The sequence below is a fragment of the Sorex araneus genome, chromosome 1 (assembly GCF_027595985.1).
Source record: "Sorex araneus isolate mSorAra2 chromosome 1, mSorAra2.pri, whole genome shotgun sequence".
In the NCBI taxonomy this organism is placed as follows: domain Eukaryota; kingdom Metazoa; phylum Chordata; class Mammalia; order Eulipotyphla; family Soricidae; genus Sorex; species Sorex araneus.
In genome coordinates this window covers 228382972-228455060 of record NC_073302.1, presented here as the reverse complement: position 1 = coordinate 228455060, position 72089 = coordinate 228382972, and the positions used below count along the sequence as shown (strand labels likewise).

Sequence of the window (72089 nt, the reverse complement as noted above, 5' to 3'; positions counted from 1 at the left end):
CAGGTCTAATATCGAGGTCCTGAATTAATTTTGATTTGAATTTTATGTGGTGTCAGAAAGACGACTCTTTACCTGCTTTTTAATGAAAATAGCCACATAGTTATTTTTAAAACTCATGTTTCAATTTTTATACATAAATACATCTAAATGTATTTATTTATTTTTATTTATTTTATTTTTTAATTGAATCACCGTGAGAACAGTTTCAAAGATTTCAGGTTTAAGTCTCAGTCATACAATGATCAAACACCCATTCCTTCACCTGTGCACATGTTCCACCACCAAGAACCCCGGTATATCCCCCATCCTACCCCCAACCATGCCTGTGTGGCAGATGATTTTCACTTTACTCTCTCTTTACTTTGATTAAATTCAATTTTCGACATAAACCCACTATTATTATTTGGAATTGCCCCCCAACAATCAGACCTGCCAAAAAGGCATCATTAGATCATTTGTTTTCTATTGCTGATAATGAAGAGCATATGATGTCACACGACCGCAATAGCGGCCGCGTGGTTTGGAATTCTGGTATTTTAGTTAAGTCCAGAGGTATTTCTGCCAGCAGTCGCTGTGTTCAGAGATTGGTTTGTGTGCCTCTGGGATCATGGCAGCTCAGGAGCAGAGGAGCCGTTTGTGGACAGCCACTTGGGGTCTCATTTGGGCTGGGAACAGGGCCGGTTCTGTGCCCCCCCATCTCGAGATTTCCCACGCGCCCCATCACTGCAAGCTCCTACCTCTCTGTCTAATTGACTCCAAAAGGTGACAGTCACCATGCTGCCGCAAAGGGGAAAAGGCCAAGGGACAAAAACCCTTTGCATCCTGGGGCTGCACAGGGCCGTAGCTTAGTTCACAGTTCAGGCGCATTTCTGCCAGCAACCGCTGCATTCTGAGATTGGTTTGTGTGCTCTGGGGTCATAGCCGTTCAGGGGCGGAGGAGCCATAATTAAGCTTTTTTTTTTTTTTGTATATCAGGAAAGGTTGCTTGGCTGCATAAGTCGGTTAGAGGAAATAGTCCTGGTCCTCACATACTACAGCCATGTTAGTAGAAGCTCAGTGTCACCGGGATTCCATCTGGAGGAGGTGCGGAGACTGCACTTGCTCCATCTGGGGCACCCCAGTGTTATCAGCTCAGTTTGGAGTTCAGAGCATTCTCCCGTGTGTGGTGCCCACTGGCCAGGATTCTTCACTGCTGAGTGCAGCAAGACGGCGCCATGGGCAGACAGGAAGCCTGGATGGAACTGCCCAGTTCCAGAGCCCCCATGCGGTTTGGAGAAATAGTCCTGGTCCCCACATACCGGAGCTGTGTTAGTAGAAGTTCAGTGTCGCCTCAGGGATTTCATCTGGAGAAGGCGGGGAGACTGCACCTGCTCCATGTCTAAATGTATTTATACAGAAAACAAGGAAGTATATTTTGTGAAGCTTCTTCCTACTTATGCTCTCCAGCTATAGAGTTTTTTTCTTAAGTCAATGAATGTTCATGTATTTTTTTGGGGGGAGGGGGCTATGTATTTCCAGAGATATATACTGTTCAGAATTATACTTTTTCTTAATAATATACTTATGGGAGATTAGTCCATACTGTATGCAAAATGATTCTCTATTTTTCTCCTTTAACAAGCTGCTTACGGTGCATTTCTTTTTTTACCATCAATCATTTAACCAATATAATTCAAAAATTTTATCATAGTTTTACAAAGTTGTTCATGATGATTTGCTACCATCAATATTCCTACACCAATCCCATCACCATTGCACCTTCCCACCACCATCATTTCCAATTTTCCCAACATGCCTAAGGAGGCATGTCCACATAGCAGGCCCTTAATAATTTACTTTAGTCCGCCTCCCATCCAGGTATCTGCCCAGTATCCAGAGCTCCCTCCCAGAGCCGCAGATCCTTGCTCAGCCAGTTCTTTTTTTTTTATTTCATTGATTTACTGTGAGATAGTTACAAGCTTTCATGTTTGGTTACAATCTCACAATGATCAAACACCCATTCCTTCACCAGTGCACATTCCTCACCACCAATATCCCAGGTATACTCCCCCTTCCCCACTCTCCCCTTGCCTCCATGGCACACAATATTCCTCATACTCTCTCTCTACTTTTGGGCATTATGGCTTACAACACAGACACTGAGAGGTCATCATGTTTGTTCCATTATCTACTTTTGGCATGCATCTCCCTTCCTGACTGGTTCTTCCAGCCATCATTTTCTTTGTGATCCCTTCTCTATTCCATCTGCCTTCTCCCCTCTGCTCATGAAGCAGACTTCCAGCTATGGGGCAATCCTCCTGGCTCTTGTGTCTACTGTCCTTGGATGTCAGCTTCATATGATGTTATTATATACTCCACAAATGAGTGCAGTCCTTCTATGTCTGTCCCTCCCTTTCTGACGCATTTCACTTAACATGATACTCTCCATGTCTATCCATTTATAAGCAAATTTCATGACTTCATCTCTCCTAACAGTTGCATAGTATTCCATTGTGTGGATGTACCAAAGTTTCTTTAACTAGTCATTTGTTTTAGGTCACTCGGGTTATTTCCAGATTTTGGCTATTGTGAACAGTGCTACAATGAATATAGGTACAGATGTCATTTCTACTGTGCCTTTTTGCATCCTCGGGATATATTCCCAGAAGTAGTATTGTGGGGTCATATGGAAACTCAATTTCTAGTTTGTGAAGGAAGGTCCATATTGTTTTCCAGAAAGGCTAGAACAGTTGGCATTCCCACCCACAATGAAAGAGTGTCCCTTTTTCCCCACATCCATAGCAGCACTGATTGCTTTTGTTCTTTTGAATGTGTGCCAGTCTCTGTGGTGTGAGATGATATCTCATTGTTGTTTTGATTTGCATCTCCCTGATAACTAGTGATGTGGAGCATTTTTTAATGTGCCTTTTGGCTCAGCCAGTTTTTAACCTAGTACTGTGGGGGACAGGAACTGAGACAGATCGCGTGCACCCGTAGCAGCAATGTTCCAGGGAATGTCTTTCCGCCTTCTATCCAGGTATCTTCCTGGTATCCAGGACTCCTTCCTGGAGGCATGGCCGCTAACACGGCTGCGAATTATCCTCTTATCATATCCCATAAGAACCATAAGTTATCCTCTCAGGTGGAACTTTCACTAGGGCAGCTTAACCACCAGAAACACATTAGGCCAGTAAGTCATTAGCCCCACCTTAATTAATACTGCACCAAAAACACAATAGTAACAGTGAGGGTGAAGGGTTAAACCACACAGGTCACAATGGTAAGGCAATGCAGAAGCCCACCAAGCCCACTAAGGACAAAATCCCAAAAGCAGCAAGATCAAAGAAAGAAACTGCCTATAAAGGAGCATCCTTAAGATTCACAGCAACTTGTCTGATGAAACCCTCATGGTCCAAAAACAGTGGTGGGATATAGTGAAAAAACTAAATGAAATAAATGCCTCACCAAAAATACTTTTCCCATCTAGACTCTCATTCATAACAGAAGGAACAACACAGTTTCACAGACAAAAAACAGCTCAGGAACTTCATAGACTCAAAACCATGGTTACAAGAACAACTGAATGGGCTACTTTAAGACAAGACAAGCCTCTCAAATACACCAAATTTTGGCAGAAAGATGGGACAAAACCCCATAACAATAATCTCTCTCAATAGTCCATGGACTAAACGCACCAATTAAAAGACACAGAGTGGCAGGATGGATCAGAAAATTGAACCCAACATAAAACACATCTCAACAGTCAGAACAGACACAGACTGAAAGTCAAAGGCTGGAAAACAATCCTACAGGCAAACAATTCCCATAAAATAGCTGGGGTTTCCATTCTGGTATTAGACCACATTGATTTCAGACTGAAGAAGGTCACAAGAGAAACAGTGAAGGTCATTTCTTATCGGTCAAAGGATCTGTACAACAGAAGGAACTTACACTCCTAAATGTATATGCACCTAACAAGGAACCAGCAAAGTACTGAAAACAACTACTCATAGAAGAAAGACATCGATAGCAACATAATACTAGTAGGAGATTTCAATACTGCTTTATCACTTCTTGATAGATCAACCAGATCAAAGCTTAGCAAGGACATACTTTATCTGAGGGAAGAAATGGAAGAAAGAGGCAGAGTAGATATATACAGGACACTTCATCCTCAAAAAGCTGAATACACATTCTTCTCATGTGTGCATGGGACATTCTCCAAGATAAAGCACATGCTGAGCCACAAAGCATCACTGTCACTGTCACTGTCATCCCCTTTCTCATTGATTTGCTCGAGCGGGCACCAGTAACATCTCCATTGTGAGACTTGTTGTTACTGTTTTTGGCATATCGAATATGCCACGGGTAGCTTGCCAGGCTCTGCCGTGCAGGCAAGATACTCTCGGTAGCTTGCCAGGCTTTCGAGAGGGGCAGAAGAATTGAACCTGGGTCAGCTGCATGCAAAGCAAACGCTCTACCTGCTGTGCTATCGCTCCAGCTCACCACAAAACATACCTCCATAAAACTAAGAAGATAGAGAAAATAGCGATTGTATCAACGATCTTCTCAGACCATGATGTGCTGAAAATAGGAGTAAATCACACACACAAACAGAAATCAAATCAAACACCTGGAAATTTAACAGCTCATTATTGAACAACTAGTGGCTTAGACAGGAAATCAAGAGGAAATCAAAAGATTCCTGAAAATGAACAAAAATGAGGATGCGAGTTACCAAAACTTATGGGACATGGCAAAATCTGTGTTATGAGGAAAGTTTATAGGTCTACAAGCATTCCTCATGAAGGAAGAGCGAGCTCACATAAGTAACCTAACCTCACAGCTTGAGAGTTTGGAGAATGACCAACAAAAGGAGCCCAATTCATGGGGCTGGAGCAATAGCACAGCGGGTAGGGCATTTGCCTTGCACACGGCCGACCCGGGTTCGATTCCCAGCATCCCATATGGTCCCCTGAGCACCGCTGGGGTAATTCCTGAGTACAGAGCCAGGAGTAACCCCTGTGCATCGCCGGGTGTGACCCAGAAAGAAAAATAAAAGGAGCCCAGGAAAAAAAAATTCGAACAGGAGGAAGGATATAATAAAACCCAGAGCAGAAAGTAACAAGATGGAAACCCAAAAAACAATCTGAAAGATCAATGAAACCAAGAACTTGTTGTTTGAGAAAATAAACAAGATTGATAAACCTCTAGCAAGACTAACAAAGAAAGGGAGAAAGAAAACCCTAATAAACCAAATATGAAATGAAAAAGGGGACATCACAACAGAAACTAGAGAAATTCAAAGGATCATCAGGGATTACTTTGAGAAGTTTTATGCCATAAAACAAGAAAAACTCAAGGAAATGGATAAATTACTGGATTCTTTTAGCCTCCCAAGGCTGAACCAAGAAGACCTGGAATACCTGAACAGACCTATCACTATTAAGGAAATTGAAACAGTAATAAAAGGTCTCCCCTAGTACAAAAGTCCTGGCCCAGATGGATTCACTAGTAAATTCTGACATTTCTCTGGACTTAGTTACTAAAATACTAAAATACAGAAATCCAAAACTATGCTGCTGCTAGTGCGGCCTCCTGACCTCATATCTCTTCATTCTCAGCAATGGAAAACAAATTTCCAAATGCTTTCTTTTCAGCAGATCGACTTTAGGGGGGAGAAACTCCAAATCAATAATAGTGAATTTTTTTGTTTAAATATTGAATGTAATCAAAGTAAAGTGAAAGTAAAGTGAAACTTATCAGTATATCGTGATTCTTCCAAATTTTTAAAGAGGACTTACTCCCAATCCTCTTTAAGCTTTTCCAGGAAATTGAAGTATCAGAGACACTTCCAAACAGTTTCTATGGAGCAAATATCACCCTGATACCAGAAGCAAACAAAGATACCACAAAGAAAGAGAATCACAGGCCAATATCCTGATAGACATAGATGCAAAAGTCCTCAACAAAATATTAGCAAATAGAATCCAATGACTCATCAAAAAGGTCATACATCATGAGGAAGTAGGATTCACCCCAAGGATGCAAGAATGGTTTAACATTCGCAAGTCAATCAACATAATTCATCATATCAATAAAGAAAATAATTAAAACCATATGATCATATCAATAGATGCAGAGAAAGCATTTGACAAGACCAAGCACCTGTTTATGATGAAAACTCTCAGCAAAATGGGCATTGAAGGAACTTTCCTCAATATAGTGAAAGCCATCTACCACAAGCCCACAGCAAGTATCATTCCCAATGGGGAAAAACTAAAAGCCTTCCTTGTAAGATTGGGCAAAAGACAAGGTTGCCTGCTTTCACCACTCCTATTCAATATAGTACTGGAAGTACTGGCCATAGCAGTTAGGCAAGAAAAATATATTAAGGGCATACAGATAGGAAAGGAAGAGATCAAACTATCACTATTCGCAGATGATATGATACTATACTTACAAAACCCTAAAGACTCTACAGAAAACTCCTTGAAGCAATAGGTCTCTAAGGTGGCAGGCTACAAAATCAACACCCAAAAGTTCATGCCCTTTTTATATGCAAATAATGAAAGAGAGAAGAAAGAGGCGTTAAAAATATCCTTTTCACAATAGTACCTTAGAAAATCAAGTACCTCACAATCAGCTTAACCAAAGAGTTGAAGGACCTATACAAGGAAAATTACAAAACACTACTTCAAGAAATAAAAGAGAAATAAAAAAAGGAAACTAGGAAATGGAGACACATCTCCTGTTCATGGATAGGGAGGATTAATATTATCAAAATGGCAATACTGCCCCCAAACTATACAAATTTAATGTGGTCTCTATAAGGGTACCCATGACATTTTTCAAAGAAATAGACGAAACACTCCTGAAATTCATATAGAACAATAAACCCCCACAAACAGCTAAAAAATTCCTAGGGAAAAAGAAGATGGGTGACATCACCTTCCCCAACTTCAAACTCTACTACAAAGCAGAAGTAATTAAAACAGCGTGGTATTGGGCTACAAACAGACCCACAGACCAATGGAGCAGAGTTGAATATTCTGTCACAGACTCCCAAGTATATGGGACCACTTAATCTTTGACAAAGGAGCAAGAAATGTGAAGTGCAACAAGGAAAGCCTCTTCAACAAGTGGTGTTGGGAAAACTGGATAGCTACTGGCAAAAAAATGAACTCTGACCTCTGTCTAATGCCAGGCACAAAAGTCAGATCAAAGTGGATTAAAGACCTTAATATCAGGGGCTGGAGCAATAGCACAGCGGGTAGGGCGCTTGTCTTGCACTTGGCCAACCTTGGTTCGATTCCCAGCATCCCTTATGGTGCCCCGAGCACCGCCAGGAGTAATTCCTGAGTGTGTGAGCCAGGAGTAACCCCTGTGCATTGCCGGGTGTGACCCCCCACCCCCCCAAAAAAGACCTCAATATCAGGCATGAATCCAGAAGGTACATAGAGGAAAATGTAGGCAAAACCCTCCAAGACATTGAAGCTAAAAGCATCTATTACCGTGAGATAGTTACAAGCTTTCATGTTTGGGCTACAATCACACAATGATCAAATACCCATCCCTCCACCAGTGCACACTCCCCACCACCAATATCCCCGGTATATCCCCCCTTTCCCACCTCCCCCTGCCTCCATGGCAGACAATATTTCCCATACTCTCTACTTTTGGGCATTATGGATTACAACACAGACACTGAGAGGTCATCATGTTTGTTCCATTATCTACTTTCGGCATGCATCTCCCTTCCTGACTGATTCCTCCATCCATCATTTTCTTTGTGATCCCTTCTCTATTCCATCTGCCTTCTCCCTTACACTCATGAAGCAGGCTTCCATCTATGGGGCAATCCTCCTGGCTCTTATGTCTACTGTCCTCGGGTGTCAGCCTCATGTGATGTTATTCTATACTCCACAGATGAGTGCAGTCTTTCATGTCTGTCCCTCTCTTTCTGACTCTTAACATGATATTTTCCATGTCTATCCATTTATTAGCAAATTTCATGACTTCATCTCTCCTAACAGCTGCATAGTATCCCATTGTATAGATATACCAAAGTTTCTTTAACCAGTCATCTGTTCTAGGGCCTTTGGGTTGTTTCCAGATTTTGGCTATTGTGAACAGTGCTGCAATGAACATATAAGTAACAGATGTCATTTCTACTGTGCGCTAAAAGCATCTTTAAGGATGAAACATCACTGACCAAGTAAGTGGAAATAAACATATACAAATGGGACTACATCAAACTAAGAAGCTTCTGCACTTCAAAAGAAACAATGACCAAAATACAGAAAGAGCCCACAGAATGGGAAAGAATATTTTTCCAATACCCATCTTATAAAGGATTGATATACAAGCCACTAGAAAGAATTATACAAAAAAAACCCCAACCCCATAAAAAAATTGGAGAAGAAATTAACAGAAGCTTCCTCAAAAAAGAAATGTAAATGTCCAAAAGGCACATGAAAAAATGCTCTGCATCACTAGTTATCAGGGAGATGCAAATCAAAACAACAATGAGGTATAATCTCATACCACAGAGATTGACACACATTCAAAATAACAAAAGCAATCAATGCTGGCATGAATGTGAGGGAAAGGAGATTCTCTTTCACTGTTGGTGGGAATGCAGACTGGTCCAGCTCTTCAGGAAAACAATATGCACGGTCCTTCACAAACTAGAAATTAAGCTTTCATATGACCCTGCAATACTACTTCTGGGAATATATCCTGAGGGTGCAAGAAAGCACAGCATATATGACATCTGTACCTATATGTTCATTGCAGCACTGTTCACAATAGCCAAAATCTGGAAACAACCCGAGTGCCTGAGAACAGACAATTGGGTAAAGAAACTTTGGTACATCTACACAATGGAATACCATGCAGCTGTTAGAAGAGATGAAGTTATGAAATTTTCTTATAAGTGAATGGTCATGGAAAGTATCATGCTAAGTGAAATGAGTCAGAAAGAGAGGGGCAGATATAGAAGGACTGTACTCATTTGTGGAGTATAAAATAACATCACATGAGACTGACTCCCAAGGACAGTAGATACAAGGGCTGGAAGATTACTTCATAGTTGGAAGCCTGCCTCAAGACTAGGGGTGGGGAGTGGGGGAGGGGAAAGGCAGATGGAATAGAAAAGGGATCACTAAGAAAATGATGGTTGGGAGAATCAGTCGAGATGGGAGATGTGTGCTGATAGTAGATAAAGGACCAAACATGATAACCTCTCAGTATCTGTATTGAAAACCATAATGCCCAAATGTAGAGAGAGAGTATGGCGAATATTGTCTGCCATGGAGGCAGTGGGAGGGTGGGAAAGTAGGAGTATACTGGAGATATTGGTGGTGGGGAATGTGTACTGGTGGAGGGATGGGTGTTGATAATTTTGTGATTATAACTGAGACATGAAAGCTTATAACTATATCTTATTGTGATTCAATAAAATAAAAAAACTAATAAAGTTTCATAGAAAAAATTATTTTATGTTGCTTGTTATAAATAATTTGCTAAAAGAGTTATCAAAAACTCTTTCCTTACAAGTAAGTTAGTGAAGATTGTTGTGTCTCACCATGGAGCTATTAAGCCCTTGTATAAGAGATTACTAAAATGTTGTTACAGGTTAAGCCTTCTGTGTTTATATTTTGTTAATCGAGATTGTTAACCAATATAATTTAACCAGGTTTTTTTCTGATGGGCTGTTTTCAATCATTTGTCACTATAGAGTGCTTGAGAGAGAAATCATTTGCAACCAGGATTTTTGCACTTGTACAATTATTCATGTAACTCCCTGAACAAGGATTACAGAACCAAAGGACCTTTGAATTATGATGGATATTTCACAAATGACCTTAATAAATGCTGTGTTGTATTTCTCACATTATGGTATGAGAATGCCAGAATTTCTCAAACTCTAACATAGTGTTTCACATTACTTCTTTTTAATATTTGTCAAATTAAGAAGTGGCAGGGCTGGAGCAATAGCACAGCGGTAGGGCGTTTGCCTTGCACACAGCCAACCTGGGTTTGATTCCTCCGCCCCTCTTGAGAGCCCGGCAAGCTATGGAGAGTCTCTCGCCTGCAGGGCAGAGCTTGGTAAGTTACCCATGGCGTATTTGGTATGCCAAAAACAGTAACAACAAGTCTCACAATAGAGATGTTACTGGTGCCCTGCTCGAGCAAATCAATGAGCAACAGGATGACAATGATAGTGACAGTGACAGTGAAGAAGTGGCAGATCAGGGCCAGGTCAGAGAGACAGTACAGGATTATAGGATACTTGTCTTACCTGGTGCTGGGGTACTGGAACCCTGATTTGAATCTATGGCTTCTAATATGGTATCTGGAATTCCACTAGGGGACACTCCTGAGCACAGAGCTAGGAACAGCCCCAGAACATTGCTGTGGCTGAAAACCAACCCATGAACAAAAAAGCCCCACTCATCCACCCAGACAAACAAACAAAAACCCAAAAAGGTGGCATATTGGCAGTATTATTTTGTTTTTCTTTTACTGTGAATGGAAATGGACATATATACTAATGTCTAAGAACTATTTGTCCTTCATTTTCTGTAAATTGACTTCTATTGTTGGCTGTGCATTCAGAGACCACTCCTGACTAGCTCAGGGGACCACATGTTATCACAGGGTTAGAAAGGATTGGCCCTGTGCAAGGCAAGTGCCCTACTGGCTGTACTATCACCCTAGCCCCAAATTCTTACCCTTGTTACTCTGTAGCTTTCTTTTCTCCCCCCCCACCAGCCTCTTTTCTTGCCGTTTTGCCTTTGATTTTCTACATTGCAGCCATGGTATATGAACTTAAAAATGATATGCAGAGTAGATTTTTGGTATTTCTTTTACTCAGTATTCTCTGAGATTCTTAGATTTGTAACTTAAAACCCACCATTTATTGTGGATATTTTTGCCTATTATTATTTTAAATATTTGGTTACTTTGTTCCTTTCTTCTTTGATAATTTATGCTATTATACTCCCCACCCCACTCTGTGTGTGTGTGTGTGTGTGTGTGTGTGTGTGTATGTGTATTTGGGCCACACCTGGCAGTGCTCAGTGCTTATTCCTGGCTCTGCACTCAAGGAGCACTCTTGCTGGGACTCGAGGGACCATATGTGATGCCAGGAATTAAATTCTGGTTGGTTTTATGTAAAGCAAAAGTTCTATCTGCTAGGTTATCTCTCCAGTCCCATATTACACCTTTTGTAATTTTCTTACTTATTTGATAATCAACCTATTTCTTTTTTCCTTCAGTTCTTTTTAAATCTTTGCATTGCTTTGGAGAAGTTTCTATATGCAAGGTAAACACCTTACCCTACTGCAATGCCTCCAGCCCTGAACATAGTTTTGATGCTTGTTTTTATCTTCAATTAATTAATTTTCTTTGTGGTAAGGGGCATACCTGGCAGTTCTCAGGATTTATTCCTGGCTCTGTGCTCAGAGATCACTTCTGTGGGAGATTGAGGAACCATATGGGGTACTGGGATTTAATCTGGGTCTGTTGTGTGCAAAGGAATGCGCTGCACACAATATTTTCTCTCTGCCCCTTGATTTTCTCTTTATACTGTGCTCTGTTACTACTTAGACTATTTTTTTTTTACCATGACTTGCAATTTGTTGAAGGCTGGACATGATGCACTGAGCAAACGTTAATGAGAGAGCTTTAGTGTAAGGTTTTATATTTATCTGGCGAGAAGTTAGGCTGTGTGTTTTGTTTGCTGTAGCTGTGGTGTCAGGAACTAAAATTTCCTCTAGTGTCCTTGTTTTTGTCTCTCCTGTTTGGGTTTCCCTAGAGACTCCTTAAATAGGGTCTGAGTCTTGTGCTTCTTGTAGCTGTAATCCTTGTTATTTCTCATGAGCCTATGGCAGTGGCACTGAAGTCTGGGGGTAGGGTGAATGTTCTATTGTTGCTGTATTTTTGTTTGTTTGTTTGGGCCATACCTGTGGTACTCAGGGCTTACTCCTCGTATCCTAACCTGTGCAAAGGGATTGCTCCTGCCCCTCCTCGTATCCTAACCCCTATTATCTCACCAGTTCCACTATTGTTCTTCCCTGCAGTCTGTCTTCAGTAGGCCTTCCTCTACGTTGAGGCTAGAGAAGGCCAGAGTCAGATATTTCCCTTCACTGAAGTTGGCTGAGTCCTGGTAAAACAGTTTTCTTCCAGGGAAGGTTTAGTTAGGGGAAACAGAGATTTTGGCATATCTCAGGAAAGTCCCTTTTCTCTCCTCTTATGGAGGCAAAAGGGAATTCTTCTGAGATCTTCTTGATGAGGATATGAAAGAAAGGGCTTCTATTTTCAGGAAACTATAGGGGCTCTTAAAAATTGCCCCTTTAGAGCTTTATTTGTTATACTTTTGTGCCTCACATTGTTGGTGCTCAGGGCTTACTCCTAGCTCTGCACTCAGGGATCACTCTGGTGGTGCTCAGGGGACCATATGGGTGCTGAGAATCAAACCTGGGGTCAGGTGCATGCAAGACAAGTGCTCTACCTGCTGTACTACCTTTCTATACCCCTTTCAGTTTTTACCTCTCATACTGCTTCATATAGAACCCCCAGGAAACAGTCATAGCTTATCCTGGCACTGTGACTGGTCCTGGAGATAGGTCTCGGCTGTAAGTCCTCAGTGTCTGTCCCATTTTCGGGGCACCACTTTGCTCTGTGACCTCAGGTTTCTAATGTCTCTAAAAAGAGCTGTGAAATTTCAGACCATTCAACATTTTTCTTCTTGTGTGCAGACAGTTAAGCCTTCCAAGCACTTTCTAACTGAAAATTAGATGTGGTTTTTATTTTTCTTATTGATTTGCAGGAGCTCTTTATATGTCAGAGAATTGAGCATTTTCTGGTGATATAATATATACATTAAGTGACAAAATTGTCATTTGTTTTGAATTTGTTCCTCCTCCCCCATGCAATTAAAATAATGTTTGGGCATGTGGTTGACTTGGTCAACATTTTCTTGGATTCTGTGACATAATTTGTAGATTTCACACAACTTTGATTATAAAGGAATTCTTCCAAAGTTTCTCCTAAAACTTGTTAAGCTTTCACCTTATATATGCAGATATGTGTTTTATTTAGGTTAAATCTTCCTGTTAAATGTGAAGAATAGGTCCCACTTATTTTTTTCCTAGTTCTTAATTCTGTTGTTTCAATTACCACTTACTTATGTTTATTTCTCCTCAGGATTAATGACCATGTATTAAGTCCAACATGTATTTGGGTCTATTTCCATTCTGTGTTATTGATCATTCTCCTTATTTATGTGATAATACTAATGTTTTCATTATTTTAGCTTTAATATTTAAATATACTATATGGGTAGTCACTCCCTTATATTTTCTTGTAAGGTTCCAACTTTGGGGGACAATTAAAAAATTTTTGAGTTTGGCACTGAAAGGTCAGGGGTGCTTTGTAAGTACAAGGCCGAGTTTGATCTTTAGCACTGCAGCCTTCTGAGTACCGCTAGGTGCAGCCTAGGTGGTCCCGGAGTACCACAGAGGAGTAGCTGGTGATTTCTTGAATCTCTGGGTCCTAGTGTTGACTCTTCAGCCTGGTTGGCTGAGTATCATGAGCAGTGAGCCTGGAGCTCTTGAGTGCTGCTTGGGAGCACCCCCCCATAATTTCTTTTCTTCAGAAAAAGTTAATTTTTAAATTGTGTTTTATTTGGGGCCGCTCCTGGTGGTGCTCAGAGATCACTTTGTGGGACTATGGGACCATATGTGGGACTAGGGTAGGCTACATGCAAAAAAACTGCCTTAAACCCTGTCTTGTCTCTTTGGCACCCCTTCAACAATTTCTATATTGACTTTATTAGTGGTTTGAGTAGAAGATGGCTTGTATTTTTATTGTGATCATGTTAAGTATTTATTATTTATTTATTTATTTTGTTTGTTTTTGGGGGGAGGCACATTGGGTTGTACTCAAGGGTTACTCCTGGCTCAGCACTCAGGAATTGCTCCTGGCAGTGCTCAGGGGAACATATGGGATGCCAGGAATTGAACCCACGTTAGCTCTACATCACTCTGACCCTGATCACGTTAAGTTTGTAGATTCATTTAGAAATGATGGCAAACTTACCAAATTGAATTTACTCTCTTAGAATATCATATGCCTTTCCATTTGTTCATGTTTTCTTTTATATACCTAGAAGACTTTAAAAATCCTTCCTGAGGGCACAGAAAGAATCAAGGAGTGGGGGTTACACATCCCGTCCAATGAGGTCTCAAGGTGGATGCCTACACTGAGCACAGAACACTAATCCCCCGGTCCCTGCAGCAGACTGAAGGGGAACCTGGACTGCTTCTGGGCCCCATGAGCACTGCTTGTGAGCACCCCTTTTCTTTCCATGATTCTGCATAGTTTTGTCAATTTAGGAATCTTATTCAGGCCACCCTGAAGCACTGGCTTCCTCCAGGACTGCACCTGGCAATGGTCCCATGTGGAGGACCCTGTGTTCCTGATGTGGTCCTTAGTTCAGGACCACATAGGGACCACGTGGAGTGATCAGGGTAGACACATGCAAAGCATGAACCTTGCATCTGTGCTCTTTAGGCCCTCCTGAAACATTTGAACAGATCAATTATATATTAATGTAAACCATTTGTTACATATTTTTTAATGAAAACAAGCTATTTAAATAAATGTATATTATGATGGAGAACACATCCAGTGAATGCTCAGTTTTGGTGATGCTTAAGGAACCATGTGATCCTGGGAATGAAATCTAGGTCCCACCACATGCAAGATACGTGATCTATTACTTGAGCCATACCTAGCCCTTAAATAACTTACAGTATAAAGTAAAATAACGTCTATCAGCATAGAAGACAGTGTTGCCCAGGTTCTTGTATCTGTGAATGTGGCTCCACTGTGGCAATCGGCATGTTGCCTAATCTCTGTAAGTGGATATCCTTACATGTAAAATGGGACGATACTAGTATGACTATCTTAAAAGTTAGTTTTGAGGGGCACTAATGGAGGCTCAACAGTAAAACACATGTGTCACATGCAAGAGACCTAAGTTTAATGCGATGTACTGCAAAACAAATGACTCAACAAATCAGAATAAGGTAGTTTTTATTATTAAAATGATAAAGTACAAAAATCGATTGCATGAAATGCTGTAACCAGTCAATGAATGTTGGTCACACAGTTCTGTCCTCTAAATTTGGGGCACTAACCTAATCCACTGGATAAGACTGGGAACAAGCTTCAGTCTTCTCAAATCGCTTCCCTTCTCTACAAATAATTCCAAACAAAAGCTCATGGATGGAAGGATTGAAGGTTGGTATGAAGGTTATTGGGGAAAGAGGATATGGAACAACACAAACACAGTTATAATTTTTACTGTAGGGAAGAAATGAAGGATCCTGTGGTGACTGGCAAAGTGCAGAGGTGAATAACCCTTTCTTAATGATCACTTTAAGTTTGTAGGAACGGTAGAGTTTAGAGGTCATTTTCATAGACATGGGCCATAAGCCCATCACTGCATCCCTTTTCAGGGCCTGCCATAGAGGGATGCACAGCACAGGGAGCAGCGCACGATTTAGAAGCCAAGACTTTATCTGTTAATCCCCATTATACTTGTTTTAGGCTCATTTCTCTGTGCTGGGGAACCATGGAAGTGCCAGGGATCGAACCCACGTTTTCCATTGGACTATCAAGGGCCCCTCGAGTGCTCATTTCTTTCCCTCTCTCTCTTTATTCATCTTGTCACTTATTCTCATCTGGCTTAAAATTGTTGGCATTAAAGAATGAAGACAAACTGAAAGAAGGGAAAATAAGAGGGATTAAAGCTATTTGAGGGAAGATGTGTAGGAGAGGTTTGGGACTGAAGTTAGTAATAGAATTTGCTGACTACCTCACAGGCAGAAATCCATGGGGAAGAACACTGGGAACGATATAGTAATAGTTACTTTTGGAGGAGGCAGCCACATCCGATGGTGCTCAAGGATTTCTTTTGGCTCTGTGCTCAAGGGTTTATATGTGTGTCAGGGATTGAATCCAGGCTGGCTGTGTGCGAAAGAGGCAGATTATCCTTCACTATCTCTCCACCCCCTAGCTACCATGTCTTCAGTGTCAATTGTCTGCTGTTGATCTGATATGCAGTTTTCCTTCTATTCCTGGCAATCATCTTCCAAGGCAGGTGCTTAATGCATGGCCACAGTCCTTTGAAGAGCTAAACAACGACAAACTAAAAAACACTTGTCAAATGTAAGAACTGGCTAGGCTCTAGGCATTCAGTGCCAGGCAGGGCTGGAGGACCTCTGCAGAAAGCCAGTGGGATGGGTTCCTGAGAACTAGGATTCGTGAAATCAAGGCATTATTTCTATTACCTGTGAGAGGAAAATGACCAAACAAACGGTAAGGGCCAACTTAAAGGGCCCAGGGAATAACAGTTGAGCTCAGAATGCAGAGTTCTGCTGGCAGAGAGCTGCCCCGGAAAGAGACTCCCAGAAGAGGCTGCTTCGAACTGGCAAAGTGCTTCGTCAGCGACTTGCTTTCCGCCTTGCCCTCACTGATGCAGGGCTTTTGGGAGCGAGTCAGGAGCCTGCGGGATTCGGAAGCAGTCTCAGCTCCCGGGCTGATAGTCTTACACAGGTCGAGGAACGTGATGGGACACCGCGGACGGGTGGGACACCGCGGATGGGCACGGTCCCAGACCTATCTTCAGTGCAAACACACATGTTCTGCTTGTCGCATCGCTTCTACTTACGCCCACCCTCCCGCTCTTTTCCTTCCGGAGGTTTTAGAAAAAGTCACCAACCCATGTGTTTGCAGCCAAGAGGTCCCGGAGCTCCCCTGGGTGAAGACCCAGCGCTGCGTGCTGCCCGCGTGATTACTGCATGCTCCTCGATGGGTTAGAACAAGTGACTTTTCCTCTCCGACTTCTGCTCTGCGCCTGAGCAATTGCGGTGGCGGCTGGAGGGGCTGCTGCAAAGCCACCCTGCAGGGCTCCTGCGCTTCACCTACGCGCAGGCGAGACGCACGGGGGCAGCTCTCCGGACGCCCAATGGCCCGGGACTGCGGCAAAGGGGCGTGGAAAGGGGCGAGGGCACGGCCGCCGCGCCCCTCTCTCCCTGCGGGATGCAGCCCGAGCGAGCCCCCGAGCCCCCCGGGGCGCTCCGGGTCTCCCACACCGCCCGCGCCCCAGAAATCTGCACGTTCATCACCTTGCGGAGAAACCCGCCCGCCAGCCCCAGTTTTCACCTCCGGGTTTTAGCTGCCGACTCCTACGGGACTGCTCCCCGTGCAAACAAAAAACAGACCCAAACGTCTGGCTCGCGTCCCCGCCGCAGGGCTCCTCTCGGTCGCCCACCGCTGTCGCCCGCGCGTCTGGCCGTGCGGGCGGTGCTCAAGTCTCGGTAACTTTGACCACGCGAACCCCGCGACTCGGGCTTTCCTAAGACAATGTGAACAAAGAGAAACGGGGGAGCGAGGGGCCCGCGAGGGCTGGGAGGGGGAGGGAGGGGGGAGAGAGGGAGAGAGGGAGAGAGAGAGGGAGAGGGAGAGAGGCAGAGGGAGGGAGGGAGAGAGAGGGAGAGAGGGAGAAAGAGAGAGAGAGGGAGAGCAAGAGAGCGAGCGAGCGAGCGTGTCTGTGTGTCTGCCCGTGTCCGCGTGCGCGCGCACTCCGCCTGCGTTCGATGCCCGCGGATCTGGTGCCCGGGGCCCCGCCAGCTGTCCCAGACGCAGCGCGCTCGGCCGGCAGTATCCCGGGCGGACCCAGCCCAATAAGGGCCCTGGCGGCCTGGGGCAGCGGGTTTCTTTGTCCCGGGCTGTGGCTCGGCGCGAAGGTCCTACAGCTAGCAGACACCCGGGCAGAGGCGAGGACGCTTAGGCGGACACGGACCACCCCGAAGGGCAGAGTAGGAACGAGTCGCTGCAGCCGGGGGCGCTTCCCCGACCGAGTTCCAGCACCTCTCGCCCAGCGGCAGGCGACGGTTGGTGGAGGGCAGAGGCACTGGCACTTGCCAGCGCTTTCCCGAGGCGAAAGGGGGCGAAGCGTGGCACTAAATTGCCGTAGTTGGGGGTGGGGAGGGATGAGGTGGGGGTAGGGAGTCCCCTGAGCGCCGTCCTTCACCCCGACTCTCCGAGACGCGCGCTAGTGGAACTCAGAAGATACTGACGGTGCTCTGGCGCCCCCATCGCCAGCAGCGCCGCGGCGGGACCGGTTTGAAGCTCCCACCCAAAGCTCCCTATTAGTAAACCCAGAACGAACCTAAACGGTGGCAGAGGACACGTCTGCGTTCGCATCCTCACACTCGCCAGCCTTAGCTGCAACACAGGTTGTGTTTCTGTGCCTGGCAGAAGAATGCGAGAGAAGCTACATTGTCCGTTCACCTTTATTAAATCAAGCCCCGCTCCCCCATTCCCCACCAACTCACTCAACTTTTATGTTATAACGTGATGCAACATGACAGAGCCCAGTGGACTAGCCTCCCAGTTGAATCTCCGAGAGAGAACTTATTCTGCAAGACCGCCTTCAGCTCCGCGGGAGACTCGGGGTAGTTGCCTTTGGGCTCCCGGGGATCTTCCTTTGTACGCGGTGCTTCGGCGGGCGGCGGCGGCTGCGCCCAGGAGGTCCCGCGCTCTGGCACGCAGCAGCACCAGGCCTGCCGCAGAGGGTGCGGGCGGCGCGGACGGACGCTAGGACCGCGGGGAACCCCGGCGGCCGCGGCGCTACCTTAAACCCAACCCAATGCCGCTGCCTGCGCCACTCTGCGCGCCGGCGGGGGCTGCGCAGGAGGAGCGCTCCGCCCGGCTCCAACGCTCCCGAGCCGGCGCGGCAACACCTGTTCGCGGCAGCCCGGGCGGCACGCGAGCTCCCGGACGCGGCTCTCCGCTCTCGCCGCCCGCCACCGCGTTACAAGCCGATGGACATCTGCCGGTTCTCGGAGCATTCTGGAGACTAGCTTCGGACGCCTAAAGTTTTTTCTTTCTTTTTAGCTTTATGATCATTTTCGTTATTTCTGTTATTATTTTTGGAGGAGGAGGAGGGGGGGCGCGGCCGGGCGGGGAAATCTGTCGCCTCCACCAACGTGAGATTTTTCTCTCTCCTTGAAGGATTCGTGCTGATGTCTGCAGAGTCGGTTAGAGTAAAAACAGCGCATGCCTTCCTGGAGTCAGGATCCGTAAATTCTGACGTAGCCCGTGCATCTTAAAAATCCCTATAATAACGCCTAGGCATTTAAGTCGTTATGGTCATTCAGATCGCAAACCAAATGGAGCAACTACGGATTTTGTCCCTTATGATGGCCGGATGGGATGAAGACCTTCTTGCCTGCTAAGAGCTGGGGATCTATCTATAGATACATAGATATGTTTATCAGTATGTCAGTGTGTGAGTATAAAGTGGTGGTTTCTTAGACTATCAGTGGTTTGACCTTGAACCTGTGCCAGTGAAACAGCAGCTTACTTTTATTTACGCATTTAATGGATTGAAGAAAAGAACCTTTTTTTCCCTCCCCCCCCACCCTTCTCTCTGCAACGGCAGCCTGCGAGGGGAGTTGGATATACCTCGCCTAATATCTCCTGGGCTGACACCATCATTATTGTTTATTCCTGCGCTCCGAAAGCCGAGTCCTCTTGATGGCTCCCCTAGGCGAAGTTGGGAACTATTTCGGCGTGCAGGATGCGGTTCCGTTTGGGAATGTGCCCGTGCTCCCGGTGGAGAGCCCCGTTTTGCTAAGCGACCACCTGGGTCAGTCCGAAGCCGGGGGGCTCCCCCGGGGACCCGCAGTCACGGACCTGGATCATTTAAAGGGGATTCTCAGGCGAAGGCAGCTCTACTGCAGGACTGGATTCCACTTAGAGATCTTCCCCAACGGCACTATCCAGGGAACCAGAAAAGACCACAGCAGATTCGGTAGGTATGCCGTTAACTCTTAAGTGCCCGGGCCGGGGGCGCCCTTGGTCCTAAGGGCCGAGCAGGCAGTGGCCGGGCGGGGTGTGCGGGGCGCGGGATCGACCCTTCTTGGAGTCTGATGTCACTCTGTCTTTCGGTCCGGACAGATTTTACAAAAAGGCAAACAATTTTTTTTTTAAAGCCTCCGTGCCGCGGGCAGGGATGCGGGTCTGCACCGAAAGCACCCTCTTCCTCCCAAATGTTAAAAGAGGGCATGGTTTATAAATATAACTCGGGCCCTTAGCTCTTCAGCTTAGGGTCCGCCCGGAGGTCGCGGTTTGGGAAGTTTCTTTTGAATCAGATGGATTCCGCGAGTTCAACGCTTTAATCATTAACTACTGGGAACTTAAAAATGCGTTTACCCAGAGCCCTACTTCTTCTCTGGTGCTCCGAAGTAGTTTTCTCCCCTTTCCCTTTTTTGAATTGTAAACGGGGATTTCAAAGCCCTGTGGGCGAAGGTCCTTGATTGTTTGCCAGGGTGCGGACTCCAGTTTCTCCTGGAAGGCGGGTGGGGGTGGGGGGCGGCAGGGTCAGAACGCCCTCCCCGAGGACACCATGTACCTGAGCTAGGTGATTTCTGTCGCACGAGTCTGGTGCGGGGCTCCTGCAGCTCAGCTCTGTGTGCGCGCAGAAGACCAGCGAGCTGATTTTAAAGGGCATTCCAGGGTCTTATTTCTCATGGAGGGTATTTGTGACTCAGCAGTGAGGACTGCACACTGGAGGGTATGACTGTCCCCTTGTACGCCCGCTGCACACACGTGCCTGCGGGACCAGCCCGAGCTCGGCTGTACCGAGTCAGTGAGCACGTTCCCATGGGGGTTTGGGGAGAAGGGGACTCTCAGTACCCCACCCCGGTTGCATACCCAAACCAAAATCAACCCCCGAACCTCCACCCTCACCCCCAGACTTGCCAGTGTGGGCAACCAGGCTGTTGGAAGGAGTTAACTTCTGATGAACCCACCTGACAACACTTAAACTAGGTCGTAAAATTCAAAGTCCTCCGGGAATTTTCTTCCCCATACTTGAATGCCAGATGTGGAGCCGGAGCTCAGCCATGCCGTTGCTTGGGGATGCCAGGAGGTGAGACGGACTCAGGCCTGGGGTGGAAATGGGGTGTCTCTGCACACTCAAGGCCCGGACAGCGTTCCCCTGGCTCAGCCCCGCGCCGCAGTCGGGAGATGGGACCCGCGAGTATTCCACGGGGAGGTCTTTCTCCGCGGTTTCCCTCCTGGAGCTCGGGCTGGCGCGGCTGCTAAGTGATCCGGCAACTCTTGCAACCCCCCCTCCCCTCTTTGCAAAAGTGAACGCAGTTCGGGCTGCTGCCAAACGGAGACAAAACTTTAGGAAAAGTGCGGGACTCTCGGCCGCTTTAAGGCCGTTAGCGTGCCCGGCGTGCGCCAGAACCTCGGCTAGCGGGAGGCGGGGGATGGGAGGGTGAAGGGTCGAGCCCTGCGCGGCTCCCCGCGCGCGTCGTGGTCGCAGCCGCCGGGAGAGGGCCCGCGTGCAGCGGGGATGGCCCCGCGTCGGCCACGCCGAGCTCCCGCGCGCCCGGCGGGCAGGTGCCGGCTCGGCAGCCGGAGCCCCGCGGCGCACTGGGCGGCCGTCCGCCGGCTCCGCGCGGTCCTAAAGGCTCTCCGCTTCCTTTCCCCTTTCGGCCCAGCCCGGGTGCGCCCTTGGAGGAGGCGAGGACTGCTGGTGTGCGGGATGGAGGGTGGGGGCTGACACAATGCGGGCCGCGCGAAGGGAATTTTCCCAGGGTTTGGGCCGAGTGGAGTCCCTTCGCTTTCCCTTTGTGTGCGAGTGCGGGGCTGGCGGGGCTGACCGCCGCCTCCCCGGGGCCGCGCGGTCTTGGCCGTGTGGGAACCGCTGGCAGCGCGCGGCGCGGCGGGCGAGCGGGTGGCTGAGCTGTGCCCCTCCGGGGCATTTCCCCTCCGCAGCGCGCAGCCCCGGCTCGGAGTCTCTGGACTCCCCGGCGGCCGGGAGGTGGGTCGGTCGTGGGCCGGGGAGGCCCGAGCCGCCGCAGGAGGAGTGTTGCGTGTTTGCGGTGCGGGGGAGGGGGGGACACAAAGGATCTTGAAGGCGGGCGGAGGGGGCGGCGTGCTATTGTTAGCGGCTTTCCGAGCCCAGCCGCTGGCCCCCGGGCCGGCTTCCCCGAGCCTCCGCGGGAGGGAGGTGGGTCCGGGGACCCGCAGCGCGGCGGGCCAGTTTCATTGGGTTTCATTGTGTGAAGCGGCCGAGCAGGATCTTCGGGAGAGCATCGGGGCGGTCCAGGTGCAGCCGCGCCCGGCCGGGGCGCGGGGAGACTTGGGGGTGCGCAGGCTCGCCCCCCCCCCCCTCCTCCCAGCCTCAGAATTTTTTTTTTTCTAAATGCAGTCACCTTAGGATAGGACATTTGCCACACGCATTGCAACCGAGTCCAGAAATCCGGCAACTCTACCACCAGGGGAAAGAGAGGATGCGAGTAGGTCACGGTGGAGGCCGCTTTGGGGTCCCACCGGCCGAACGGCGAGCACCGAGTACAGATCTAGAACTCGCGGCCCCGCCCCACCCGCTCCGTGCTCGCGAGTCCCGGAGGGTGAAGAGGGGAGTTGGCGGGCAGGTGCCGTCCGCGCTCGGGGCCTCGCTGGGCACCGCGGGCCGGCCTGATGGGGCAGGCTTCGTCCCGGGTTACGGTAGGGGGCGCCGGGCCGTAAGCCACAGGGCCGTCTTGGAGGGGGACGGGCTTGAAGGGCGCTGCAGGCGCCCCACGGTGCAGCTCACTGCGCTCGGGATAGAGCTGAGTGGGTGGCTGTGCGCACTGGGGGTGGGGAAGGAGGGTGCGGCTGCAGGGTTATTTAAATCTTTCATCCGGCTGCAGTGAGCGCGGGCCCCCGGGGTGACAGCAGCGCCGCGGTCTCCAGCTGCTGCCGCAGCGGCAGGTCCCAATATTAGCAACCTCTGTAGAGCGTGCGCGTGCCTAGCCTCGGCCCCGCGGGAAGGCTGGTGCCTTCGGCGCTAGGACCCCGCGGCACGGCTCTGGAGGGCTTCAGTAGTCGTGGGCCCCCGGCTGCAGCCCAGACTCGCACCTGATGTTGGGGCCGCGTGCTGCCCGCCACCTCCCCTCAAGCCCTCTGCCCCGCTAGGCGGCCTCGAGCTCCAGCCCAGCTCCGCTCTGGAGACAGCGGCTGCTGCTAGCTCTGGCTCCTCTTGACACTGGGCTGGTTTACACCATGGGAACCAAAGGTGCATTTTACACCTGAAAGGCTACGGCGCCAGGAAACGAGCTTCGGGAGCCTTTCATTGCCCGGTGCATGCCACTGCAGGTGACTGCAGCTGCTGGCATAGTGCGGGTGACACCGCAGTGGCAGTGTGGGGGTGGGGGAAGCCTTTCGCAGTCCCCGCTGGAGCTGCGGCATTGACAGCCCCGGTGGGGCCTGTAGGGAGCCCTCCCGTCTCAGCTGTAGGACTGATAGATTTGGGGGATAAAGCTGAATGTGAAGAAAACGAGTCTTTCTGGGTAATGGGCAGGGGAGAGAGAGCACCAAACTTTCTAAGCATGCTTGTCTTTGGAGCGTCTGGGAGGCGGGAAGAAGTGTGCAGAAAATTATTTGCAGACAGGGGGCTTCATCATCATCATCATCATCATCATCATCATCATCATAGGGAGCATTGGGCCTGACCGCCTGGTGTAGGAACCTTAGGACTGACCTTTACCTGGTGGAAAGATGGCTGCTTCTGAGCTGCCAGGGCCCTGGGCAGACCCCAAACAGCAGGTTTTCATATGTCTCATCTTCACTTTCATCAGGGACCCCCAGCATACCTTGTTAGGGGCTGCCTGCTTCAGCTGGGCCAGGGGTCAGGTCAGGACGGTATGGCCCTCCCAGCCCCCTTTTCTTCTTAAAGAAAAACACCTTAATTGTAGGGTTTTGCAAATGCAGAACTTCTGTTGAGTGCACCTGACATTTCATTTTCTTACCATGTGAAAACACGCCATGTAAGGAGCTGTTGTCTCAGTGGCTTTAGACCCTTGACAGACTGCAGGGGCTCTGCACGGCTCTGGGTTGGCATTTTGTGGGTGAGTCCATGTGGTCTGTGTCAGTTACTCCAGCGTGACTGACGGGGCCTCTGTGCTGGGCAGCTCTGGTGTGGGATTTCAGGAGGGGTGATCTCTCCCTGCCTGGCCTGCTCCTCCATGGCTTGGGGCTGCAGTTCCTTGTCCTCTGGAAAATGCTTCTGCAAAGTGTTGGGGGCTTTGAGGTTAGAACGTGGGCCTGGTGCTGGTGCAGCCTGGGCTTGCTCCCTTCCCCAAGTCCCTGGGCCTGACCTTGGTATGGTTTCTTGCAGTGACCTGGTTTAGTTGGCTTAGTCCTGCACTTGACCCAGAGCTGGGACCCAGTGGAGTGTGGACCAGTTTCCTGAAGTGCTCCCAGGAACTGCCGTGACTTGGAAGCCGTAATGACCTTGGTCTGTTTCTCACCGTGGGGACCCAGTGTACTTGTCCTCATCAGGAATTGGGTACTGCAGTGAAGGGATATGGCTGAGAGGCCTCAGTCTCTGCCCTGTGCTTCCTGTTCTCCCCCATCACACAACCCACTCCTGTCCCTCTACTGGCTGGAGGATGTCCTGGCTGTCACTCAAGAGGAGAAAGTCCACAGTGGCACAGTGTGACCATGGTCCCTTGTCATTGTAGACACAATCCCAGATTCCTTCCCTCCCTCTCTCCTCTACTTCCCACAACCCCCTTATTTCCTCCTCTCCCTCTTTCCTTCTTTCTCTTCATCTCTCTTTGATCATTAAACATGAAAGTGTTCCTGCACCAATACCTTCTCCTAGATGCTTATGGCATGAACTAGCCCCCATGCATGCTCACATGACACAGAAGACCTGGACACCAGGGCCCACTTGAGGGAGAAGAGTCTGAGGTGCTTTCTTGGCACTGATACAGGCCCAAGTCATTGAGCAGGTTGAGATGATGGACTTTGTTGTGAACAGGATGGTACCAGGAATAGTAGTATTCTCACCAGTGCTTGACTGGCATCCTCTTGGCAAGCTGCCACATCTTTCTGACCTTGCAGTATTGACAGCTGCAAGATGTCTGTGTCTTACCATTTGGGGGTATTCTTACCTTGTATCACTGCACTGTAGCACTGTCATCTGGTTGTTCATCAATTTGCTCGAGCAGGCACCAGTAACGTCTCCATTATGAGACTTCTTGTTACTGTTTTTGGCATATCAAATACGCCACGGTAGCTTGCCAGGCTCTTGTATCACTGAGGTGACCTTAAAAATCTGTGTTGGGGACTAGAGTAATAGTTCAGGGGTGACAGATCTTGCTTTGCATGCGGTTGACCCTTGCTGTCCTGGCAGCACATATGGTCCCCTGAGCCCCACCAGAAGTGATTCCTTAGCACAGAACCAGGAGAAAGCCCTGAATGTTGCTTAGTGTAGTCCCCTGCCTATGCCATACATGGGGCTAGGCGTGATAGTGTGGTGGGTGGGGTGCTTGCCTTATGTGTGTCCTGTCCTGTTTGATCTCCAGCACAGCATGTTTTCTAGGAGTGACCCTAATCAGAGCCAGGATTCACCCTTCGCTCCACTGTGCACTGGGTGTTGATACCCCAAACCCCCAAATAAAGCTGGGCCATTCTTTTGATTTTCAAGGAACTTTAAAGATATGGATGACTTGAAGTCATAAAATCTTTGTTATCTGGGGGTCACTCACTAATTCATTGCTTCTCACATGGAAAACTTTCAGGAGCCAGCCCACCCTGATTCCCCTTACCAAGTCTGAGTGAATCCTTATCATATCATTGACACTGATCATGACTTGAACATCTCTCTTTCTCTCTCTCTCTCTCACTGTGTCCCTTGCCATTGGGTCATTTTCTTTTTCTTTTCTCATATTAGCTCTCTGGAGGTTTGAGACTTAGATTGTCTCTGAGTCATCATTATATTCTCAACACATGGCATGGCGTTTAACTCTAATAATCACTCAGTAGTAACCTATTGATTTAATAAGCAATGGAATATGAAATATAGTTATTTTGCTAATGCCAGAAAATAAACAGGATATAGATAATTTAATATTTTTATTTCCAGAGTGCACAACAATAATAATAATTTCAGAATGGGTGCCATTCAAAATAAAAAGCTATATGTTCACTCTCTCTCTATTTGCACATGTACCAACGTTTGGGTACTTTTTCTCCATGTGGTGCAGATGCCCCCCTTCTGTAATTTTGATTGAATGAGCACTCATCTGACAGAGCCTTTGATGCTTCTAGTATTGCCCATTGGGGTTTGTGGTGTTGGGTTTAGGTAAGCTCTTCTGGTGTCCAGTAAGGGCTTGTCTGTATAAATATGGCACATGGAAATCACAGTAGATGAAAAACAGGTAAAACCAGCAGTAAGATGTGCCTAATAATTAAGGGATCTGCAGTCTGATTGCTTGGGGGCAAGTTATTTAATACTCTTAAACCTCAATTTCCCCATTTGTAAATGGGAGATTAATATATTGTCATGCCAAGGGGGTTCTGAGCATTGCAGAGGAGAAGGCCTGTTGCTGGCACAGGTGAAGTGGTCAAGTCTTCCAGCCTTTTTGATTTTCATTGTTGTGATCTGGACTGTTTTGCAGACCTATCAAATGGTTTTGTGAAATGACACTCACCCTATTTTGTCGTTGGGCTTGATGGGTCATGTTGGAGGATAGTCCTTATCAGTTCTCAGAACTGCCTCAAGTTTAGGGAAAACAGAAAGTTCATTTGATGCCCTCTTAGTAGATGCCAGCATCTTTCAGCTTTATGATGAGATGTGTAAGCACTGACATGCAGAATTAAGTTGCTCAGATTTCCAAGGGGTGCACAAGCTTCATCTTTCATTTTCTAATGAAAATTGGGGCATCAGTAAGTTTCATTAATTCCAGGAATCCTATGATCGCTATTGGTCATATTTCCTGATATCAGAGACTCCTGATAGTCGTATAGAGCTACAGTGTTGGTTATATTTCATTGTCAGAGTTAGAGATAGCAAAATGAAATAAGATGATTGTACATTTTCAGGCAAATGATTCTCATGGAAACTTTGCTTCATTAGTCTCTAGTGGTCTTCTGAGGTGAGGATGCCTTCTGGGTTTTTCAAGATGTATATTTTATTGTGGAGTCACATATAATCAGATCCAAAATGTACTCTGTACATTATGATTTTCCTACCTATCACCTCACACTCTATTCAGTTTGTTGCCAGAGCAGATATATGTTCTGTAAACTGTAAGCACAAGATCTTTGTACTTACAAATGAATTAGGAATACCCCCCTTTGTTTTATGAAGCTTGCACTGTTTCTGCTGTCTTTTGATTGCATTGCAGTCCATTTGTGAGGGTGGCACAGTTAATTGTTTAAAAGTCCTTATAGGTGCTTTTTCAGTTGCTACACAAGACTGATTATAGCAAAGAATTACTCCCCCCCCCCAACTCTTCAGTGGAAGTACATTTGTCAATACTTAAAGATATTCTTCAAACTTTGTTTGAATATTGGTTATACACTAACACAGGGATGTCACAAAGTGTAGCCTTTTATGATAAAATCAAGAAAGTGGCTAAGCACACTGGTATTACTATAGTTCTAGGTATACTCTTGGATAATTATCTGAAAACATAATGAAGAGAAATTAAGGTTGCTTCTGTCATAAAATTCTGGATTTATGTCCAGCTTAGGTGTTGTTATTATTCATGAGATTAAACAAGAGGGAAAGAAGGAAACAAAAGATTATTATGTTGATTTGATTTGGGGATATAGTAGATTGTGTATTTTAAGTAGAATGAGTTTTCAGAGGTAACATTTCTGCTCTTCCTCTCTCTTCCCCTCCCTCCCGTTCTGCTGTTTTAATTGCTTATCTTATCTCTTTAAAACTTAGAAAGTCTAGCAAAAACCAATACTTCACTTAAGCAGGTATATTTGGAATATGTATAAGTTCTTTTAATTTTCTAGACAAATCTCAATAAAGTTATACAATAGAGAACCCAATAATTTTTTATGTAAATCAATCAAGAATTTGGTTAGCGCTCAGTCCATTTATTTTGAGGGGTATTTGACCATTCCCTGAATGGATCATGTTTTTCCTGATCTCTCCAGGCAGAAATCCTTAATTTTATACCATGCAAAATGAAAATAAGTTTTTTAAAATAATTTTTATGCTTTTAGATTAATTAGAAAATATGATGAGCCAGAGAGATATTACAGCAAGCAAGGTACTTACCTAGCATTCAGCCCACCCTGGTTTGATTCCTGGCACCCCATCTGGTCCCCATAAGCCCTGCCAGAAGTAATGCCTGAATACAGACCCAGGAGTAAGTCCTGAGCATGGCTGACTGTGACTCCAAAATAATCACAAGAAAAAAATCTACATAGTTCTTCTGTCATATAAATTGTTTAGCATATCCATGTGAATACTAATCTGTACATTTGTAGAATATGTGCATATTTTTTATGGTCATGAGATTTTTTTAAATTACGATTATATTATCAAGCTTTTAGGAGGGTTTTTTTTTTTTTTTAAAGAAAGACCATGGTCTGATGAGTGTGAGATTGTCCTGAACTGGGAGCAGGACTCAGAATCTTCCCCAAAGCTCCTGAGAGCTGCTGAGACCCTAAGGACATGCTCCAGGCTCTGACCTCTTGGTGCTTGGGCCCTTTGTCTTACAGGCATTCTGGAGTTTATCAGCATAGCAGTGGGCCTGGTCAGCATTCGAGGCGTGGACAGCGGCCTTTACCTCGGAATGAATGAGAAAGGGGAGCTGTATGGATCAGTAAGTACCATGATTGCCCTCATCTCTGTCACTCAACTGATTCGGACTGCATTTTCTACCCATTGTAAATAACAATGTGAGCTACCTTAGGGAGGAAGAAAAGTAGAAGCTTCTACTTTTTTTGAATAAAGCCATTTGTTTGTATTAATAGATATCCATCACGAATCCTTCCAAGACCAGAGTGTCTATAAAAATGCTTTATTTAGATGCCAACCCATTTTCATTATCAAATAAATACAAGATTCACAAGTGTGTGTGTGGGGGGAATCCCAAGCTCTTGTACTCAGTGGGTGTTATTTTTGAAATGAATGGAAATGCTCTTCCAAGCTTTGTAAGCAGTGTAATTAACACTAGAAATAGACCGTGCAGAGGCCATATAGATGCTTTCTTTGAGCTACATAAGATTTTCATTATGTAGAGAGAGATGGAAATTAAGGTTCTTTTATTCTTGTTTATGAATAAGAATATAAAAATATTGCAATTATTAGCAAGCATTAGGAGTTTCTTTTTGTCCCTCATCATGTGTCTTTTACCCACTGGGATTGTGAGCTACAGAAGGCAGTGAAGAATAGCTGCTGTTCGTAGCAGGTGCTCAGCTCTCAGCCAAGGCTTCAGGAGGCCAGAGAAGGAGACAAGGCTTTTGCTTTGTCCACAGTTTGTACGAAGTACAAAGAGATAAGATCTGAGGGAAGCTTTTAGATTCTAAATACTAAGTGATGTTCTTTTGGACTACCTTCAGATTTGCTTTGCAGTTTGAAAGGATGTAATGTGAATTTCATGAAGTCAATAAGAATTTTTTTTTTTAACTTTTTAATTGAATCAGTGTGAGATAGACCCTTACAAAGCTGAACAAGAAAGTTTTTGCGTGTCAGACACAACCTGACCTTCGTTGGATAGGAAGGATGATGGTTTTGGACAGTGGTCCTCAGACCATTTATTTATTTATTTTGGATCATAAAATATGTGATGTCCTGAAGTAATTTTTGGGATGGATTTCAACAATGCATAATAAACAAATTAGACACTCTCTTGAAAATAGTTTGTATTCTTGAACAGACATGTGTAAAAGAAAACTTCTAAATCAGAAGGTGCAGACTTGCGCCTGGATCTTCCTTGACCTGACTTCTGGGCCACTGCCTGCTTGGCTGTGTCAGGAACCAAATCTGGGACTCCTGAAGGCCCGCCATGCACCCAGTGCTTTGAGCTTGCATGATTCTGTCTGGAGCACAGCCTGGGAGGAGCATGAGGGAGGATTCTAGAGGTCCCCTGCCACACACCCAATGACTGCCGGTGACAGGATTGCCTGAAATAATGGCAGAAAGTTGGAGAACCCCATCTTGGCATGTTTTCTGGGAATCTAATCTGTCTTGTGACATTTTCTGTGACTGGCAACTGCCTTGTGTAAAGCTCTTTGAACATGCAGCATGAATGGTTGGTTAGATGCCACTCTGTTGCCTTGGCCATGGGGCCCGGTAGCTGATAATTCTAGTTGCAGAACTCTGTCAGAAAAAGAAGAGAGAATTTGAGAATAGAGAGAAAAAGAAACTCTCCTTCCTCTGCCTCTTCTAGTGGTGTCCTCAGGCTTGCAACTTGTGTCTATAGAAAGGAGGCTGAGGAGCACTTTTGTCTTGTGATCCCCTTCATTTTTTTCAGTTTGGTTTTGGTCTACATCCAGGGATGCTTAGGGTTTACTTAGCTCTGCACCCCTGGCAGGGCTCAGGGAACCATCATACCCAGTTGGCTGCAGGCAAGGCAAGTGCCTTTCTCACTGTACTATCATTCTGGCCCTGGAAAATGTCTTAAGCAGCTTCTCTGCATGCCTCTCATCTCTCCTTTCCAATATGTTTTTCATCCAGATAGGAGAATTACCTTTCAGATCCAGATATGGGTGTTGCTTCTCAGCCCATCCACCTTCAAGGGGGTTTTGTCTTGGAAGGTCATTGTAGCATCCTTTAGCAGAAGGTCCTTTCCCAGTTCTGTTCCCAGAGCACTTTGCCTGGACCTGTTTTGCCAGTTTTATCTCTAGCTCTCCTTTCCCCATGGCTTTTGAGTTTGTCTGCTGATGTTCTCTAAACATTACATGTCATTTGTCTATGAGGTCAGGTTAGTCCTTCTATCATGTCTTTTTCTTCTCTCTCTCTCCCTGATGATGCTGCATTTATGCTTTGAGAATCCAAGAAATGTTGCCTTTTCTGTGAAACCTGCACCATACTCTTCAAGTCAATCACTAGAATCTGGTGATTTTTTTCTTCTTTCTTCATCCTCCTCTTCCTCCTCCTCCTTCTTCTCCTCCTCCTACTTCTTCTCCTCTTCCTCCTTCTCCTTTTCCTCTTCTTCCTCCTTCTTTCTCCTTTTACCTCCTCTCCCATTCCTTCCTTCTTCTTTTCTTCTCCCTTCTTTTTTTTTGAAGGGGGACGGTGGAAATTTCAGTCCTGATGATGCTCAGTATTTACACCAGGCTCTGAACTCAGGGACCACTCCTGGTGAGGTTCAGGAGACTATATCTGATTCTGGGAATTTAATAAATGATGACCACATGCAAGGCAATTCTTAACCTACTTATCCCTTTGACCCCAGACTAATTTCTTATACAATTTTTCTGCTAATTTCTGCTATTATATAATAATTTGCTTATATTTCATCATCCTACAAAAATAGTACAATTTATAGGCTAAATAATTGCATTTGATGTTTATTGATGGTGTTTTGGGCCACATCCCTGGTTGTACTCATACTTACTCCTGGCCCTGCACTCAGGGATCACTCCTGGCAGGATTCAGGGGAACATATGGGATGTTGGAGATCCAGTTGGATCGGCCATGAGCAAGGCAAGTGCCCTACCTGCTGTACTATCACTTTAACCCCTAGGTCATTGTAATTTAGTATTCCATATACTGTTTCTAAAGGGCATGGCCTGTATAGGCCTTTTTGTTTGTTCTTTTTGCTTTTTTGGGCCACGCCTGGCTGTGCTCAGGGCTTACTCCTGGCTTAGGGATCAGTCCTGGTGTTGCTCAGGAGACCATACGGGGTACCAGAGATTGGTCCTGGGGTTGCCACTGTACTATCTCTCCAGCCCCTAAATGGATATATATTTTTTCTGATACAGAGCAGTGGCCTCTGCATATTGCTCTGATAAGTGCTCAAGAAACACTTGTTGGATTGAAATAAAGAAAATGTTGTGGGTTATTTTTTATGTTTATTAAACATTGGCACAGACCTCTTTGTATTGCTGTTGCAATGATCAGTGTATATTTAAGATGATGGAAGAAAGAGTAGCTGTCTTCCCTGTCCACACTTGATTGGGCCATCACATGGCCTGTGTCAAGTGCCTGGGCATGTGGCTGTGGCTGGAGTATTCAGCCATGATGAGCACTCCCATTTTCTCTCTCTAACCAAATGTGGCCACATCCCATGCTTCTCTGTGAAGCAAAGAGCTTAACTCAGGTGGTTGGTGGGTCTCCTCCTGCTCTGGAGCGCAGGGATCTGTGGTTTGAATTTTTCAGTTTTGACTGTGAGTTTTGTCTGCTGAACCCATGATACTCTCTACGCACACACAGGAGATGCTAATGCAGTATTATCTTTTTGGAGTTAGAATGAGAAAAACCTGGGCAGCTGGATGATTTCCCCTTGTCTGCACCTAATGCAGATATAGGGAAGTTTGAGGGAAAGATTCATGCTCATTCAGCCCAGGAATCTCAATTTCCCCTGAGTTTTTGATTATCAGATCTGGTGTGGTAATAGCAATGACAATTCACAATGATTTAAACATTGCATCTCAATTGACTGAAAAAAGGAAAGGAAAGCAGCAAAAAATGAGCTTGCTAGTCTACATATGACAAATTGTAACTTAGAGACTCTTTGCTTGGGTGCAGTTGGGTAAAGCTCAGTAAAATCAAATAGAAAAATTTCATTTAGGCCATCTAAATATTGAAAATAAAACCCTCTTCACATATGTAAAAAGGTAAATGGGAGATTTGAGGACATAGTTACTTTTTATAAAATAATGGATATGTAAATCTAGAAAAAATTGTTATAAATGTATTTTGCTATTTGGGCATTAATTTTTTTCTTATCAATGTAGTCCTTTTGTTTCTAAGTTTCGCTTGGGGAAAAATCTGAAAGACCAGATGAGAATTGGATAATGTTTCTCTTGAAAAATATATTGGATTCTGATATCCTATTAGATGGTGGAAATAGTAAAATCTGTAGGACCTACAGGGCATAATTTGACTTAAGGAAAATCTATATTATTCTAATTCTGGGTGAGATTTTATATTGCATTTATGCATTAATTCATTAATTTATCCTTGCAGCTCTTCATTCACTTACTTATTCACAAGCATTTTACTTACTGTATGGCTGATACTGCTAAATACACAACAGTGCCACAAATATAAGAATTTGGCAGAACATCCTTATTCTATGCAATGTGAAATGCACCATATCTAAAGGATGCAGATATTTAGGCCTAGAACCGTATTTCAATAACTTCTTGGGGAAATTGGGGGGAAACACTTAAGCTGGATCTTGAGAGATGAATAGGAGTTTCAGGAAAGCAAGCCAAAAGTGATGGCACCAAATTCTTCCAGTATCCTGTCTGGGTGAAATCTAGAAAGGGTACTAGTTCTGTCTCTGTCTCTCTGTCTCTGTTTCTCTGTCTCTCTGTTTCTGTCTCTGCCTCTTGCCCCTGTCCCCCCCAATAGAGAATTAGACTATAAATTTGTATTTATTTGTCACTTTTATTCCAGAGGTAACACTTATTCTATAGGTAATCTAAATTGATTTTTGAGGGAGCCACACCTATGGTGTTCAGGGATTACTCCTGGTTCTGCACTCAGAGATCACTCCTGGTGGGGTTCGGAGGTTGGCACATGAGGTTCCAGGTATTGAAACTGGAATAACCTTGTACAAAACTGTAGTATCTCTATGGCTAAAATATTTAAATTTTTCTGAATATTATTGAGATACCTTAAAACACCAAGAATAATTGATTAATGGATCAATTTATAAATGCCTCATTAAAAAGACACATGAAAAATGGATCTCTATGACTTTTGCATGTAATAAAAGATATTGGACCTTTTCACGTAGTCAGTCATTAAAATTGTAATGCTTCTGGGGCTGAAGAACTCTTGCACAGCAGATAAAACACTTGCCTCGCATGCAGCTGACCTAGGTTTGATCCCTGGTACCCCATATGGACCTTTAGCCCACTAGGAGTGATTCCTGAGCACAGAGTCAGGAGTAAGGCCTGGGCTTTGTTGGGTGTGATCCTGAAACCAAAACAACAACCCCCACCCCAAATTGCACAAAACCACAAAAACAAATGAAATTGTAATGCTGCTAGAAAGTAGAACGCAAAATCTGTAAAACCACACCAAAGCCTGGCACAGATTCTTGCTTTGAATCTCTGATCAGACCTGTATTCTATTCAGAATTAAAATTTTTCTTTTGCCCAGACTCTCTACCTTTATAATATTTGTTTCCTTTATAAATTTATTTTTAATTTAAACACCATGGTTTACATGGATTTCTGATATGAATATCCAGGTATGAATATTGTTCATAGTGGTAGAATTGTCCTATACCTACCTCCAGTCTCTCCACAAAGCTCCTCTTCTATCTTGACCCCTTCATAAAATTTTGAACTTTAAAATTAATCATAATTAGGGTCACATGTTTACAATAGTGTTGACACTTGTGATTTTTGATGTATAGATTACCCTCCTTTGTCACCAGCAAAGCATCCAAGGCCTCTACCAATTATCTTTTGTTACTTCTAGTTGAACTCCTTCTCCCCTACCCCCATCCCCCATGCGCCCCAGCTCCTTACTTGGCATCTTCAATACTGCAATCTGGGGCTGGAGAATATTTCTGTTTCACAAAGTCACAGCAGCACAGCTGATAGATGGTTCCTTTTGGCCTTGCCATTTCGTCGGTCATGGCTGACATGCTCTATTTGGGCATCTTGTGTTAATATTACCCAAGGGTCCAGTACCATCAGCCTTTCCATTCTGGCATTTTCACAGAAGTTCTTTCTGAACTAATAAATGGAAAGTGAGAGCGGTTAAGTGACTTGCTCAAAGACCCAGACCCTGGATAGCAGAGAAAGAACACATCTTTCTTGCATCCCTTAGACTAGGGATATAATGCATTGTCTTGAGAGAGATTCTTATAAATCAGTCGTTTATTAGTGGGAAAATTGCTTCTAGGGACATAGCTTGGGCCTGGGTATGTGGATCCATATAATCAATGTGCATGATGGATTTTTATTGCTTCCAGTGAAAACAAACCACATTAGTTGGGTTAGTTATGTCTGTGGAGGAGAGGTTTGCGAGCCAAAGGGACTTCTTACCTGTTTTTTTGTAATGAAAGTGGGTGGGAGTATTAGGGTAGCTTGACAGTATGTAATGTTTTGAATGAGGGTAGTTGGTGAGCCCTATAGATTTTTTTCTGTCGCATAGTGAAGAAATAGATCAGCCTTGAGAAAATAACCAAGTTTATCACATCCTTAGAGCCCCATATTGACTTAAACTAATTTTTCATTGCTATGTAAATATAAAAAATGTAAACTTCTTTAATTTTGTTAGAAACTATTCTTCAAAAAGTATTAAAATTAAATTTCAAACCTGACCGTCAAACATTATAATCTCCAAATTGGCATTATTGATTTGCTGTGATGGATGATCCTATTTGTTGAGGCTGCAGTTCTGTCTTACTGTCTGTGGATTGCAGGTGAGGCCTGACTTTGATCTTGACAGACCCATTCCTGAGAGCACCTTGGGAGACCATTCCTTCCCACTACTGCCTGCCTTTTTCTCCTGTCTAAATCACTGGGAAACCAGTTTACATCATCTGGTCATCACTAATATTCTGATGTTTTTTTCTTTATAGCCCTGAGACCAGTACTAATTCTATAAAGTTAAAAAGTATTTGATACACAACTGCTTTCTTGGATGGTTGTCAGGCATTGTAGTGGCACATCTGGAGGTCAGAAAGAACCTTTTACATCTCATGAAATACAGACAAAATAACAGTGTTCCTGTAGAAACTGCGGAGTCCCAGATTAGGCCTTTTGTTTCCCAGGGATCCATAGGTGAGGCACCAGTTTTAAGACCATCACCCTGGATGCGGAGTCCTGACACCAAGTTGGGGGCTGTGCTTGTGAGGAAGCGGGGCCTACAGTTGTTGGCAGCCTCCTTGTCTCCACGGGGCATTCTTAGTGGCAATTGTGAACCCCTTTGAACAAGTTGACGAGACCCGTTTGATTATGGAACGGGATACCATACTGAATGGAGGATACCCCTCAGCTTAGAACTTTGCCATTGTGGTATGTCAGTTCAAGTAATTTGGATGCTAAATGTTCAGACATGTTTTGCATGCTGAGGGCTCCGAAGAATGTGATGTACATAGGGGGATGAATGGGGGTATTGGGTAGCAGTATACCTGTCAGCAGGCATGCTCAGGAAATGGTGGTTTTATACAGATATTTGGAGTATGGAACTTTATATTATCTCTGTGCATCACCAGTTTTCAAAGAATGGCACATAATTTTTGGTTGATAAAGGGGCTAGATTTGCAGGAGAACATTGTATTATTTGATTCCATGCAGAGCTCTTGTTTTAGAGATAAGGGAGTGAGATTAGACTGATTTGCTTACTCACAGTCACATTGGTGGTGACAAATCACAATTTGAATTTAGGCAAATCAGTAAATCTTTTCGGATACATATTCATGAGTAGTCCTCTAGTTTTGTTAATAAAAAGCACATATACATGAATGTATATACGTATATATGTATATACACTTTGAAAGCCATAATCATCCATATATTGGAGCAGGATTTTAGTATTTTTATAGATATAATTTTAGAACAATTTTCCTTTCTAGTAGCCAGTTTTTATTTAATAGCTCCTTTGGTTATTAAGTTTTTTGCATCTGAATTGTTTGTTGTTTATTTGTGATAGCTAATTAATTTCAATTGTTTATGTTATTTAGCAAGGTAGCTATAATTACGGATTACTTGAGGCATGTTTAAAATAGTCTTAGTTAGTACTGGCCAAGATCTGAGCATACAGGTCAAGAACACATTTTACAGGCTTGGGAAGGATTCCATTTTCATGGCTGATTTCTTGCACATTCCCATCTGGGATGAGAGGTGGGAAGAAGATGGTTTTAGCAGGCAACAGACTCAGGAATGGTTCTTCAAGTTCAGGCATCTCAAAACAGAGTGTTTGTCATGGGGGACACAGATTTTACAGGCGATTCTGAGTCTCCTTCAAGCTTTACCATGTGCTTTGCTCACAGTCCTGCCACAGATTTTTGTTCACAAAACTCTGAGCAGATAATTTTGGGAACATGAAGGCTTGCAGTTGGGGTGCTAGGGATTGCCTGGGTCACCCTGGTGTTGCTCAGAGGCCTCTAGGGTCACACCCTGCGATGCTGAGGGACCAGTGTGGTGCAGGGTGCTGAACAAGGCATGTGCCTGATCAGCTCTGTGCTATCTTTCTGACCCCAGAACTTCATTTCATGGTTTGTGGGGAATTCTCTCCACACCTGGAGGTGATCAGGGAACCATGTATAATGCTGGGTCAAACACATACAAGGAAAGTGACTTACCCCAGAATTCCATTTTTAAGCATCAGCTTTATAAAGGCAGGGACTTAATTACTTTTGTTTCCCAAACTTTTGTTTGGGGCTTCCAAACTGTGTCTTATGGGCATGAGACAATGAATACAGAATAGGTGAATGTATTGTCAGTGTATTGGTGGGAGACCAGTGAGCCCAATTATCTTCCTTCCTTCCTTCCTTCCTTCCTTCCTTCCTTCCTTCCTTCCTTCCTTCCTTCCTTCCTTCCTTCCTTCCTTCCTTCCTTCCTTCCTTCCTTCCTTCCTTCCTTCCTTCCTTCCTTCCTTCCTTCCTTCCTTCCTTCCTCCCTCCCTCCCTCCCTCCCTCCCTCCCTCCCTCCCGTGACAAGGGTTGACTTACAGAGCAGAGTGGCTTTTGGTTGTTTTGAGGTTATAGTTCCTCTTTAGATGAAAAAATGTTAGGCAACCTATATCATAGTCACTTGTATCTTTTGATAGAGTAATACTTAATGGGGCCAGAGAAAAAGTTCCATGGACTGGGCACATACTTTGCCTGCAGGAGGTCTGGGGTTAAACTGTCAGAATTACCAGCTGTGACCCAAAGAGAAAAAGAGAAAAAAAAGCAAAAAAGGGAAAAATACTTGGTGACATTCAAAGGTGAACCTTGTCTTCAAAGCACTGTCGGTGTGGTGGGGATTTCACTTGGCCACACTGTCCTAAACCCTGGGGTCCTGGTTCTGAGCCTGGCTGTGCCTCCACATCCAGTCAATTGTGGGAATAAGCAGCAGAAAGCACAGATGCTACCACACCAGCTCTTCCTGCTTCCTCCGGTTCTTCTTTCCCTCCCTGGTGATCCCTCCAGATTTCTGGGATTCCCTTTTCCTACCACACAGGATCTTTCCTTTGTCCTCTCTAGTGTGACCTCTCTTTTCCCAAGTAGATTGTCAGTCACACAGAGGCTGAGCACCTCCAGCTGAGAGACTGCTGTGGAGATTGAAGATCTTCTGTCTCCCTCTCAGTCTCCCCAAATTCCCTGAGGTAATGTGGGTTCAGAATTTAGAGTTGTATTTAAGTTTGCCACTCACTCACAGTAGGTATATGCTCACTGTTCACACACTTAGTGTTCACAGACTCACTTCTTCACACATTATTTGCATGCTTGTTCACATACTAACTCTTCACACACTCACCTGTTCATATACTTACTGTTCACACAGTCATTAATTCACACACAGTTCACACTCATTCACACACTACATGTTCATCTACTGTTCACATTCTTGTCATACATTCACTTGTTCACACACTCCATGTTCACACATTCCTTCGCACACTCACTGTTCACACTCATTCACACACGCACTCATAGTTCTAAATTCTGTAGCTCACATTCTCACCCATCTTCCACTTATGAAACCGCACCTGCAAACTCAGCTTTTCCACACTTGCTTCCTCACATTTACTCTTCTGTTCACTCACTCACATAATCCCTCTTGCTTTCACAAAGTTAGCAGGCATGACATTACCCCTGCCAACACATGCCAGGGACTGTAGAGGACACTACAAATACGTTTGATTCTTATGATTTGCAGATGGTGTATTTGTAAAATTGGCTACTTAGTCAAGTTTGCTTGTAACCCTCAAGTCATTACTTATGGTGCTGTTCCAGCAATTTGTGTACATGCACAAGAAAAAAAAAAATCAAGTTGATAGGCATGAGCTCAGCCCAACAAACAAGATCCTGTGGGAGGATCTATTTAGTATCGTGGTTTTCTCCCTCTTCCTCCTCCTCCTCCTTCTCCCTCCTCCTTCTCCCCCCTCCTCCTCCTCCTCCTCCTCCTCCCCCTCCTCCTCCTCCTCTCCTCCTCCTCCTCCTCCTCCTCCTCCTCCTCCTCCTCTTCCTCCTCCTCCTCCTCCTCCTCCTCCTCCTCTTCCTCCTCCTCCTCCTCCTCCTCCCTCCTCCTCCTCCTCCTCCTCCTCCTCCTCCTCCTCCTCCTCCTCCCTCCTCCTCCTCCTCTTCTTCTTCTTCTTCTTCTTCTTCTTCTTCTTCTTCTTCTTCTTCTTCTTCTTCTTCTTCTTCTTCTTCTTCTTCTTCTTCTTCTTCTTCTTCTTTCTTTCTTTCTTTCTTTCTTCTTCTCACATCCCTTCACCAGTGCACATTTTCCACCACCATCATCCCAGTATTTCCTCCATCCCACCCTTTCCCCTGCCTGTGTGGTAGACAATTTCCACAATACTCTCTCTACTTTGATTAAATTCAGTCTTTTGGCACCAGTCCCACCATTATTATTTGAAATTTTCCCAGTACCACTCAAACCTGCTGAAAAGGCAATACTAGACAATTTATTTTGCATAGCTTGTTATGAATAGCATATAGTCATGCAGCCATAAAAGCAGCTGTACACTCCTGAAATTGTAAAATTTTAATAATTAGGGTCTGGAGAGGATCTCTGCAGAGAGCTGCTCAGTTCTGAGATTCTTTTGTGTGTCTCTGGATCATGGCCATTAAGGGGCTTAAGCAGTAGCTGGAAGCAGTTGGTGGGTGTCATCTCAGAGTCCCACTGGGGTGGCGGTGATGAGAGGGACTGACTCCTCCACCATCCCATGAGTCCTGGCGTTTTCTGTTACAACTCCTGCATACCTAGGCTTCTCACTGGGTTCTGGAAGATGGCAGCCCCCGGGATTCCTAGGGGGCAGGCGGAGGGACAGCACCTGCTCCTGTCTAGAGTAGCCTTGTGAAATTGACCAATTGCAAAGTCTGGAGATATCTTTGCAGATAAGAGGATGTTTTCTTTTCTGTGAGTGACTTATACCATTTAAAATTCTCCCTTTGGGGGCTGGAGTGATAGTACAGCGGGTAGGGTGTTTGCCTTGCATGCGGCCAACCCAGGTTCGAATCCTAGCATCCATCTGGTCCCCTGAGCACCACAAGGAGTAACTCCTGAGTGTAGAGCCAGGAGTAACCCCTGAGCATTTCTGGGTGTGACTCAAAAAGCAAAAAAAAAATGTTCCCTTTGGTAGATTGCTGAAGTTGGTCCCTCGGTGCAAGAAGTATGTGATGTGCCTTATGCAGAGGTTCCTGTGTTGGAATGAGCTTTACTCAGGTCTGAGTCATGGAACTATAGGCTGTAAATTTATTGTCAGTGAGTCAGCAGTATTATTTGAACAGAAACGGACACAAAAATGAAGTTATTTATTGATTGCCTGATAAAGCCTGCTAACTGGATGCTCGCAGGAGCCTCTTCCTCTGTGTTCTTCTGAGGAGCAATGGTGCAGTATTTCCTAATTCCAAGGTCTTGATGACTTTATTGAAGGGCTGTGAGCCCTTGAAAAGGAGGGACAGTCCCTGCAAATGCAAATGCTACTCCTTTTTTGGGGAAGACCTTAGTAATGAACCAGAAGAACTCCTCGCTTTGATGGGTGTCTTCAGGTTGTAATTTTGACTCTCAATGTTCTAATAGGAGCAGCATCAGGAAAGCCCAGAGTGCTTAGAGAAGGTGGCTGAGTTTCTGTGGTAGGAGAGAAGGTGAGAATTACTCTGAGGAGAGATGGAGGAAAGCAACCAGTGTTCCCAGGGGAGACAGAGGCTTGAGCGAAGGTCGGTTGGCTACTTATCTCATGTTCTGCTGCAGTAACCATTACCTCAGAGTGGGGCCTCAGCTTCTTTGATTGAAGCATTTGGTAGCTCCTTCCTCTAGCCCCTCAGAGGGTCGTTAACCTGACCCTCACTGAGAAAGCTTGTCTCCTTGGAGCAGAGGGTACCTGCTCCCTCTTCAGGGAAAAAAATCATTCAGCGCCCCCCCACCCCAGTCCAAGAAATGTACATACTAAAGCAAAGGAACAGAAAGTGCCCTCCTCTACTTCTCTACTGAGCCCCTCCTGCAAGCTCCTTTCTGCTTCTCCCATTCTAGCCTTCGCCAGGGGGTAGAGTCACCTACTTTGGGGAAACAGGCACTTTCTGGGCAAGTGGGACGCCTGTTCCATCACTTCTCTTCTGCCTCTGCTCAGGCCAAGGGCAATTTTGTGCATGTGAAGTCCTTGTCCTTTGCTTCAGTGGCAGCCCAATAGGTAGCCCAGAAATTATATGCACCCTAGCATCCCCATCTCAGGAGAGGAAAGGTTGTCATCTTTTTTTTTTTTTTTTTTGCTTTTTGGGTCATACCTGGCGATGCACAGGGGTTACTCCTGGCTTTGCACTCAGGAATTACTCCTGGCAGTGCTCAGGGGACCATATAGGATGCTGGGAATCGAACCCGGGTCGGCTGCGTGCAAGGCAAACGCCCTACCCGCTGTGCTATTGCCTCAGCCCCAAGGTTGTCATCTTAAATAGAAAAGCTTGGCACAGTCACTTTCCTAGCTCTTGGCCCATGAAGTGCTGAGAGCTCAGACTTCAGCAGACTCTTCTTTCTTAATGGTATGTGTCCTTAGAATTCTTATTAAATGCTTTCCTGCAGTTTCCTCTGCCTTTGCACTAAGCTCAATGCAATATTCTTTTTTTTCTTTCATTCTTTATTTTATTTTATTGAATCACCATGAGATAGTTACAAGCTTTCATGTTCGGGTTAAAGTCTCACAATGATCAAACACCCATCCCTCCACCAGTGCACATTCCCCACCACCAATATCTCGGGTATACCCCCCTTTCCCACCCTCCCCCTGCCTCCATGGCAGACCATATTCTCCATAATCTCTCTCTTCTTTTGGTCACTATGGACCAAAATTGCAGCACAGATAAACGCAATATTCTAAGACCCAATCAGGTCCTGCCAAAGCTCTCACTATCAGCTATCATGCCTTCACATGTTGACTTTTTAAAATTTTTAAAAAATTTTTTATTAGTGAATCACTGTGAGGGTACAGTTATAGATTTACATATTTTCATGCTTGTGTTTCAGTCATACAAAGCTCGAGAACTCATCCCTCCACCGGTCTCCACCACTGATGATCCCAGTATCCCTCCCACCCCCCAATCCCATCCCCCCACCCCATCTTGCCTCTGTGGCAGGGTATTCCCTTTTGTTCTCTCTCTCCTTTTAGGTGTTGTGGTTTGCAATAGGGGTATTTAGTGGCCATCATGTTCAATCTATAGTCAGCACACATCTCCTGTCCTAGCGGGTTCTCCAACCATACTTTACTTGGTGTTCCCTTCTCTATCTGAGCTGTCTTTTCCCCCAGCACATGAGGCTGGCTTCCAAGCTGTGGAGCAACCCCCCTGGTACTTATTTCTACTATTCTTGAGTGTTAGTCTTCTATTCTGTTATTTTATATTCCACAGATGAGTGCAATCTTTCTATGTCTGTCTCTCTCTTTCTGACTCATTTCACTTAGCATGATACTTTCCATGTTGATCCACTTATAAGCAAAGTTCATGACTTCATCTTTTCTAACAGCTGCATAGTATTCCATCGTGTAGATGTACCAAAGTTTCTTCAACCAGTCATCTGTTCTCGGGCACTCATGTTTTTTCCAAATTCTGGCTATTGTAAACAGTTCTGCGATGAACATATAAGTGCAGATGTCATTTCAACGATACGTTTTTGCCTCTCTGGGATATATTTCCAGAAGTGGTATTGCTGGGTCAAATGGGAGCTCAATTTATAATATTTGAGAATTGTCCATATTGTTTTCCAAAAGGGCTGAAGCAGTCGGCATTCCCACCAGCAATGTAGAAGGGTCCCTTTCTCCCTACATCCATGCCAACACCAGTTGCTTTTGTTCTTTTGGATGTGTGTCATTCTCTGTGGTGTGAGGTGGTATCTTATAGTTGTTTTGATCTGCATCTCCCTGATGATTAGTGATGAAGAGTTTTTTTATGTGCCTTTTGGCCATTTGTATTTCTTCCTTGAGAAAGTTTCTGTTCATTTCATCGCCCCATTTTCTGATGGGGTTGGATGTTTTCTTCTTATAGAGTTCAACCAGTGCCTTATATACCCTTGATATCATCACCTTATCGGATGGGTATTGGGTGAATATCCTTTCCTGTTCTGTAGATTGTCTTTGTATTCTGGTCACTGTATCTTTTGCGGTGCAGAAGCTTCTTGGTTTAATATAGTCCCATTTGTTTATCTCTGTTTCCACTTGGTTGATCAGTTGTGTGTCATCTTTGAAGATACCTTTAGCTTTAATATTGTGGAAGATTTTGCTGACTTTGTATTCAGTGTACCTTATGGATTGTGGTGTGATGTTGAGGTCTTTAATCCATTTTGATCTGACTTTTGTGCATGGTATCAGGTCAAGGTCTAAGCCCATTTTTTTGCATGTGGTTGTCCAGTTATGCCAGCACCATTTGTTAAAGAGGCTTTCCTTGCTCCACTTCACATTTCTTGCTCCCTTATCAAAGATTAGATGATCATACATTTGGGGTTGTGTGTAGGGATATTCCACCCTGTTCCATTGGTCTGCGGCTCTGCCTTTGTTTCAGTACTCTGCTGTTTTAATTGTTACTGCTTTATAGTAGAGTTTGACGTTGAAGAGGGTGATGCCTCCCATCATTTTTTCCCCAAGAATTACTTTAGCTATCCGTGGACGTTTGTGGTTCCATATGAATTTTAGGATTGTTTGATCCATTTCTTTGAAGAATGTCATGGGTATCCTTATAGGGATAGCATTGAATCTGTATAATGTTTTGGGGAGTATCACCATTTTGACAATGTTGATTCTCCCTATCCATGAGCAGGGGATATGTTTCCATTTTCTCATGTCCTCTTTTATTTCATGGAGTAGCATTTTATAGTTATCTTTGTAGAGGTCCTTTACTTCCTTGGTTAAGCTGATTCCAAGGTATTTGATTTTCTGGGGCACGATTGTGAATGGGATTGCTTTTTTCATGTCCCTTTCCTCTATCTCATTGTTTGCATATAGGAAGGCATATAGGAAGGTTTTTTGGGTATTGATTTTATAGCCTGCGACCTTACTGTACAGGTCAATTGTTTCTAAGAGCTTCTTAGTAAAGTTTTTAGGCTTCTCTAGATATAGTATCATGTCATCTGCGAATAATCACATGATGACTTTTTAAACATTTTATTATATTATCATAAATATTATCTGTAATGTCAATGAATGATTTTTTTTTTTGCTTTGGTGCATTGTAAAATCCACAGAATGTCAGTCAGCCTGGTCCTTTCTGCTCTCCTCATCTCCCTCTCTCTCTTTCCCTCTACTTTCTTCCATTTCCTGGATCTTTACATGGTTTGCTCTTGACTGTTCACTTGGCTTTTTATTCTTTTTCTTGCTGTTTTCCATATTGATGGGGTTTACTGTATTTGATGAGTTGTTAAAACTGCTAAGTCCAACTCTGAATGGTCTGAGCTTGGAGATAAAGAGTGAAGAGATAGAACACAGGGCTTGGGGTCTCTCTCTGCCACTTGCTTCTGTTACCTCCAGCTGTCTGAGCGCACATGTGAAGTTGTCACTGAGGCACTTGTATTGATGTCTCAGTCACTGATCCATGGATAGTAGCACAGTTCTTATGTTGCCTTGGGTGTTTCCTCTTCCAGGGGAATTGTAGGGAAATTGTGTCCCTGTTTATTCCAAATTCTGTAATTCAAACTTATGCATAGGCTATGAAAGGATGTAGAAGTATTCCATCAAGTCAAAATATGGCATCTCTTAAAATATACTTTAAAATATTCTGCCTCATAATTTTATGTTCTTATTTTCATGGGTAACTCATTATGATTTTTTCCATATCCTGTATGTCCTTTATCAGCTGAATTATATTTAATTCAACTTTTCTTATGTGTAAGAATAATAGCATCCATATATTTTTTTCTTTTTGGGTCACACCTGGCAATGCACAGGGGTTACTCCTGGCTCTGCACTCAGGAATCACCCCTGACAGTGCTCAGAGGACCATATGGGATGCTGGGAATCGAACCTGGGTTGGACGCATGCAAGGCAAATGCCCTACCTGCTATACTATTGCTCTAGCCCCATATCATAGTATTCTTGGGACATTAAATATAATCATCATCGAAAGGGACTCATAGTACTAATACAATAGATTGCTATTTATTTATTTCCAAATTTTATTTTATTAAAGCACCACGAGTTACAAAGTTATTAATAGTTGGATTTTGACATACAATATTCCATCACTGGTTCTACCTACCACCAGTGTCAGCTTCCTTCCACCAGTGTTCCCAAGTTCCTTATCTTACTCTCCTCCACCCCACCATCTCATTATGATTTTTATTCACTTCAAGTAGCTCCTTTTACTAGGGTTTTAATCTATGTTTATGGGGTGTTGGCTGTATTTATTTTTTTAGTTGTTGAGCCACATCTGATGGTTCTCATGGGCTGCTCCTGGCTCTGTATTTAGGAGTGATCCCTGGAGCACTATCAAAAATGGGAACTGGGGTTGGCTGCATGCAAGGCAAGTGTCTTACCCCTGCACTGTCTCTTTGGCTTTGATGATGATTTTTAATGCCCACATGTTAATGAACTCATCTAATTATTAAATGTCTACTATGAGAATTGGTTTGCAGGCACTTTATTTTTTTTAAACAAAAGGCTGCATGAGGATACAAATTTGGTGTCTTGGAGGAAGAGTGATAAGAATAAGGGGTTAGCTCTGTTTGTTCTGAAAGGGAGTTGTTACGCATAACAGAGAGGGGTCCTGAGAGAATTCAGTGATCACCGAGTGAAGGCTCAGCCCCTGTCTACAAGAATAAGACCATTTCTCTCTCACAAGGTGGGTGCTTTGGTTCTAGACAAATCTGGGCTGACAGTGAGTTCAGCTGGTATAGAAGTTGGGCATCCAAGGCAAGTGGAGGGTGCCAAAGAGCAACTTTATTTCCATTACAGGTTTTTTTTTATTTTAATTTTTTTCTGTGAGTGTAGTTGGGAATGATATTGCAGGGGTCCTGAGCCTTGTCTGGGCATCTGTGAAAAATTCAGAAGCTCCAGCATTCTTTGTTTTGGTGTTGCATGTCATTTGGTGAGCAAGTCTTGAATTCCCTTCAGAGTTGACTATGCTGTGAGTTTGTTATCTTTCTCTTTCTCGCAGACTTTGAGTTTTATGCTTTCTAGGTTCTCTGAGAGCTGCTCTCTCTGTAGAGCCAGGATTCTTTAGAAGCCTTCTTAAACCCCTTTCCTACTTGCAAACCCTTTTGCCTGAGAAATCCGATTTAGGTAAGTGCTTTCAGAAACACCTCAAATTCCTGATGAGGTTGATTTTTGAATTTTTTTCTACTTGTGCTTTCAGAAATCTTTCACCATTGCTTTTTTTTTTTTTTGCAACTCCTATATTCACTTTTGTGAACCAGGGTGTTAAGAAAGCTGGGATGTGAGTGAGGTATGGTAGGTTTAGGCCAGGTTTAGTGAGGGTAGCACTGGGAAGAGAGTGTTGGTTTCCCCAGAGGCAAGGAAGTGGGAGCCAGACACACTCTAGAAGGGGCCTGCCTAAGGGAAGGCAAAGAAGCACTCCCAGTATTAACTGTTTCCTCTCTGACAGTGCAGCCTCAAGCCTTGCATGGCTCCTGCACTTGATTGGTTTTTAAGAAAATCTCTTAGTACAGATACAGTAGATTGAGATTTATGTATTTTCAAATTTTATTTTATTAAAGCACCATGAGTTACAAAAATATTTCTTAATTTTTGCCAAGTTCAGTAGATACTTTGAGAAAAGAAAGGGAAGGGTAGGGAAACTGGAGAATAGGGTGTCCTTAAATAGGTGTCCTTAAATCGGGAGCCTAGGAAAGGAAAATCACCTCTTTTTATGTTCTAGAAGGTGGCAAGCACTCTGCATTGGGCTTAAGACATGATGGGTGGGAAGCCATGGGGCAGAGGAAGAGCAGCATGTTTGCGAGGATATACTACTGTATATCTTGTCTGACTGTAGATCCTGGGCCCATTCTTCAGAAATTTCCCTCTGGGGCCATCCCTTCTAATCTTCCCCTGCCTGTTTTCCTCTTGCACCATGTGGCTATACCAGAGGTGCGACTTTCTCCTCAGAATGGTGAGAGATAGGAATAGTTGATGGAACCCCCTTCAAAAGGGGTTTGTTCATAGGCCCTTGGTTGAAGTCTGGGGAAATCATGTCCATTGTGGAATGCATCAGTACCTGTAATTGAAAGAATTTTAGAAGACAAGAATCACATTTTGGAATGCCTTTTGGAGATAGTGCATGGGTGAAACTTCTCTCTTGCTGCCTACTTAAGTACATTTCTCATTTGCTGCCCCTGCCCCGTGTGGTGGCTCTGAGGTAACCTGTCACCTTTGGTTTCCTTCTCTCTTTGCTAGCTCTGCTGCTTTTTCCTTTCCAGCCCCTGATCACTGTGTCCTGGCAAAGCTAGTGCTCATAGCTCTGCTCTCTGTCTGCGTATGTCCTATAAAGTCCAATCCCTAGACTCTTAGAATCAAAGACACCCTAGACTTCACAGTCCAACTATGTATTTTAACAGATTAGAAAATTAGAGGCCAAAGTGGTTTATCAGCACCTCATAATTACCATATTTTTGTGTGTGCAAATAATTGTGGAAGGTTGGCATTCCTTTGCCAGGGAAAATCCTGTTACTATTTAAAAAAAAATTTTATTGAATCGCTGTGAGATAGTTACAAGCTTTCGTATTTGGGTTACAATCACACAATGATCAAACACCCATCCCTCCACCAGTGCACATTCCCCACCACCAATATCACCAGTATTCCCCCCTCCCCCCACCTCTGCCCCCATGGCTACTCTTTTGGTATAGACTGCCATCAGATTTGCTCAGGTAATATTTTCTTTCATTTTATTTATATAAACCAAGTCCTGCATTTAACCTGCCTGTCTATCATAGAACATCTTTGGTGCATCTTTTTCCATTCCACCTCTTACAGTGTGACTGGTGATTATAAAATACAGTGGCAAGATCCAGTCAGTCGCTGTGGGAATCCTTTTTGAATTTTACCTCTCATGCTCTTTTAGTTTTCCAGTTTCCCTTCATAGTCAGTCTGGTTCTTCAAGGACATTCTATTTTCAGATTGTGCAATAGAGTAAAATTTAGTTTGACTTATTTGTCTAGCCTTTGTGTATCTTTGATGTACATTTTAAGAGGTAGTTGAAGGACATACTCTTATCAGATTGTCTGTGTTAAGAAATGTCATATGTGATTTTTTTATGACTTGATATTGTAAGATCCTAAAAGAAACTTCATAACTTTTTCCCTTGTATATTTCTTTGTAGAAGACTTGTCTATACGTTGACATAAGCAAATAAATTCCTTTAAATGAAAATTAGCTTGTCAAGTTTGAATTGTTATTCTTTCAGCAAGATTTTCTTACCCTGTGGGTCTTCATCTCTGAAGCAATATTTAAAGTTTCTTAGGTACTATGTTTAGTTCAACAAATGTCCATATCCGTAGGCTTCTAAATGGTCTCATCTGTCTTGTGGTGGGTAATTTGGCAGGTCTGACCTTGGCAGCACTGCCGGTGCCACACGCCTGGCAAGCACAGAGTACAGAGGGTATCTGTATGTGACTATAGGTTCAAACCGGACCCTACCTTTCAATTCCCACTCACCTAAGTAAGCTGCTTTGAAGTGTTCTGGTTTTCTTTTGCTCTGGAGAGAGAGGACTGGGGAAAATGCAGTCTTGGCATTCTGTATATTCTGAAATATTGTAAAATATTACCAACTTATTTGTTTGCATTGTTCACATTGACCAAACTCAAGTAACCTATTTGTTTGCAGTTTGGTGGCTAGGATCATGGATAGAAGAGCAGGCAACAAGGGTCATTTTCAAGAGACTTTAATTTTTTTAAAATGTGGTTTAAGATGAGGCATACTGAAGTCTGAATTAGAGCTCCCAATAAAAATAAAAAGTGTTGTACTTCTGCCTAGCCTCTGTGTTTGTTGCTTTCTATTTGGGGACTTCCCCCAGGAGAGGAGAGTTTGAAAACTTCGTTGTTTCTTAATGGTCCTTTAGTCATTATATTTAATCACCCTGATCCCTGCAACAACTCCCATTAAGACTTTCCTGCTATTATTAGTGAGAAAGATCACATTGAAACAACTGATTGTGATACTGCAGGAGGTTTGAATACTAGGGTAGTAATAAATGGTCGATTTAAGAATATTAGATCATTTATAGAATGTTTGAGAGCTCTAGAATCAAGCCACCTTCTTCCCCTCCACCTTCTCCTCCTTCTTCCTTCCTTCTCCTTCCTTCTTCCTTTTATTTTTCTTCTTCTTGCCATACTCTACAGTGCTCAAGGACTACTTATGGCTCTGCCATCAGAAATTTCTCCTGGTGAGTTTGGGGGACCTTAAAGGATGATGGGGATTTAACCTGGGTCGGCTGTGTGCAAGGCAAGCACCTTACCCAGTGTACTATGTCTTGGACCTTTCAAGTCATTTCTTGATAGTTCACTGACCGTGGATTTATGTGTGTGACATTTTATGCAAGTAGCTTAAGAAACCCACTGAGTTGAATAAATGCAGCTATTTGGACAGTGTGGTTGAAGCTATTCATATAGAGTTATATGCCTTTATGTATGTAGAAAAAGTTATGGAAAGTTTGCTTTAAAATAGCAGCATGATATGACAATGCATTTAAAAAGTAAACTGTTGAGTCTGGAATTATGTAAAATTCTGGATTTCAAGTTATTAAATGGATATAACTATAAACTGGGCATAAGAATGCCCATGTGGATTATATATTTTCCAGTGTTCTAATATATTGCATTAGTGTCTATATGAATTTATATCTTAAAAATCTCTAAATGTTCTCTGGAGGTACATTATTATTATTTTCACATCATCTCATACTTCTGTTTTAATAGGATTAGTAAAAGTTTTGAAGTTTTCCTCATTGCTCAGAATTTGGTGATATAAAATGAAAAGAGTTAGTTGCTAACATTCACCAGATTTTGTTCCAAAGCTTGGTTTTAGTAGACATTTGAATTAAATCCACATTCTCCATCCAAGCCTAGTGATATAATCCAATAGTTCAAAGATAGGTATGCCATAAACAGTTAGAGTTAAATAATCTTAAAAAAAAGTTAAAACATGGAAATACAATAAAACAGGAATTGATCACTTTATAGTGGAATACTCTATAAACTGTCTGTATTGAAAACATGTGCTGAGTTTTCAAACATCTGAGTTTTATAATTCTAAAATGTATAGTTTATGTGGAGGCAAAACCTTTTTTCCCTTCCTCTGCATATCCATAAGTATATAGGTTAATATATTTTTATTGTCCCAATTTGCATAATTTAGTTTAAAATTTTTTATCTTAATTTAAATTATAATTGAACACTTCAGAATACAAATGCATAACAGATATATATCCACCAAAGCCACATATTTTAAGTACTGATGTTTGTTTATTCATTCAGTAAATCTTGTTACTTTATCATTGTGTAAAATAAAAACCACTCATTAACATAACACAAAAAGAGAAATAAGTTATTTAGTAATGCATATATATGATACAAAAAAGTAAATCTTCCAAATTTTAATGGTCATTTTAATTTTAAGATATGTCATAGTTTTAGGAGCTAAGAGGCATCAGTGGGTTTGTACTGTAAGGTCAGGACCATGTTGTTTAACTTGTAATCTGAAGTTACATAGCACTCTCATATAGGAATGCTTGGACTCTTACACATTTCAGAGAGTGCTGACTATAGGTTCTAATTGTTTTCAAGAAGCTAATTCATCTTATTTTCTGGGTTACTAAGAAATTCACATCATGTGTGTATAAATGGATGTCCTATTAGCCTGTTAGGAGAAATGAACCTTGACAAGGCCAGCTCAGTTTCTTAGCTTAGTCAACTACTTCTTTTTCTCAAAGTTCTTTCCTTCTTGATCTAAAGGCATGGGAGAGAGCCCCAAGGGATGCTGAACATGTCTTGCATGCTTGAAGTCCCAAATTTGATTCCTGACATAACACAATTTTTTGTTGTTGTTGTTACAGTATATAAAATGAGAATGCCACAGTGTATAAAATTAGAATCATTTTTTGGATACTGGAAGCGCATCCTTAGATTATAATATGCCTGTTGCTATAGATTTCATTGATTTATTCATTTATTTGGCCATAGCTGGCTGTGCTCAGGAATCACTTCTGGCAGGGCTTGGGGGACCCAGTAGGGTGCCAGGAAGACAACCAGGGGTTGGGCCAGTGCAAGGCAAGTGCCCTACCCTCTGCACTGTTGCTCTGCCTCTAGAATTTTGTCATTTTCTATTCACTTTGATCATTGTTTGGCAAAATAAAGCTTATTTCTGAAAAACATTACATTCAAGAAGAAAGAGGAAAGGAAGCACAGGACTGTTAGGAAAATGTTGTTGCCCTGAATGTTGGGCACAGTCTATGAATTTCAATCTGTTCTCTATGCACTGCTCTCCGTGTTTGAGAGGTCACCGATCCTGCTGCCCCCTTTTCAGAAAAAGAGTCACTTTTTTAAATTAACACCCCGAGTCTACATTCTTTAAGTGAGCAAATAGAAGGCCCTCCCCTAACTTACCCCAGGCTACTCCCAAGCCCCCTGGATCAGTCCAGTGCTCACATCTGGGGAGGTTTTGCCCTTTTGGGAAAAAGGAAGAATTATGCTGCTTAATACCTAGTAAACTGGAGTGATAGCACAGCGGGTAGGACATTTGCCTTGCACGCGGCCGACCCGGGTTCAATTCCTCCACCCCTCTCAGAGAGTTCGTCAAACTGCTGAGAGTATCCTGCCCGCATGGCAAAGCCTGGCAAGCTACTCGTGGAGTATTTGATATGCCAAAAACAGTAACAAGTCTCATAGTGGAGACGTTACTGGTACCTGCTCGAGCAAATCGAGCAAATCTATGGACAATGAGATTACAGTGTTACAGTGCTACAGTAAAACCTAGTAAAACATGTAAGAGTGTATCATTTGGGTAAAGATACTTAAAATTAATCTCCAGGTTAACAGACCTCTGCAAAGTTTTGAACAGGTCACAAAAACTGAAAATATCAGTAAACTTTATTTTTACACAGAATAGAATTTAGGCTCAGATGTTTCCCAAGGAATATTGAAAGTGATTTTTAGTATATTTATCAAAAGGGTAACTGCCAATGCACAGACTTCTTTGGTTTCATTTGGTACTATTTTATTTTATTTTAAGTACTTTTTAATTGAATCCCCGTTAGTCACACAGTTAAAAATTTAAAAAGCTGTTCATGGTTGGGTTTCAGTCATATAACATTCCATCACCTATTTCTCCACCAGCGCATATTTCCTACCACCTTTGTGCCCAGTTTCCCTCCTGTCCCCTTGGTACTATTTTATTGCCTTGCTTTGGTCAAATGTCATAAACAGTTAAGATTAAGAATCAGAAAATACTGTGTCAATATGATTCATGAATATAATTTCAGATTTTTTAGCATAGTGGTAGGGTATTTTGCCTTTCAGGCGGCTGACCTGTGTTCGATTCTCCCACCCCTCTCCGAGAGCCTGGCAAGCTACTGAGAGTATTGCGCCTGCATGGCAGAGCCTGGCAAGCTACCCGTGGTGTATTCCATATGCCAACAACAGTAACAATAAGTCTCATGATGAGAGATGTTACTGGTGCTTGCTCAAACAAATCAATGAAAATTGATGTATATGTAAGTGGTAGCAGCTGAAACTGCTCTACTCAAGTAAAATACAATTTGTATGAAATAAAAATGAATGTATTAGCAGTTTACGTTCACCTGAAAAATCTTCACATAAATATGCTGTTTAAAAATTAAAATTTAATTTGAAAATGAAAAATCAAAAAGCAAAGCCAGTCATGGGTCAGTCCTGCGCTGCCTGTCCTTAGTCTGACGCCCAGTTACTCTTGCTCTAGAGGCTTTATTGGTGGGATTACAAGATTCTTCTTTTTTGCAGTTTATTTTATTTTGTTTTCCACTACTTTATTTAAATACCATGGTTTGCAAAGTTGCTCATGAGGATGTGTTAATTCCAACACCAATCCCTCCACCACTGTTACTTTACCTCCACATTGTCTCTGTTTTTCCAACCACTCTTAAGCCTGTCCCTGTAGCAGACCCACAATAATTTATTTTACATTACTTGTTATCACTTAATGGATAACAAGATGGTAAAAAATATTTCTGTAGAAGAAAATTTATGAAAATTGTCGTATCTCATCATGGGGACATTCAATCCTGAGGCTGAGGCTAAGCTGCTGTGTTAAGCCTTCTGTGCTAATGTTTTTGTTAGTTGAGATTGGTTGGCATCTACATTACAAGGGGATAGCAAGATGCTGTGACATAGACCTGGACTCACTGCCCATGTATTAAACAGAATATGTGGCTCTAGCTATTTTCTCATTCTTAGAAATAGTTGGTTCTCATGCTAAGGGATTATGTTGTAAATGTAAACAATTACAATTATTTGCTGAGTACTTCCTCTAGGCTGAGATCTATCTCTTGACTGCATACCAGGCAGTACTTTTTGCCACCAGCCTGGATTAGAGATATGGCCACTGAGATTTGGAGAGGTTTAGGATGCAGTTGGGAGGGTGAAGCTGGTGTCTTGGGTGGTCTTTGACTCTGAAGCAGATGCTTTAGCCTGTGTAAATGCCCACAGGCAGAGGTTCTTGTTCACATATTTCTAACCCAAGAAAGGCCACCATGGCATAGGTGTGACATCTATGCAAAGAAAACTTGGACTCATGTATAGTTTATAGTTACTGAAAGAAGAGGAAATATTTTCTTTTTTATATAAGGTTTTTGGTCAGTAATGAAGTGATTTCATGCTGAGGAAAAGAAAGCTTAATTTGAGTCAATTTTGTTTGGGATTTTGCTTTTTCTGTTTCTGGGACACATCCAGTTGTTCCCAGGGCTTACTCCATGCCAGGACATTATAGTATTACTCCTGCTGCAATTTGAATTAGGTTTTTGTGTCTTTTTTAAAAAAAGGTTTTTGGGCTAGACATGGTTGTGCCTTGGGCTTACTCCTGACTTGAACTCAGAATTGTCAGTCCTAGAGGGGCTTGGGGGAATCATGAGGGGATCATGGAACCCAGGTTGGCTGCATGCAAGACAAGTGCCCTACCCACTCTACTGTCTCTCCAGCCCCTTTTATGTTCTTAGTATTAATGTGTCTGGTCTGTCGCATTAAATAAAATAAGTGAGGATAATTTCTTTAGAAAATGTACTTAATCATAGTAAACCTGAACCATACATTTTAAGCCAGGAACAATTTTGTCTAGGAGGAGAATATTTATGATAGAGATGGAAGTAAAACTGAAATGGTTAATATCATTTTTTTCTTTGTTTTAGGGGCACACGTGGTAGTGCTCAGTGCGTATCCCTGGCTCTGCACTCAGGTACCACTCCTGGTGGGGCTCAGAGGACCATCTTGGTTGCCAGGGATTTAACCTGGGTTGACCATATGTAAGACAAGTACCCTACCCATTGTACTATCTCTCTAGCCCCCAAATAGTTAATATATTCTAGATGATTTTTATTTATTCTCATGCTTTTATATTTAAAAAATTTCTAATTATTTCTGTGGTTTCACACATACATTTTATTCCATCCACTTAGCAGAGATGGGAGAGAATCTCTCACTGGAAAATGTTGAGAGGAGCTCTTTCTTGGATAGATAGGTTTGAGCGTCAAGGTGGGGCTTCTCCTGCACAGCATGTGGGAGCCATCCAGTTGAAGTGGGAGCTCCAGATCATTTCTTCCTTTTTAAAGTTCAGTGTATTCCTATAAAAGGCACTGGCAGCTGCAAGAATTCCCATCCTGTTTGTCCTTGGTCTATGCATTTTTTCCTATTGTCCCTTATTTTAACTGAGCAATACTTGTGCAATGATTTATTAAATTTTATTTTTACCCTTCTTCTTTTCAAACTAATCTTTTTGCATGTGAGACACCATGGTTTTCAATAGTGTCCGTGGTAGGGTTTCATGTATATGACGCCGGCATGTCCCACCAGAGTGTTCAGTTCCCTGCCCAGCTCCAGATGTTTTTGGGAAGTGCTGGCCTTTGTGCTTTGGCTGTACTCATGAGGGAAAAAAGAGAAAATGCTCAGATAAATTGGATCAGAAATGAAAGAGAAGAGATTACAACAGAATCCTCAGGAATCCAAGGCATCATGAGAACTTACTATGAACAACTCTATTAAGCTGGAGATAGAGACCTAGAAAAAAAATTGAAAACACCTACTATGAAAACTTCAAAACACTTAAGAAAGTAAAATATGAATCAAACCTGGGACACCACTTCCCCTACACCTGCACCTCAGGCATCTCCTTGTACCCTGAGCCACCCCACTTCCCTGAGCACCATCCCATCCACCCCTGAGCCACCCTCTGGCGCCACTCCTGGTTCTCTCCCTTTCCCAGGTTTCTGACCCCTACCTGACACCCCACCCACATTGAGGTAGTGGGTGTGGCCTCCACAGAAGTGGCGTGGCCTATTTTGGGGCTGGCCAAGTTATTTTCTCTTTTCCTGGCACTCGGAAATCTTCATTTCTATCTTCATTTCCATCACCTCATTCTGTGGAGATTATCCTGGCCATCTCAAACACATTAGGACAATAGTCCATTAGCGTATTCCAATTGCACCATAATACTGCCGTCACTAGAAGCGCTACAAACCCAATATAAAGGAACACATCCTCCAAAGCTTCACTACAGAACTCACCTAAGCCATTGAGGAGCACCTGAGAGGAAGAGGGCAATACTGATAGTGAACTGTAAGGTTCCACAACCACATTACTACAAAAACATGAAGAAACAATGAAAATTCCCACCACGAGAAGATGATGAAAAGCGTGCAGGCACCTCAACAAGCATTACCCACAAATAAGACCTCTCCACTAAAGAATTCAGAGATGAAATATTTGAAATATTGAAGATGTTCAATGAACTCAAAGAAATGGCTCAACAGACATCCAGGAAATTAAAGGAGGACATGAAAGAAACAATGGAATGGACAGCTGAGAAAATACAGGAAGAAATGAGAGAAGAAATAAAAAAACTACAAAATGAAGTGTCATAAATTAAGGATTCTGTAGATGAAATTAAAACTTAGTGGGTGCCCTCAATAGTAGAATGGCCACAGCCGAAGACAGAATCAGTGAGCTTGAAGATGAGCTGCAGGAAGCTTACAGGCAACAACAAGCAATGGGAAAAGACCTCAAAATAGCTCTTAAGCGAATCAAAGACCTAGGGAATAATTTCAAGAGGACCAACATTAGAATCATCGGAGTACCAGAAGCACAGGGAAGTAACCCCAATGAAAAAACAACAGTTAAAGACATCATTGCTAAGAAATTCCCAGAGCTGGAGAATGCAGGCATCCAGATCCAAGGAGGCTGAAGGGTGCCAGCTAAAAGAGACCCTAATAAAAAGACTCCAAGGCATATCATAGTCAGAATGATGGATGCCACAGATAAGACACAATACTGCAAGCAGCAAGGTCAAAGAAGGAAATCACATACAAAGGAGCACCCCTTAGATTTACAGCAGACCTATCAGAGGAAACCCTCTAAGCCCAAACACAATGGGGGGATATAGTGAAAAAACTCAATGAAATGAACGCATCACCAAGAATACTTTATCTGGCTAAACTCACTCAAACTTGAAGGAACAATACACTATTTCATGGATAAACAACAGCTCAAGAACTTCATAGACTCAAAATCAAACTTTAAAAAAGGACTAAAGGTACTACTGTAAGACAAGACAAACCCCTACAAGCACAAAGAACCCCAACAGAAAGATGGCACAAAACTCATGACAGTAATCTCCCTCAATGTCAATGGCCTAAATGCACAAATTAAGAGATACGGAGTGGCAAAATGGATTCGGAAACTAAACCCCAACATTCTGCTACCTAAAGAAGCACATCTGAATAGTCAGAAAAAGCACAGACTCAAAGTCAAAGGATGGAAAACAATCCTACAAGCAAACAACTCCCTCAAAAAAGCTGGGGTGGCCATACTAGTATCCGACAACATAGATTTCAGGTTGAAAAAGATTCGAAGGAACAGAAAAGGCCAATTTTTATGAGTCAAGGGATATGTACAGCAGGAAGAAATCACACTCCTAAACGTGTACTCACCTAATGAGGGACCAGCTAAATACTTAAAACAGCTGCTAACAGATTTTAACAAGGACATTGCTAACAACACAATAGTAGCTGGAGACTTCAACATCCCCTATCACTTCTAGATAGATCTATAAGATTAAAACTCAGCAAGAAAACGCTGGCTTTGAAGGAAGAGATAGAAGAGAGGGAGCTAATAGATCTATACAGGGCTTTGCATCCCAAAAAGAGAGAATACACATTTTTTCCCCCAGCGCACACAGAACATTTTCCAAAATAGACCATGTGCTGGGTCACAAAACATACCTTAATAGAATCAGGAAGATAGAAATTGTATCAACTACCTTTGCAGACCATGTTGCACTGAAGATAGAAGTCAACCACGCACAGACTGCTGGTGGGGATGCCGAATGGCTCAGCCCTTTTGGATAATAGTATGGACGCTTCTCAAAAAATTAGAAATTGAGTTTCCATTTGACCCAGCAATACCACTTCTGGGAATATATCCCGGAGATGCAAAAAAGTATAGTAGAAATGACATTTGCACTTACATGTTCATTGCAGCACTGTTTACAATATCCAGAATCTGGAAAAAACCCAAGTGCTTGAGAACAGATGACTGGTTAAAGAAACTTTGGTACATCTACACAATGGAATACTATGCAGCTGTTAGAAAAGATGAAGTCATGAAATTTACATATAGGTAGAGCAACATGGAAAGTATCATGTTAAGTGAAATGAGTCAGAAAGAGAGGGACTGACATAGAAAGATTGTGCTCATTTGTGGAATATAAAGTAATGGAATGGGAGACTAACACCCAAGAACAGCAGAGATAAGTACCAGTAGGATTACTCCACAGCTTAGAAGCCAGCCTCTCATGCTGGGGGAAAAGACAGCTCAGATAGAGAAGGGTCCACCAAGTAAATGGTGCTAGGAGGGCCTGCTCGAGATGGTAGAGGCGGACTGAAATACACTATAGACCGAACATGATGGCCACTTAATACCTCTACTGCAAACCACAACACCCAAAAGGAGAGAGAGAATGAGAGAGAGAGCGAGCGAGCAAAAGGGAATTCCCTGCCACAGAGGTGGGGAGGGGGGGTTGGGGGTTGAGGGGTGGGAGGGATGCTGGGACCATTGGTGGTGGAGAATGGGCACTGGTAGAGGGATGGGTACTCAATCATTGTATGACTGAAACGCAAGCATGAAAGTTTGTAAGTCTGTAACAGTACCCTCACGGTGATTCACATAGGAAGCACACTATGATCAAAATGACCACTATAACTTAAACTGCTATATAGATACAATGCAATCCTTATCCAAATTCAGATGACATTCTTAAACTTGGTCTTGGAACAACTTATGACTTAGAACAGTCAATTATAAAGTTTGTATGGAATCTTAAAAGACCCGGACAGACATAACCGTACTCAAAAATAAGAAACCAGGAGGCATCTCATTATGTAACTTGAAGCTATACTATACAGCCATAATAATCAAAACAGGTTGGTACCAGGGCTGGAGTGATAAGACAGCGGGCAGGGTGTTTGCCTTGCATGCAGCCAATCCGGGTTCAATTCCCAGCATCCCATATGGTCCCTAAGCGCTGCCAGGAGTAATTCCTGAGTACATGAGCGAGGAGTAACCCCTGTGTATTGCTGGGTGTGACCCAAAAAGCAAAAAAAAAAACCAGGTTGGTACTGGAATAAGGAGTCTCTGACCAATGCATCAGCTTTGGTTAGGGACAACCCCCTCTTCCCCCCCCATATACATGGTCAGCTAATTTTTTATAAAGGAACTTAGAACAAAATAGAATAAAAACAACCTAGGTAATGGGAGATTTGAATAACCACTTGTAAGAAATAAAAGCTGGATCAATATCTCACATCTTATACAGAAGCCAATCCAAAGTATTTCTAAGATCTTTAGTTCAGACCAGAAACTACAAAGTACATTGAGGAAAATGTAGGCATAATTTCCCAAGATTTGATCCAATCACTTGCCAAAGGCTATAAAATAACAGAATAACAAAATAGAAAAACAAACAGAATCACATCAAATGAAAGAGTTTTGCATGACCAAAAAAACACTGGCTAAAAGCTAACTGAATGGAAGAAAATATTTGTGTTCAACTCAGATAAAGGGTTGATATCCAGGATATATAAAGTGTACATTATATACTTTACATGTTTATATATGTTGTTGATCCTCACAAAGATCAACAACAAGAAGAAAAAAATCCAAAACCCCACCTAAAATTGGGGAGTAGAAATGAACAGGCACTTCTCTAAGGAAAACCAAGGGATGACCAATAAGAACATAAAAAATGCTCATCATTTATTATTAGGGAAATCCAAATCAAGATGGCAGTGAGATACTATCTCACATTAGTGAGAATGGCACACATCAGAAATTCTGGGAATAAGCTGTGTTGGCAGAGGTGTGGTGAAAAAAGGAACTATTACCTACTCTTGGTGGGCATATTGTCTATTCTACCTTTATGAAAGACAGTATGGAGATATCTCAGTAAAGTAAAAATTGAGCTGTCATATGACCCAGCAATTACACTTCTGGGTATCTATCTCCAGGACACAAAATTATTCAAAAAATATATGCACACCATTAATCATTGCAGTACTTAGTATAATAACTAATCAACCTATGTGTCCAACAATAGATAAGTGGATCATAAAGATGAGCTATATGTACACAATGGAATACTTTAGACCTGTTAGGAATGATGAAATCATGCAACTTGTTGCAACATGGAACTGGAAGATATGTTAAATGAAGTAAGCCAGAAGAATAATGACAAACACAGGATGATCTCACTTATAGGTAGTATATAAAATAACTGGATGAGGGAAAGCAATGTTTGAAAGGGGGCATGTGTAGATCACCTTTGGCCCAGAGTATGGGAGAAGAACAGAGAATAAGAGAAATTGAGAGGGAAGAAGAGATAGATGGGAAGCAAAAGAGATAGGGGTCAAAGGAATTCAAAACCTCTGTGGTTTAAAAGAGTGGAATAGCTAAATATCCAAACCAGAGTCAACAATACCAAAAACAAGAGGTCCAAACTTCAACAACTAAAATAAAAAAAATGTACCTGTCAAGGTGGTAGGTGGAGGATGAATGTCTGACAGGGAAACTGGGGCACTGGTGGAGGGGAGTTGATACTGGCCATGGGATTGGTTCTGGAATATACGTCTAAAACTCAACTATGAATAACTGTAAATCATGGTGTTGTAATAAAATTCCTTTAAAAGAGAAAAAATCAGTTTAGTGTGTTATTTTTGGTTTTGTTTTGTTTTTCCTTGTTTTGTTTTGGGACCACACCAAAAGTGCTTCAGGGCTTACTCCTGGTTTTGAACTCAAGAATCCTGGTGATGCTGGGGAATGTATGGGATGCTGAGACTGGAACTCTGGTTGGCTGCATGCAATGAAAGCACCTTGTCTGCTGTACCATCTCTCCAGCCTGTATTTTTTGTTTAAGAAACATAAACAGGTATTGATTTGAAAAGTTTCAGTTTGGTGATGAGAGCAAAAGGGCATTCACTTTTCATGCCTTGCCTCACCCAGGACCCAAGGAGAAGTCAGAGTTTGTGCTTCTCTCAGGGGCTGTGGTGTAAATCTTTTAACTTTGGGAATTGAAAATTAAGTACTGCTTCTCTTTTTGGTAGGTAGGTTGGTGCCTGGTCATGCCTGATCATGTACCTTTTAAAGCTGAGGTTGAGCAGTTGCATCCAATGCAAACTAGAGGGCTAGAATCTTTGTCGATATCTTTGTACGCTGGAAGACTCACTCAGTTTTAATAGGAATGATTATGCCACTAATTTAGGATGATGTATATTACTAAATGTTATTATAAGTAGCCATAACTAGGTGTTCCTGGAAAACACAGATTTTTAGACTTTCTGGGTCTGAATTTTAAAAGGGTGGAGATCGGGGTACCTGTATTTTGTAAAGAGAATGCAAGGAGATTATTTTGCTTACTGATGTTTGTAAAACAAAATAAATCAACACTAAATCAATCTCACTGTCTCCAGGACACAAAGTGTCTGATATCCTTCATGCTGTTGACACCGTTGGTCTGTCTCAGTGTAAGTGACTTTATGATAGTAGATTAAAGAGGAAGTGGTCATGAAAATCTTGGGCTTCAGCTGTGGCTCTCCCTTATGGGGTGGTTACCTCCTGATGGTGGTCATAGAAACAGGAGCAGATCATATACACGGTCCTTTGCCCTGACACATTCCACTAGTGGGCATGTGAAAAGATTCAAGTTGAATACACTTAGGACGTTTTGTTCTTCAAGATATTGAGCATAGTTAAATTCACTGAGGCAAACAGTTTTGGCAAAATGGATTCAATGGGTTAGAATCTTTTTTTTCTTAGCAATTATTGCATAGATATTGAATATCACCTTACATGCAGAGAGTCTAATTTTGTAAAATATTTATTTGTTTTGTTTTGTTTTTAAACAGGAAAAACTAACCCAGGAGTGTGTCTTCAGAGAACAGTTTGAAGAGAATTGGTATAACACATACTCATCAAATCTGTACAAACACGTGGACACTGGAAGGCGCTATTATGTGGCATTGAATAAGGACGGGACCCCAAGAGAAGGAACGAGGACTAAACGGCACCAGAAATTCACACATTTTTTACCTAGACCAGTGGACCCCGACAAAGTCCCTGAACTCTATAAGGATATTCTAAGCCAAAGTTGACAAAGACAATTTCTTCACTTGAGCCCTTAAAAAAGTAACCACTATAAAGGTTTCATGCGGTGGGTTCTCATTGATTAGCTGTGCCATCACATCAGCGCCACTGTTGCCAAACTTTGTCGCATGCATAATGTCCGATGGAGGCCTGAATGGGATCATGCTGATTTTGTGCTGCACTTAAAGGCTTGTCCTCCTGGAGGATTGCCCAGGCTCACTTGCTTAATTTCCGTTGAGAAGAGGGGAGGAGATTGAAAGCTGTGTGAGTGTGTGAGTGAATGGGGAGTAGGCAAGAGGGAAGCAGAAACAGAGAGGACAACGTCCTGATGCATGCTGGGAACTAGACACACTTTTCTATGTTTTGATCAGTTGTACTTCATCCTATACAGCACAGCTGCCATATTTTGACTCATCAGGATTTGGGCTGGTGGCCTGCCCAGGGGTACGCTGCCTTTTCAAAGGCATGGAGGGTGCAAGTCTTACTTAAAAGACTTTTTAGTTAATTCTCACTGGAATCATCCCAGTGAATTTAAAGCAAAGACCTCTTAGTAAAAATAAAAAAGTTAAATTTATTTATAGAAATTCCAAAGGCAACATTTTATTTATTTTATATATTTATTTATTATATAGAGTTTATTTTTAATGAAATATGTACAGGCCAGATAGGCATTTTGGAAGCTTTAGGCTCTGTAAGCATTAAATGGCAAAGTCCGCTACGAATCTGTGGTAAATTCATGCAAGTAAATATAATGGTGCATGGATAAAAGAAACTCTAATGACCCTAATGTACTAAAGGCGACAATCTTTTTTGTGCCCGTATTATTGTAAACATATGCACATCTTTCATGACACTGAGTATTCACTCTTCAGACTGCTTGTTCCATAGCTTATCCCAGAGGATTAAAGATAAACTGGGTCTCAAACCTTTATTCTGTGTCTTTAATATTTCCTCTCTCATAGTGACTTGCTCCATCATTGTAACTTCACAGTTGAAAAGCGTTAGGGTTGGTATATGTACTATTTGTTTAAATCTATTGCAGAATATACCAAAGCTAAATAATGACTATGCTTTCATTTTAGTGGATCCTCTATAACCCCAGGAGTAACTTCAAACATTGTACTGATTTAGAATTCTCAAAAAAGTGGGGAGGAAGCTTATAGAAGCACAGATTCTTTTCAAGGAACAGGAATCAGATTCAAGGAATTATTCTTGTAAACTTATTTGTGCACTCGGCTATCAAATGTGAAATTATACAGGTACCATGGGGTCATTGTAACATCTTTTATAGAAGGTTGCTTTTGGTGCAAACTGTCATAATACCTGCTAATAGCACCCATCAAGTAAAACTTGCAAATGAAACAAATAAATTTTCATCAACAATGACGAAAAGAGGGGGAAAGCATAATATCTGTTGACTGTGTTTTGTTTTTAAAATTGGTCTACACAAGCACTCAATTTTTTAAAGGGAGAGGTTACTATATAGAATATCTTTTACAAGGCTTTTTATAATATTTTATGCTGAAAATCAGAATACATATTTCTTTCAAAGCAATAATTTTGGAACTTGCCTTGGAGCAAGGGAATCTATTTCTTACTATCTACTAAGGAGAAAAGAGCCAAATTCTTAAAGCAATATTTAAAAAAAAAAGAATTTATAACAATTTTCATACCACATAGAACACTTTCTTGCCAGTTATGTGGGGAAATTGGAAGTGACAGTGGAAAATGTGTTGGAATTTATGTAACTAATTAAAAAGTTTAATATTCTAACTTTGTTTTGCTCTGATGCACATTTTCTATGGAAAATAAAACGATGTCACTGGTGAGTGAAAGCTGTTTTGAAGTGGAAGTGCATGACTTACTGCCATGGGCACATGTGTGCCCCTGGAGTGTTTAGCAGAATTCTCCTGTGATGTGCATTAAGGAAAAATGAAGTCTAGCATTGGAATTGAAAGATACTGTTGGGGGCGGGGGCAGGGATGGGACAGAAGCAATGTAAAATAGTTGATTTATGATAAAGGTCAGGATATTGGCTTCATTTGTTTTCTTGCTTTTTTTTGTTTGTTTTTACTTTCTAAACAGAAACTGAATTTAATTCTAAGATGTATTCTTATTTATTATTTAACCCTTTGCTGCTGCTAAAATGTGCACATATTCAGGCTTCTGTTTTTCCAAAAGGCATTTAATATTTTTCGGCAGGAAAATATTAAGCACCCGACCACAGGATAGAGTCCATTTTCTAGGACATCATTGACTCAATATTTAGCACTGAAGAAATTGCTTTTCGGAGATTACCAAAAGTAATCTTAAAGTAGCATGTTATACTTTGAGGATTAGCCTATAAAAGGAAAAAACCAGTTAGTGTAATAATTTTATCTCTCTATGCATTCCTAGAAAATGCTACTTTAATGTATACTTTTGGAGATATTTTGTTTGGGTATTTTTTTAAAATTAAAAACAAAATGTTATATGCTTTTGGCAATTGATACAATAAACTGTAATGATTTGTAAATAAATAAACATTGACTCATGCAACTGATGTAAATAAGTGTTCTGGGAGAGTAGGCAGCTCAGGGTTTCCATATGTGTATTGTCCTGTTGGGCAATAGAGCAAATCATTCCCTGCTTATGGGTTTGCATTCAGTTCTTGTCCTAAGAGACCCAAAATCCATTTGAGACAACTCCAACCACTGTGGAATGGATGGGTCCAGTTCTCACAAATAGATATTCAGGCAACCAAGCCACTCTCTTACTAGTAGTGCCAACTCTTGCACTTGGTCAAAGACTTCACACACACGGAGTGAACCACCTTCCTGTCATTCATGTGAATGTCCCCAGGCAGTGTTGAAGGACATGCCAGGTCAGTGTTGGGGACCATGTCCCTGCCAGCATTGTAGATAAAGGAATGGCTTCAGTTTATGGTGTTTTCATTCTATTTCATCTCATTAACACTAGAACCTTGTATTATTTACTTGATAATCTGTAATTGTATGTAAATACATACAAGATTATGTAATTTATGTAAATATATAATTATAGACTTTTGAAAACTGGTATTTTTTACTTGATGTCCATTTTGGAGCTGCTTCAGATTATGTGCCTACACGAACTAATGGAATTTTGAAAACATGCTTTCTTTGTCTACAGCTGTTGCGTGTGTGTTGAGGGGATTGGGTGCAGTGTGGGGTTGGAAGGGGAGAAACAAATGCATCCAGATGTCTTTTCTGTAGGCAATAGTTAAAGAAGCTCCTAATCTTCTGGGATAAAGATTTATGAATCTGAAGCAAACAAAACATGATGTTTTGTGCATATTTACTTGACTGAGTGAATGCACACAGGCTTATTGTTTGAGACCAAATTCTGTGTGCTGTATAATTTGACCTTGAAATGTGCTAAGTTTGGACCTACTGTTTGTGGTCATTTGCACATGAAAAAAGTCAACAATAAAATGGTGAGGATGGACTAAAATGACAGATGGATTGGAAAGATGGTCAAGATACCAAACTCATCACAAGTGTGTGCGTGCATTTTACATGCATTTTAATACTCATGTAGATCCACGGATATTTCACACTTTTAGAATTGATATTTTGTTGTTAGATGTGGGAGACACTGTCTACCTCCTTCACTTATAACACCAAATTCTGGTGTTCAGGGTTGTGGAAGGAATTCTAGGCACAACAGGATTGGTTGAAAAGGTGTGGCCAGTGATTAGGTTTTCAACTGCTGGTTTGTGGACTGGTGCTGGTTTGCAGAAATTTCCTTTTGGTCAATGAAAAAGTTATTCCTAAAACTGTAGTTTCAACCACTGGCCTCGCCTTGGTATAAGAACATTGAAAATCACTGTTTTAGTGTCTGATTTCTCCTTTTTAATTGTAGTATGCCTCGGTGCTGTCTGGGCTTCCTTCAACCCCACCTGATTACTCTGTCTGCGTCTTTTATTTTTTTACTTTATTTGAACACATGGTTTACAAAGTCGTCCATAATACAGTTGTTATGGGCAGAGTTTCAACACTAATCCCACCACCTGAGTGACAGTCCCTTTACCATGTCCACATTTCCCTAGCCACCTTCCATGTCTATCCTTTTAGCAGGCACAAAATAATTTCTTTTATATTGCTTGTTACAACTAAATGGCTAATGGAATTATAAAAAATACAGTAAAATAAAATCTGAAAAATTGTTATGTCTTACCATGGGTAATTAAGTCCTTGTGTGAGAGTATATGGAGCTGTTTATTGTTAGGTGAACCTCATGTTTTATTGTTTTTGTTTATTGAGTTTAGTTAGTTTCTATGTTATATTCCCTTCTAATTTGGTGTGCTCCTACTGGGAAGTCAGTATTGTGGAATTTGGAGGTGTTGTTTCAGAAACTGTAGGTTCTGTTGAACTGAGCAGATGAGTTTACCCGATGGAAGATGTGTGATGTAGGTGTGGCTGCTGAGACTTCTGGAAGTACAGGGGATGAAGGGAGGTTGCCTGTACCCACTCCTAGAAGACCCCAGAGCTCCCAGTCTGAAAACTGGTGTACCTGAAATTTTATCTCTGCAGAGATTAGTCGAGAAACAGTAGAGTTGGGTTGATGGCATGGTGGCAGCTTAGGGGTGTGGGTAGCATCTGCTGGGGCTTTGGCAGGGTTAGAGGCTTGACACACTGCCCTCCTAATCTGCCCAGGTCTTTTTAGAACACTTTTTGATGTCATTTTTTTTTTTTTCACCAAGGTGGTATATGTGAAAGCTAGCTATCATCTACTGTATAATATTCTTTTGGAAAAAAGTAAAGCAATTATTTTGAACACATGCTTTTTCTTTTGCTTCTATTCCTGCTTAGTCTTCAGCTGGTGATCTACCTGGCTTAGAAGGTTGTATGGCTATTGTGATGACCAGCAGGGAGATTTTTGGGTTTTACTACTTTGGTTAATAGTAAGAAAATGTTAGAATTCCCATGATTCTTCAATCACATTGAAACCTGTGTCTTGTAAAATATTTCAAAACTTAATTTTAATTAAAGAAAATCTGTAAAATTTCAATTAAAGAAGATACATATGAGCCTTTGGCAAGCTGTGCTTGGTTTGCTCCCTGTGCCCCTCCCCCCATGTCCTATTCAGAGTATTCCTTTAATTATGCTTCTTGTGTGGGTCTTGATTCTTATTTTTTATTAGGAACAGAGTTAAAGAAGCATCATGAGCACATTGGGGGCTGAATGACTGGTCCCTGAATTCAGAAGCAGGGTAAATACAGTATTCATGACCAAGCTTGGAGCAACTTATTTTTAAAAGCATTTTTCAGTCTTTCCCCTAACCATTTAGCAAAAAATTTTGTGAGCTCCACCTGACTATTGCCTATCTTTTAGTGTACCCCAAAATACAGGATTGTCAAATGACAGCTTTACGTGATTTTGGTATTAAACTAATAAAAAGATGGCTTTTCCTAGACTGTGTGCCTATTCTAATTCTAATATATGCTCTTCCAGAAGGAAGTAAGCAGTTCTCCAAATATCTCTACTCTACGTGTTACCAAAAAACCCTTTCCCTTCACCTCTTCCTTTGTTTTATTGTGTGGAGCTGTCATCAGCAATAGAAGCTGGCCCAGTGTCTCATGGGATACCTACAGTTTCAACTGACTGACATCTCAGTGTATTGTGATGAATATTGTCACAATGAGGGGACTGGAGGCTAGGAGGCATTAAAGGGACCCACCTCAAACTTGAAGGTCTGTGATTGTGATGTCTAAGGAAAAATGCAAAGGATGAGTAGGAGGTACTAAAAAGAGACAGTTTTGCTGCGATTTTAAATGTGTTGAGAATATATGTTGCATTTGGAGAATTGGGGCTCTTTGGCATCTTTTGCAGCTGTTTTCTAGTCTCTGACCCTGAGGATGTCAGAAGAGCTGGTTGAGTATCTAGGTTTGGTCATCGAAGAAGTGATGGCGCTTATGGTAAGGGTCAAGGCTAGTCTTTGAGTTAGTGCAGATTTGTATTTACTGAGGATCAGAATGCTCTTTGGTGACTCTTGGCTTCTATCAAGAGGTGATTGTGCCTGTTACTCACTTTAACTTTCCCTCATTTAGCTTCATGTTACAGGAACATCTACAGCATGATGGCAATTAAACTTAAATTACAGGATTGGAAAAGAGGTGAAAATACAGCATACTCTTTATAAAGCTGCTTCATCCTTTCAATAAAAATCTATTATACTACAGTTATATGACATGGAACAGTGCTGATGATATAGTAGAGGGGGAGAAAGACAACATTCTTATTTAGTCACTGGATGGTTCTAGATCAATGATTAAATAAACATGCAAAACCTATTTAAGCTACCATAGGACTGGAATGCCCATGTTATAAACCATTTAGGACAACAATGTCAATTTTATATGAAATTTATCTCTTCTCAACTATGTATCCAAATTTATATCAATATACTAAGAACTCAAATGCAGCTCTATTTAAATTCTATTATTTTAAATAGAATAGAATTTTATTATATTGTTATTTGTGTCGAGGGGGCCTGGTACCTGGTACTTACCTGGTAGTGCTCAAGGCTTACTCCTGGCTCTGTGCTCAGGTTTTACCTCTGGCAGGCTTGGGGGGATCATATGAGGTGTGGGGGATTGAACCTGGGTTGGGTGCAATGCAAAGCAAGTGCCTTACCCATTATACTACCTATCTGGCCCCAGTGGGATGGAGTTTTAAAAGTGGGTCCTCACATTTAAGGATATAGTATATATTTAAAATGAATGTAACAAAAGTTAACCCACCTTTCCTTTGGAAAAATAAAAATGAAAAGTAATGGCATTCCAAAAGTTGTTTAGTTGGAGATTTGTGGTTTCTTTTAAGGGTTCCAGAGTACAGTAAAGTTCAAAATAGTCTAAGAAAGATTCGGATAACACCTCATCTCCTGTAGTATCTACTCTGCTGAAATATAAATGGATATATGATGGTAGCTCTAATAGCAGACATATGAAACTATACATCTTGGTTTGAAGAATAAGATTTTCCCTTTGTCTTTACCAGAACTATATATCTGTAGTTCATCAGTTTCTGCTTTTGTTTAGAGTGCTTTGATTTTCTTTTCCAGTCACAGGAATATCATTACTTCCCACTCTCTGAGCTCTCTCCCTCCCTTCTCCACATTTATTTTTTTTAATTTTATTTTCATAAGATTGTTCACATTACTTGATTACATTCAATATTTCAATACTAATCCCACCACCCTTATTTTGAATTTTCCCACCAGCATTCAAGCCTGTCTGCCAGGGGCAGATGCTAGATAATTTATTTTCTATTGCTTATTATGAATCATGAGAGGTTGCATGGCCACAAAAATGGCCGTGCGTTTCTGGATTCTAAGATTGTAAATGGTTGGAGTCCAGAGACATCTCTGTAGAGAGCTAGTCCATTTTGAGATTCATTTGAGAGTCTGTAGATCAAGGCTGTTGGCTGAGATGGCGCCAGGAGGCATATCATGGTGTGACAGCCAGGATTGGATGGGGGTGAGGAGCTGGGAACGGACAGCCTGTCTTCGCTGCAGCCATGTTCTTCCCCACATTTAAAGAGTAGAAGTGCTTAGGTAAACATTGCAGAATAAGTCGAAATGAGAGAATATGAAGATGGTCTTTAGAATTCCCAGAGTTTTATGATCTTAAATTTGCTTGACAAATGGGGGCTAATTGAATTAGAACAGTACTCAAAGCAGGGTGCATGAGGAAGAAAAGAAACTCTCCTTCAGGAGATACATCATAACTCTCCCTGGTTGGATGAAATCTAATACCAGAGCTTCTCTTCTTTTTCCTTAAAAAATGTTTTTAACAGAATCACAGTGAGATACACAGTTACAATATTGTTGTTTATGAGTGGGTTTCAGTCATATAATATACCAACACCCATCCCTTCACCAGCATGCATTTCCCATCACCCAGTTTCTCTCCCTGCCTCCGTCTGCCTCTGTGGCAGGCACTTTTCTTTTTTTTAATTTTCTTTTTTAATGAATCACTATGAGGTATACTTACAGACTTGCAAACTTTCATGATTTCGTTTCAGTCATACAATGATCGAGTACCCATCCCTCAACCAGTGCCCATTCTCCACCACCAATGGTCCCAGTATCCCACTACTACCCCATCCTTCTCCTTACCCCTGCCTCTGTGTCAGGAACATTCCTTTTTATTATTTCTCTCCTTTTGAGTGTTAGGTTTGCAATACAGGTAGTAAGTAGCCAACATGTTTGGCACTTTTCTTCTTTCTCTGTCGGTCTTTCTCAGAGCAGAACTTTTCATGATGCTGTAATTTACCCAGCATTTGAAGTGTGACCTAGAGGAAAATTTTCATCATAAAATACTCTTTTTTAAAATGGGTAGAGTCAAAAATAAGACTACTACTATTACTACTACGACTATGGTTTGTGGTTCAAACCTACACTCATAATAGTGTATGGTTTGTGGTTCATACCTGCATGGATACAGTGTGTGATTTGTGGTTGAGCCTGGCAAGCTACCCGTGGCGTATTCGATATGCCAAAAAAAGTAACAACAAATCTCACAATGGAGACGTTACTGGTGCCTGCTTGAGCAAATCAAAGAGCAATGGGATGACAGTGCTACAGTGCTATTACTATTACTACTATTAGTAGTAGTGGTGGTAGTAGTAGTAGTAGTATTTTATTTCGACTATAAAGATGCATCCCTAGTTCTCAAGCTATTTCTTCATATGGTTTATTTCAAAAAAACAACTTTAAGTATTGTGATGACTCTAATATGCTGCCTGTACGTATGCTTCCTGCTTTCTTCTTCCAGAATATTTCCCATGAAATGGAAATAATTCTACTATTATTATCTCAGAATTTCTATTTGGTCCAAGATATAAAAAAATACTTCTTTTATAGGTAATTATTAAGTGGAAGAGTTATATTGTATTAACAATGCTTCCTACGGAAGTAAATTGATTAACCTGCCTGAAAAGAGTCTGGTATTATTTAGCATATGTCCATGAGCCATTGCTCCATTCCATATTCTCTTTGTTCTGAAGTGTATCAGTATTACATCAATACCTTGAAATGACCAAAATGTACCTCAAATGAGTTTTTATGTTCTAGTTAACAGGTTTCTATAGACAATTGGGTTGTGTAACTAACTCAAGTAGCAGAAGTTCAATTTATAGGAAAACTCAACAAAACATAATATTGTAGTTTGGATGAGGAAAAGTTAGTCTTTGTAGTGTGGGTCATATTTGGTGCCTTAAAAATATAAAACCTTTAAAAATTGGCCAATGATTGAACTTCATTCTTAGATAAACCCATGGCTTTTAAAAAAAAGTTTTATCGAGTAACTGTGAGATAGTTACAAAACTTTCATGATCATGTTTCAGTGATCCAATGTTCCAACATGCATGCCTCCACCAGTGTACATTTACCATCACCAATATCGCCTGTATTCCTTCCGCCACCACCCCACTCCCCTCAGCCTGCCCCCCCTCTCTTCTTTTGGGCATTATGGCTTGCAATACAGATATTGAGAGGCCATTATGTTTTGTTATTCACTCACTTTCAGCACACATCTCCCATCATTATCATAATGATCCCTTCTCTATCCCAACTGCCCTCTTCCCTAGTCCTTGAGGCAGGCTTCCAAGTGTGAACCAATCCTCCTTGCCCTTGTTTCTACTGTTCTTGGGTGTTAGTTTCATACTACTTTTTTTCTATATCCCACAATCATTTTATATCTGTCCCTCTTCTTTTCTCAGTTCAATCAGCATGATACTTTCCATGTCCATTCATTTATAAGCCAATTTCATGGTTTCATTTTTCCCAACAGCTGTATAATATTCCACTGTGTAGATGTACCATAGTTTTTTTTTTTTCAACCAGTCATCTGTTCTCAGGCACTCGGATTGTTTCCAGACTCTGGCTATTGTGAATAGTGCTGCAATGAACTTACAAGTGCAGATGTCATTTCTACTCTATGTTTTTGCACCCTGCGGATATGTTCCTGGAAGTGGTATTGCTGAAGCCCACGATTTTTTCAATATGACTATAATAACCAAAGGGTGGCTCAGACCAAATGAAAATTCAAGTCAAGAGAGATTTC

At 42.6% G+C, this 72089-nt stretch overlaps 1 protein-coding gene across 3 annotated transcripts; it reads left to right on the top strand.

The window, feature by feature from the left end:
* Positions 1-15121: 15121 nt before the first annotated feature.
* On the top strand, positions 15122-67052 carry FGF9 (fibroblast growth factor 9). Of its 3 annotated transcripts, XM_055136716.1 has the most exons (4): positions 15122-17375; positions 19075-19876; positions 28594-28697; positions 61765-67052. In XM_055136716.1, exons 2-4 carry the CDS (start codon positions 19600-19602, stop codon positions 62008-62010), a joined length of 627 nt encoding a protein of 208 aa, XP_054992691.1. In that variant the 5' UTR covers positions 15122-17375; positions 19075-19599; the 3' UTR covers positions 62011-67052. The 3 variants fall into 3 exon arrangements, with proteins under 3 accessions (XP_054992691.1, XP_004604554.1, XP_054992693.1); XM_004604497.2 differs by lacking the exon at positions 15122-17375 and having other exon boundaries at positions 18050-19876; XM_055136718.1 differs by lacking the exons at positions 15122-17375; positions 19075-19876 and adding an exon at positions 22042-22587.
* Positions 67053-72089: the final 5037 nt, after the last annotated feature.

Coding starts and splice junctions, on each gene's coding strand:
- FGF9 (XM_055136716.1), top strand. CDS start 19,600: ATGGCTCCCCTAGGCGAAGTTGGGAACTATTTCGGCGTGCAGGATGCG. Junction 19,877..28,593: donor AAAAGACCACAGCAGATTCG/GTAGGTATGCCG, acceptor TTTGTCTTACAG/GCATTCTGGAGTTTATCAGC. Junction 28,698..61,764: donor AAGGGGAGCTGTATGGATCA/GTAAGTACCATG, acceptor GTTTTTAAACAG/GAAAAACTAACCCAGGAGTG.